Raw genomic sequence first — 72089 nt, forward strand, 5'->3', positions numbered from 1 at the left:
AATTACAGCAGAAGTATGGTATGATTCAATCTTCTTAAATTTGTAATATTTATTATGCTTCTCTTTATGTGTTTTAACCAGGGAGTTTTTCTGTATGTACTTGAAGGAAATGTGTATTCTAATTTTTCTTGGGAGGAATTATATGTATAATTATAATTATAAAACATATATTATATTAAGTATAATGTGTATATATATATATCTGTATCTATATATACAAATATATAGATATATCTTTTAAAACCATGTATTCTCAAGGGTGCTTCAAGCAAAATGTTCTTGTTGAAAAAAAATAAAGGTAACTGGGTACTCACTTAAAATAAAGCTTGTCAGAGGGAAGGTGGTTGGGGGGAATGGCTGAAGTAGGTGAAAGAGTTTAAGAATACACTTGTCATCATGAGCACTGAGTAATGATGTATAGAATTGTTGAATCACTTATAATACACCTGGAATTAATATAACAGTGTTTGTTAACTTTATTGGAGTTAAAATAAAAAAGTTAATAAAAACAAAAACTATTATAAACATGCACACACACACACACACACACACACACAAATAAAATAAAACAGATCAGTAAAAGCAGGAGCTCATTCTTTGAAAAGTTCAACAAAATTGATTAGCCATTAGCCAGACTCATAAAGAGAAAGAGAGACAGAGACAGAGAGGTGGGGGAGAAGGGTTCATATAAACACAATCAGAAATGAAAGAGGATAATAACAACCAGCACCACAGAAATACAGAAGATTATATGAGAATATTATGAAAAATCAAGTCAATACGTTGGACAACTTAGAAAAAGTGGATAAGATCCTGGGAACAAATAACCTCTCAAAGTTGAATCAGAAAGAAATAGAAAATTTGAACAGACACACTATCAGCAATGAAATTGAATCTGTAATAAAAAAATGCCCAAAAAAGTCCAGAACCAGATGACTTCACAGGTAAATTCTACCAAACATTTATTTTTTTTCTACCAAACATCTAAAGAAGAGTTAATGTCTATTCTTCTCAAACTATTAAAAAAAAAAAATAGAACATGAAGGAAAATTTCTCAGTTCATTCTCTGAGGCTAGCATTACCCTCATACCAAAACCAGATGGAGATACCACAAGAAAGGGAACTATAGGCCAATATGACTAATGAACATAGATGGCAAAAATCCTTAACAAAATATTAGTAAACTGAATCCAACAATACATTTAAAAAATCATTCACCAGCATCAAGAGGTATTTACTCCTGGATTACAAAAATGGTTTGATATTTACAAATCAATTAACGTGATACATCACATTCCCAGGGGAAAAGATAAAAAACTACATAATCATTTCCATAGATGCATAAAAACCTTGTACAAAGTACAACATCCATCCATGATAAAAATTCTCAACAAGGTAGGTTTAGAAGGAACATACCTCAACAAAATAGAGGCCTTATTTGGAAAACCTACAGTTACCATAATACTCAAACTGAGAGCATTTCCCTTAAGATCAGGAACAAAATAAGGATGTCCACTCTCACCACTTTTATGTAACATAAAATACTAATCATGGCAATTGGACAAAAAAAGAAATAAAAGTCATCTAATTTGGAAAGGAAGAAGTAAAACCTTCAGTATTTGTAGATGACATGATACTATATACAGAAAACCCTCAAGGCTCCACCAAAAAGCTACTAGAGCTGATAAACTAATCCAATAAGGTCACAGGATACAAAATCATTGCAGAAATATATTGTATTTTCATTAAAAAGATTATTCACCATGACCAGGTGGGATTCAGCCCTGGGTTGAAAGGATGGTTCGACATTCACAAATCAATCAATGTGATAGAACAAATTAATAAGAGAAGAGAGAAGAAACACATGGTCCTCTCAATTGACGCAGAAAAAGCATTTGACAAAATCCAGCATCTGTTCCTGATTAAAATGCTTCAAAGTATAGGGATAGAGGGAACATTCCTGAACTTCATCAAATCTATCTGTGAAAGACCCACAGCAAATATCATCCTCAGTGGGAAAAAGCTCACAGCTTTCCCACTGAGATAAAGAACATGACAAGGATGCCCACTCTCACCACTTGTTCAACATAGTACTAGAAGTCCTAGCAACAGCAATCAGACAACAAAGAGAAATAAAAGGTATCCAAATTGGCAGTGAAGAAATCAAACTCTCTCTCTTTGCAGATGACATGATTCTTTATACAGAAAACCCAAAAGACTCCACCCCCAAACTACTAGAACTCATACAGCAATTCAGCAACGTGGCAGAATACAAAGTCAACATACAGAAATCAGTGGCTTTCTTATACACTAATATTGAAAATACAGAAAGGGAAATTAGAGAATTGATTCCATTTCCTATAGCACCAAGAACCATAAGATACCTGGGAATAAACCTAACCAAAGAGGTAAAGGATCTGTAGTCGAGGAACAACAGAACACTCATGATGGAAATTAAAGAAGACACAAAAAGATGGAAGACCATTCCATGCTCTTGGATTGGAAGAATAAACATTGTTAAAATGTCTATACTGCCTAGAGCAATCTATACTTTTAATGCCATTCCAATCAAAATTCCACCGGTATTCTTCAAAGAACTGGAGCAAATAATCCTAAAATTTGTATGGAATCAGAAGAGACCCCAAATCGCTAAGGAAATGTTGAAAAACAAAAATAAAACTGGGGGCATCACGCTACCTGATTTCAAGTTTTATTACAAAGCTGTGATCACCAAGACAGCACGGTACTGGCATAAAAACAGACACATAGACCAGTGGAACAGAGTAGAGAGCCCAGATATGGACCCTCAACTCTATGGGCAAATAATCTTCGACAAAACAGGAAAAAATATACAGTGGAAAAAACACAGTCTCTTCAATAAATGGTGCTGAGAAAACTGGACAGATATATGTAGAAGAATGAAACTCGACCATTCTCTTACACCATATACAAAGATAAACTCAAAATGGATAAAAGACCTCAATGTGAGACAGGAACCCATCAGAATCCTAGAGAAGAACATAGACAGTAACCTCTTCAATATCAGCCACAGCAACTTCTTTCAAGATATGTCTCCAAAAAGAAACAAAGGAACAAAAGTGAAAATGAATTTTTGGGACTTCACCAAGATCAAAAGCTTCTGCACAGTAAAGGAAACAGTCAAGAAAACAAAGAGGCAACCCATGGAATGGGAGAAGACATTTGCAAATGGCAGTACAGACAAAAGGTTGGTATCCAGGATCTATAAAGAACTTCTCAAACTCAACACACACAAAACTGATAATCATATCAAAAAATGGGCAGAAGATATGAACAGACCCTTCTCCAATGAAGACATACAAATGGCTATCAGACACATGAAAAAATGTTCATCATCACTAGCCATCAGGGAGATTCAAATGAAAACCACATTGAGATACCACCTTACACCAGTTAGAATGGCTAAAATTAGCAAGACAGGAAACAACATGTGTTGGAGAGGATGTGGAGAAAGGGGAACCCTCTTACACTGATGATGGGAATGCAAGTTGGTGCAGCCACTTTGGAGAACAGTGTGGAGATTCCTCAAGAAATTAAAAATAGAGCTTCCCTCTGACTCTGCAATGCACTATTGGGTATTTACCCCAAAGATACAGATGTCGTGAAAAGAAGGGCCATCTGTACCCCAATGTTTATAGCAACAGTGGCCACAGTCGCCAAACTGTGGAAAGAACCAAGATGCCCTTCAACAGATGAATGGATAAGGAAGATGTGGTCCATATACACTATGGAATATTATGCCTCCATCAGAAAGGATGAATACCCAACTTTTGTAGCAATATGGACGGGACTGAAAAAGATTATGCTGAGTGAAATAAGTCAAGCAGAGAGAGAATTAATTATCATATGGCTTCACTTATTTGTGGATCATAAGAAATAACATGGAGGACAGGGGGAGATGGAGAAGAGAAGGGAGTTGAGGGAAATTGGAAGGGGAGGTGAACCATGAGGGACTATGGACACTGAAAAACAACCTGAGGGTTTTAAAGGGATGGGGGGTGGGAGGTTGGGGGAACCAGGTGGTGGGTATTGGAGAGGACACGGATTGCCTAGAGCATTGGGTGTGGTGCAAAAACAATGAATACTGTTATGCTGAAAAGAAATTTTAAAAAAGGAAATATGTTGTATTTTATATACTAATAATTAAGCAGTAGACAGAGAAATTAAGAAAACATTTCTATTTACAATTACACCAAAAATATTAAGGCACCTAGGAAAAAACTTAACGAAAGAGGTGAAAGACCTGTACTCTGAAAACTGTAAAACTTTGATGAAGACATTCAAAATAACACAAAGAAATGGAAAGACGTTCTATGTTCATGGATTGGAAAAACAGATATTGTTAAAATGTCTATACTACCCAAATCAATCTACAAAATTAATGCAATGTCTATCAAAATATCAACATTTTTCACAGTGTTATAATGAAGAATCCTAAAATTTGTGTGGAACCACAGAACACCTTATAGCCAAATGAATGTTGAAAAAGAAAAACGAAACTATCGCAATCCTTGACTTCAAGATATACTACAATGTTGTGGCAATGAAAACAGTATGATATTGACCCCAAAATAGACAAATATTTCAATAAAAAGCAATAGAGAGCCTGGAAATAAACCCACAATTATATGGTCAACTAATTCTTGACAAAGGAGGAAGGAATATGCAATAGAAAAAAGAAAGAATCTTCAAAAAATGTGTTGGGAAAACTAGACAGCTACATTCAAAAGAATGAAACTAGACCACTTTATTACACTGTATGCAAAAATAAACTCAAAATGTATTAAAGACCTAAATGAGAGCATGACACCATGAAAACCCTAGAGAAGAGCAAAGGCAATGATTTCTCTGACATTGTCTATAGCAACATTTTTCAAGATATGTCTCCTGAGGCAAGGGAAGGAAAAACAAAAATAAACTACTGGGACTACATCAAAATAATAAAAAAAAATCTTCTGCACAGTGAAGGAAATAATCAACAAAACTAAATGGCAACCCCTACTGAATGGGAGAAGATATTTGTAAGTGACATATCCAATAAAGACATAGTGTTCAAAACATATAAAGAGCTGATATAACACCCCCAAAACAAATAATCCAAATAACAATGGGCAAGAGATATGAACAAACATTTATTCAAAGAAGAAATAGAGAAGGCTAACGCACGCAAAAAGATGCTCAGCTTCACTCATCATCAGGGAAATGCAAATTAAAACCACAATGACATATCACCTCACACCTGTCAGAACGGCTAAAACCAGCAGTACAAGAAACAACAAATGTTGGATGTAGAGAAAAAGGGACCTCTGTGCACATTTGTTGGGAATAAAAATTGGTGCAGCTGCTGTGGAAAACAGTATGGAGTTACTCAAAAAGTTCAAAGTAGGGCTCCTGGGTGGCTCAGTGGGTTCAAGCCTCTGCCTTTGACTCTGGTCATGATCCCAGGGGCTTGGGATCAAGCCCTGCATGCATCAGGGTCTCTGTTCAGCAGGGGCCTGATTCCTCCTGTCTCTGCCTGCTTCTCTGACTACTTCTGATCTCTGGCTGTCAAATAAATAAATAAAATCTTAAAAAAAAATTAAAAGTAGAACTACTCTTTGATCCAGAAATCACTCTACTGGGTATTTTACCCACCCCACCCCCATTACAAAAACACTAATTCAAAGGGATACATGAACCCTTATGTTTATTGAAGCATTATTTGCAATAGACAAATTATGGAAGCAATAACTGGGTAAAAAAGTTGTGTGGACACACGCACATACACGCACAGGAATATCATTCAGCCTTAGAAAATAATGAGCTCTTGCCATTTGCAGTGACATGGATGGAACTAGAGGGTATAATGCCAAGTGAAAAAAGTCAGTCAGAGAAAGACAAATACCATATGATTTCACTGATATGTGGAATTTAAGAAGAAAACAAGAAGAAAGGAAAAAAAGAGAGAGACAAACAAAACCTCTTCACTGTAGAGACCAAACTGGTGGTAACAAGAAGGGAAGGGGCGGGAGGATGAGTGAAGTAGGTGAAGGGGATTAAGATTACACTTTCTGTGATGAGCTGAGGAATGTATAGAAGAGCCAAATCACTATACTGTGCACTTGAAACCGATAGAATGCTGTGTCAATTTTACTGGAATTTAAAAAAGATGTTAGCATTTTTATGTTGGAATTACACTGATGCTAATGACAACTGAATCCTCCTGTTCTGAATATAACATCATGCTGCACTCATTTAGGTCTTCAGTACTCTTAAAACTTAGAAAAATTTTATAAAATTTTAAAATATCTTTTAATGAGTATTTTTCTGTACATTTTTATTGCTCTTTCCCACATACTTAATGAAAATAGATTTTTAAACATATTTGTAATTTTTATTCAATAAGCCAAATTATACTCACTGTAAGTCAACGATTTATGTTCATTTTGTTAGCAGTGCTGTATTTGACCATTGGCATTTCTTTTATGAAGTGCCTCTTCATGTACTTTAATTGACATGTTCACAGTGTTTTAATGACCTAAAAGAGTTTTTTTTATATAATGCAAAACTTGAATGTTTTTTCTAGATAGTGTTTTTGCAGTGTGAAGTGTTGTACTTTTTCTTTCAAAGTTGCCAATCACATTCATCAGAGTTGCTGCATTTTTACTTCCAGCTTATATAAAAATCCATAAGTATTTTTTTGTTTGTTTATATTTAAAGCTTTGAGTATAAATAAGCATGTTTGTGTGTGCGAGTTTTTAGAGAAAAAGAGAGTGTGTGTGTGTGCATGTATGCTCATGTGTTAAGAATTTAAATATACTTTTAAAAATATATATTTTTATTTATTTATTTGGCAGAGAGATCACAAATAGAGAGGCAGACAGAGAGAGAGGAAGAAGCAAGCTCCCCGCTGAGCAGAAAGCCCCCATGGGTCTCTATCCCAGGACCCTGAGATGATGACCTGAGCTGAAGGCAGAGGCTTAACCCACTGAGCCACCCAGGTGCCTCTAAGTGTACTTTTCTAATGGATTTTTATTGCTTTAAATCCAATAATGTCAACACATTAAAAAAATCAACCTACTTCCCTAATTTGATATTGTATGTTTATTATATATCCAAATACCTGTGTATCTATTTCCTTTGATTGGCTGATTTTTCCTAAGCCAATACCCCATTATTTTAGGTCATGAGAGTTGATTCTGATGTCTGATAAGAAGCCCCCCACCCAATACTCTTATTAAAAACAACATTCTCCATTTCAAATAATTATTACCCACATGAGTATTAGACAAGGTCAGAGGTCTTAGAAACGTATGAAGGTTTTGTCTGACAACATATTTAATGTCTAATTAATTTGGAAAAGAACAGATTTCTTGATCACATTGAATCATCTATCTGGGAACATGAAAATCTCTGTCTTTATTTACGTCTTCAGTAAATCCTCAATGTCTCACCTTTTTTAGTTGATTTCCATGTATTTTGTAATTTAGGTTACATTACTGAAAGGTACCTTTACTACATTGTATTTTCTAAATATGGCTACTATTTAAGAAATCTATTAAAATATTTTTCAGTTAAATCTTAAATTCAGTCACTTTATTGACCTTTCTCATTTAAACTGAAAGATTGCAGTTAATTCTTCTGATTTTGCTAACTAGATGATGCTAATATTTTGATGATTTTTCTAATATTTTCTTTCTAATATTTTGTATTATATTTTCCCTTATTATATTATTGTAATACTTAACGTAGGAAAACATGGGATAATAAATGAATAAAGGACACCTTGACTTATTCTTAGCTTCAGTGGGAATGCCTGTGGTATTTCCTGGTTAAAAATATCTTCATTAAAGAGAGGTGGTGATTCGCTGCCCCCTTCATTTCTCTCTCTCTCTCTGTTTTTAGGAACCAGATTTTGAAGAAGAGGACATTCAAAAAGAACAACATATGCTAGGGAAGTTGGAGACTTCAGCATGCCTGCCCAGGAGGAAGGAACAGGCTTAGAAAAGACCTAAAAGAACCTTGAGTTTACACCTTTGGCTGATCCTTAACACAGAGATAGCCTACAACAATAAAGAAAAAATAAAACAAAACAAACAAACAAGAAAACAACATAATAATAAAACAAAATAAAAAAATACCCTGTCAACAAACCCAAAAGAAAACCCAAATCTGCAAATGTGGGGAAGAGAAGAGTCTAATTTACAGAGTTACCACATTATTAGATTCAAGTGTCTGGTTTTCAGCATAATACCTGGAAACATACAAAAAACCAGGAAAGTGTGGCCCATTCAAAGGAAAAAAAATAAACCAGCAAAAATTGCCCCTAATAACTCTGATGCCTGGACAAGCACTTGAACACACTAACATAATTTTCTGCTCAAAGAGGTAAAGGAAAAAGTGGCAAAGGCCAAGAAAAGGAAGATAAAGGAAAGGTCAAGGTCATGAATAAAATGGAAATATCAGAGGTGCCTGGGTGGCTCAGTGGGTTAAGCTGCTGCCTGCCTCTCTGCCTACTTGTGATCTCTCTCTGTCAAATAAATAAATAAAATCTTTCAAAAAAAAGGAAATATCAATAAAGAGACCGAAAACTTCCATATCAAAAAACCTCAATAAGGAAATACTATGGGGGCACCTGGATGTCTCAGTTGGTTAGGCATCTGCCTTCCACTCAAGTCATAATCCCAGAACCCTGGGATACAGCTCTGAATAAGGCTCCCTCCTCAGCGGGGAGCCTGCTTCTCCCTCTCCCTCTATTGCTCCCCCTGTTTTTGGTCTTTTGCTCTCTCTTTATCAAAACAACAACAACAATGACAACAACAACAACAAATAAAACAAAGCAAAACAAAAAGCCACACACACAAAAAAACCCAAAACCAACTAAAGAAAACAAAAACAAACAAAAACAAAACAAAACCTGAAGAGGGGAACTCAGAGGGAGAGACAAACCATGAAAGACTATGGACTCTGCAAAACATTCTGAGGCTTTCAGAGGGGAAGGGGGTGGGGGATGGGTGAACTCGTGGTGGGTATAAAGGAGGGCACATATTGTAGGGAGCACTGGATGTTATATGTAAACAATGAATCTTGGAACATTACATCAAAAACTAATAATGTATTGTATGGTGACCAATATAACATAATAAAAATGTAAAGAAACAGTATGTTTTCTAGAGCATTTGTAGAGAGATTCAGGTTTAAGGACCTGACATTATTTTATAAAAAAACAACTGAAGAGCAAGTGTCAAATATTTCTGTATTTTTAGTCTTTATTTTTTTTTCTTATATTAATTTACAGTAGTGACTTGCAAATCACACATCCTAATCACCAGTTTTGCATTTCTTTGTAAGAAAAATTCTCTTATTTTGGGCAAAACTTCTGAGCTGGAATTTTGCATGTGGGTGTTACTGCCTCTGAGTTAAATGGAAACTTTCAGTGTATTGATTATCAATAATCTTGTGCCATTCTTATTAAGTATGTCTTTTATACAAAAGACTCAAGCTTTTTACTTCACTCCAGTGGCCTCTTCTGCTTGAGAATTTCATATATGTGCTGAATAATTGAAAATAAAGAATTCCTGTTTATGCAACTTTATATCTTTGCATTAATAAGTGGTGTGCTCCTTGCTGTTAGATTGCTGTTTTTTTTTTTCTTTTTCTTTTTCTTTTTTTCCACTTAATTCTCCTGAAGTGACTGGCCAGGAGAAGCCTCTGAAAATATGGATTATGTGGAAAGTTTCAGTTCTCAAGAGCATGAATCCCCGGTGCATTTAATTTTGAACAAACAGCCTTGGGGACAAACTGTTTTAACAATTCAGCCAAGTAATGTGTTGTTCATTGTTGATTTAGTGCCCAATCATGTCTTTCCTTACCTGGGAGAAGGTTTCTCCTTGGAGATTGATGTTGCTGTCAAGAAGGGAAAAGAAACCATTACTTTAGTGGTCATAGACCCTATTAAAACAGTCATAGGAATGCTTCAGAAATATCCCAAACAATCCACAATATCCATTTCTTTGATTATCTAGATGTCTGCATTATGGACAAAAAAATACTATTAAAGGCTTATTCAATTAACGTGGTCAGTTACACATAACAATGAAGTTTTGAATTTGATTTTTGGTACATAATGTCAATGATGACTTTCAAATTCAATGATTCATCAGTCATCTCAACTGTATATTCTTGAAGTCAACTCTGGATAATTCCATAATCCAAGCTTAAATGTTTTTGAAAGTTGAAGATGGTCATGCTTTATGCAGGCAGAGAGAGAGAAATCCTTACGTGACAAAGCATTTCTGGCTGCAGTGACAAAGTTTGTTCTGATATTTTTTTCTGCAGCACACCAGGGTTGATGTGGTGGCAATCCTGATTTACTTTCTTCTAAAGAAGCCGTTATTTCCTAGGACCAAAGATAGCATTGTAGAAGTGTGGATTTGGAACAAGCGACCAAAGAAGAAAGAGAAAACCCAGGTGACATGCTCAGAAAAACTCTTCACTGCCATGAGAACAGGGCAAAATAGACTTACTTGTAGTAAATTATGTGTCTTTCTTAAGCAACATGTTTACCATTTGATCTAAAATATTTTCAGCCAGATGCTCCAAGAAAAAGATAGTAAGTACATGCATTTTCTCTGTTTTATAAAATATTATTGGAATAAGTACAGTGTTAGTAATTTTCTCCAACATTTTATATTAGAATTAGTTAAATATGTATTAAGAGAAAGAAGTCACATCAAAACAGTACAAGTTGACATATATATGGTCTTCAAAATAACTTTTTAAGATTGCTTTTAAAATTTAAAGACTCCAATGATTATTTATTTTGTGTCTTAATATATTGGATAATAGTAAGGATTATTAGAGTCCTTTATAAATTGTTACCTTGTGTCTAGTATCTTTAAATGTTCTGGCCCATGTAGACACATTATTTCATTGGCATTTTTTTATTGAAGTAAAATACACATAATAAATTGTGTATTCCTCACCACCATCCATCTCCAGGACTTTTATCATCATCCCAAACTGAAACTATGTACCCATTAAACAATAACACCCCATTTACTCCTTCCCCTGGCCCTTGGTATTCATTGCTGTACTGTGAATATGACTATTTATTTATGACTATGTTGATCTTATTGCACCTAGCATAGTGTCTTCAAGCTTTATCCATGTTATAGCATGTATCAGACTTTCTTTCCTTTTCAAGGCTGAATAATATTCCACCATCTATACATACCACACTGCATGCATTCATTAGCTTTTGGACATTTGGATTGTTTCTACCTTTTGGCTATTGTGAATAATGCTGCTATGAACGTTGGTGTACAAATGACAGTTTGAATCTCTGCTTTCTATTCTTGTGTGTATATGTAAGATTATAGTTTGATATTTAAGTTAGCAACCTTTATTACAAAGGGAAATTTAAAACTTACAATGTGGAAAGTTGGGGTCAGAGAAATTTAGTCACTTGTTAGACTCATTGACCTATAATATGTACACCTTATTAGAAAGTGAATTTTAGTGTCTGTGAAAATGGAATTCGTGAATTTTACTAAATATGAAATCTACAGAAAATGCCAGTAACAGTTTTTGCCTATGGGTTAATTATACGGATATTTCCTTATTTTTAGGGTCTTAAAATATTCTGAGTAAAATGGACACATTGTATTATATACTCAGTTGACCTCTTATTTATAAAATGAAGACCCCCTTTGGCTGAATTTAGATTTAACGATTCAGTGCAAAGAGGTGAATGAGATGTGGAGAAAGAGGACATTTGCACACAGTGATGTGAATTGTGAAGAAAGAACATCTTCTGTAATTGTATATGATAATGACCCAGTCAATCCATTCATCCCTCAGGGAGTGCTCCTTTGTGTTATGAAATAAGATAGTGGACTTTGGGGAAACTCTTGTAATGTGGCACTAAAGTTACATGGGGAAACAAGGGTAAATAATATCTTGAATGAATTTAGTGACAATACCTCTCAGATAGTTTCTGGAGAGCTTTATTTGCATTATTATATTTAATCTTTAAAACCATCCTATGTGTTAGACGCCATTATGTTTCCTTATGCAGATGATGTGGGTAACTTACCCAAGGTCACACTGTTGGTAAGTATGGATTCTGCAGCTTAGATTCCAAGCCAGAGTATAGAACCTGAAGTACATAAAGTACACTATGGGCATCCAGAGGCACTCCTGCAAAATTATAAAACAAACTCACAAATACTATATTTGGGCTAGGCAATCTACACTCTCTGATTGTTGTTATCTGTGCTTGTCCCCAGAATCTGTTCAACCCCATTCAGGTGTTAGAGGCGGCATTTTTCCTTCACTATAAAGTAACTCATTTGGAAAATGTGATAGGTTTTTAAGATGTATCTTTTTAAAATTTAAAGAATTTTTAAAATATTTTATTTGTTTATTTGAGAGAGAGTGCATAAGCCCACAAGCACCTGTGGATGAACACAAGAGGGCAAGCATGAGGGTAGGGATAGGGGTGGGTGAGGGGCATAGGGAGAGGGATTGAGGGAGAGGGAGAAGCAGGCTACTCACTGAGCAGAGAGTCCCTCCTGGGATGATCAGCTGAGCTGAAGGCAGATGCTTAACTGATCCACTCAGGCACCCCATACAATATATCTTCATTTTTTATTTGATGATCTGATTAGGTGTTTATTAGGACCTCAAAACTTTTGCTGCTTCATTTTTATGGTCACTACTCAACCATTAAAAAAAAGCACTTATTTATGGGGGGAACAGATTTTACTATACAGACTATTAAGTAGAAACATATTCAGATATGTATTGTGATCATTGTTTCAAAAAGTTCTGGACTAAAATTTACAGTTTCAGAGTCTACAATTTCCAATACCCTGCTGATCGGAAAGTCTTTCCCCGTGTTTTACACCTTGCATATCACACAGCTGGGTTGTTTTTCTGTCTCATGTTGTTGAATTTGGTGTAGTATAGCTCTTAATTTATCTTATTTTAATTCTTATTGTGGGATAGTTATAGATTAAAGTTTTTGGAGCATTCCTTAGTGATTTATTTGTTCTCATTGAATGCATTAAGAAATTTGAAATATCTCACGAATGTTGGAAGCAGATATATTTATTTTTAATAAAATACTATAAAAGTATAGAATTTTGTGTCATTCTGAATCAAATCCCTAGTTTTTAATAGTCTAGCATAATAATTATGTTCATAAGCACATTTTTAATAGTCAACTTTTTATTGACTAAAATGCATTTTATATTATATCATATTATATGGCACACATATAGATTCTGGTGATACCATTTTTAAAAAGATGTGTTTACTCTGCTGGCAGATCTAACAGATGACTGGGGAAAACACAGCTATAAACAAATGAGTGCTACAGGGCAAGGTGTTGGACCCTCATACTGGAAGTTATCTCTTGAATGCTCAGTTGACCCCTATGCATTGTGAGTATTCGTCATTATAAATGCTGACATAGCTTCATAACTGTGAGTGGAGATATTTAATTATGTATGTATGTGAATAACCTGCTGGAAGTCCCAAAGATGGAAGTCCTTGAAGCATCTGGTCTCTTCTGATAAATCTTAAGGTTCAGAATTTGGTTTTCTGGAAATGTAAAAAGTCTGAGCAGTGAGTCCTGGTACTGATGCTAGGTCACCCTCTGGTCTAACTCCGGATTGAAAGCTCAGGAAATCTGAAATTCTTCTACTTCCAATTCAGTTTCCCCAAACCAAACTCAATCAATTCAGAGCCTATTTCATTCAGTTTATGGTCTTTGCTAGTTCTTATCTGCCTTTTCTGTTTTCTTTTATTATCTCTTTGCTACATTTTTATTCTCCCTCTGGCTTGTCTAGAAGCAAAAAGAATAGAATAAGCTTTCCTTCACAAATGATGGTTTACAAATGTAGATATTATAATGGGGCACATCTAAAATAATTCTGCCAAAACAAAGTTGCACATATTGCATGTACAATTGGTCCTGGGTTGTATCTGGTTGGCCTTATGGATAATTTATTTTTCTCAAGTGAGAAGGAATGTCTTGTATTCCACATAGACTCGGAAAATCAAGAGCTAACAATATGAACGGAATATCTGGTGTAATCTATTTATCACTTTAATAATCAAATAACCTTTAACACATGCTAATTCACCCTGATTAGTATAAACATGGTCCAGCAGTTAAGTGCTAACATGTCATTTAAGATAAGGTTTTCCATGACTAGAGTTCAGAAACACATATCTCTGGGAAGGCTATAACCTTTCCAATAAGAACATGAGTTGGGACATGATTTTCCCAGGATGACTGAACAAAATTAATGTTTTGAGATATTGAGTGTGGGATTCATGCTACTATACCATGATTCTGCCTAAAATCTTTATGTTGGCATTCTGAATTGAGTTACAGTTAGCAATAACCAATTCTAAACCATTTTGGAAAGTAGGGAAAATGTCTAGGTAGTACCCATTTACTTAAATTTGTACCATCCATTTTTCTCCTCTATAACCTCTGTTGTAATAAATGCCTATTCCATTTGTGTGTGAATATGTGTGTGTCTGTATTTTCAAACAAAGTGTACTTTCACAAGGGGGAAGAATTTATTTTTATTTTTATTTTTTTAAGATTCTATTTATTTTTTAGAAAGAAAGAGAGAGAGAGAAAAGAAGGGGGAGAACACAAGTAGCGGGAGTGAGAGAGGGAGAAGATTCGCTGCTAAGCTAGGAGCTGGCTGTGGGGCTCAATCCTAGGACTCTGGGATCATGACCTGGGCTGATGGCAGATCCTTAACTAGCTGAACCACCCAAGTGTCCAAGGGAAGAATTTAATGTATTGATCTCTTCTCAGATGGTTTCGTACATGTTTAAAATTTAGCTGGGCTAAATAAAGTTTAATAAATATTTAAGGGGCACTCATAGTATGTCTGGGTCTTTCACCGTAGGAGGTGACATACTTTTTGATATTTGGAGTTCATAGTGAAGTCATTCAGAAAGGCAGTTATCTAAATGTCAGGTAATCACTTTATGCTCCATGCACTAGATATTATTATGTAAACAAGGCTATTAAGGATGATCTTGTTTTCATAGTCAGTGTCAGAAACCCAGAAAGCATTCAAGAAAAAAAGAAATGACATACAAAATAAAAAATGAAGTATTTGTAGGCAGGATTCTGGAGAAAGCCGCTTCCTTGTTTTTTGATAGGTCATGTCACAGATAAGCCCACTGCCATGTACCTCCCAGAGAACTCATCTCCCTGTAGTTGATGCAGGATATTTGTGGAAATGAAAGCAGAAACTGTGGGTGGTGATTCTAAACTTTCATTCTCTGGAAAGTCACCCTGTGTGAGGCCCTGTGGGGCAAACGTGGTTGAGTGTGGCAACGGTTTTTGACACAAAGCACGCGATCCTCTCAAATTCATTATGGCCGTTTCATTTACAGCCTCTGATGCCTGAGTTGGATGCCTTCCAAAGAATATATGGGAAATAGAAACAATGTGACAGAGTTTGTCCTTCTAGGGCTCACACAGGATCCTGAGGGGCAGAAAGTGCTCTTTGTCCCATTCTTATTCATCTACGTTGTGACAATAGTGGGCAATCTGCTTATCATAGTAACCATTATGGCCAGCCGGTCACTGCATTCTCCCATGTACTTTTTTCTTGCTTATTTATCATTTATAGATGCCATCTATTCTACTGTCATTGCTCCCAAGATGATTGTAGATTTGCTCTATGAGAAGAAAACTATTTCCTTCCAGGCTTGTATGACTCAAGTCTTTCTAGATCACTTATTGGCTGGTGCTGAAGTCATTCTTCTGGTGGTGATGGCCTATGACCGATATGTAGCCATCTGTAAACCACTTCATTATCTAATTATCATGAATCAGAGGACATGTGTTCTTATGCTGCTGGTGGCCTGGACTGGAGGCTTTCTGCACTCAATGGTTCAGTTTCTCTTTATTTATCAGCTCCCTTTCTGTGGCCCCAATGTCATTGACAACTTCATATGTGATATGTATCCCTTACTGAAACTTGCTTGTACCAATACCTACCTCATTGGAGTTTCTATGATAGCTAATGGAGGAGCCATTTGCACTGGCATCTTCTTCATTCTCCTAGTTTCCTATGGGGTCATATTACACTCCCTTAAGACTCATGGTTTGGATGGGAAACACAAAGCCTTCCACACCTGTGCATCCCATATAACTGTGGTCATTTTATTCTTTGTTCCCTGTATCTTCCTGTACGCAAGGCCTAATTCTACCTTTCCCATTGATAAATTCATGACTGTGATTTTGACCTTCATAACTCCCATGCTGAACCCCTTAATCTATACCCTGAGAAATGCAGAAATAAAAAATGCCATGAGGAAACTTTGGAGTAAAAATGTGACCTCAACTGACAGAGGGCTGTACTGCTCATGCAGAACAGGATATTCATTCTTTCACAGAATCGAGGACTGCTTCCATTATCAGTGATTACATCTTAAAAATGATCTCCTTTGGGTTAGTTAGCCTCTTTATTCTGAAATAGCTATATAAATTAATCTTTATCTAAATGGCGTATGTTACAACCCTTAGAGAGCAAGAGAATTGTATAAGTTTAATCTCTGATCTATATAATCATATTGTGCTAAGCTTCTTCAGTGAGCAACGAATTTTGGTTTTACTTCAAGTTTTTGTTGGTAGAGTATGGCACCTCCATGGTATATAAAAATATGACCTCATAGAAATTATTCTTAGTCCAAGAGAGTGAGATTTTAAAATTAAAAATTCACATCGTTAAAAAAAAACTTTAATATAACAGTAGAAATAAATTTAACAGGGGTCAAATTAAATAATTAGAAATTTCACAGCACATGTTCATAGCTGAGGATAGATCTATGAGAAGTGAACTTTATAACTTTATACTGGGATGGTAGCATATGGCTGAGTTTCTATATCCTAATGAAGTTTTGGGCAGAAAACTTAAATTGTTCAATGAATTCTGTACATCTAGATCAAATGACTCTTCCGGTAGATGAATACACATTTAGTCTCTCAGATAGTAGACTGTCAGAGTCTACCTACATTTAATTAAATTCTCTGGGTATACATTTTTAAAATTATAATAAATGTTAAGAATTTGGGGAATATGTTTTGTTTTATATATGAATGCCTTTCTCCTGTGTAAACTTTATGTTCTAGACTTACATAATAAGTCAAAAGTGACTTCTCTCTTTATAATTTCTCTATAGAAATTTTGGAGGTTGATTATTGTATTACAAAGGTCATTTTTGAAGGCCCTGGCATTACACATTACCTTGCTGAGAGGTCAACATACAACAAAGATTGGGTATGAAATTGGTATTTTTTGCCCTCATCTTTCTTTCAATTTGTAATTGGATCCAGTGATTGTATTTAGCAATATTAATGCTTCCATTTTTTAAAATGTATTGAATAAATGCCAGCCATGAAGTTTTATTTATTCTTCAATGAAGGAAATAAAAACTAACCTAGATGTTTTAATCATAAGGAAATCCAGTACAGTGGATTAAGTACTTCAAAATGACCAGAATTGGAGGACCTACTACCTGGATACTGTTGTGAATACAGTTGGGATCAAGGATTTACCACCAAAGTTATTATGCAGAAATGAGGAAGCTGGACTCAGATTGAAAGTTGTGTTCATATACTTCTCAAAGTCCTTCCCTGTCCTGATTTTAAAAATAAAATTTAAAAAAAAGTTTTCAAGTTTTGCTTCTTACATTTACATCTTTAACCCATATAGAACATCAATGTTCAGGTATGGTGTGAGGTAGAAAAATACATTCCTTTTTATCATAAGAATAAATTTCCCAGCACACTTATTGAAAACCACTGAATTTCCCACTACCCTGAAACACCTCTACTTTTATATCTAAAATATCTGTATATCTGTTCTTCCCTTTCTTAGCTTTCTATGTGTTCAATTAGTTGATCCATGAGTAATAATATGGTATCTAAAGTGCTGCAATGTTTCAGATACCATTGTGATATAAAAAAATCCCCCAATGTTTAGTAGCTGAAAATGCCAGCAATCACTTCACCATTTCAGATGGTTTCAGTGGGTCATGAATTTGGGAGCATTTCTGAGGGGGTAATTCTTGTTCAGGGTCTGTTGGGAGGTTACAGACAGAAACTGGGTGAGCCAGAAGTCTTCTGAAAGTTTCGTTACTCATGTGACTTGTACTTAGACTTTCAAGTCTTGAACAGTGGGAAATAGAACAAGTGGTACTCCTTGAGATCATAAGGGTGGAGTCCTATAGAACTGGTGTCCTTGTAGGGAGAGGAAGGGACGAGAGAGTTCTCTTTCTGAAATGTGTGCACAGAGGAGAGGCCATGTGAGGACAGTGTGAGAAGATGGACAGTCTACAAGCTGGGAAAAGAGGCCTCATCAAAAACCAGCCCTGTTGCTACCTTGATCTTGGACTTCCAGCCTCCAAGACTGTGGGAAAAATCAATGACTGTTTAATCCTCCCTCTCTGTAGTATTTTGTTATGACAGCCCAAGCAGACTTTGATGATGATGATGATCAATAATCTAGATTTGGTGAATAAAGGCCTGAGTTGAATCACCATAATTCAGTTCATAAAGGTCATGGCTCCTCATCAAATCACCATATGTGAATAATACCTAAAGCTTGAATTTTTTGAATGAAGGAATCAATAGGTATCCTCGAATAGTCTGTGATAGCACCACAAATAGGGATGTATATCTTCCTCTTTACCATTTTCTACAGCATCTGAGATCATTTTGCCAGGGTAACTGTGCTCTGGAAAGAGAAATAGTCAAACATTTCTGGCAATGACTGGAAATATGTTGCAAACTAGTGCTCATTCCTGTGGTCCAGTAGTCTGAAAGCAGACCAAAGGTGAAAGAAGGAGCAAAAGTTATCATAATGGGGCAGTTCCACATACATTGTTAGACTTCCATGTGTTCTATAGGAATACATTTCTGTTTTGGGTCCCTGGTTGCCAGAGTATAGTTTCATGGAATGAAAGAAGGACTCAATAGAAGTATTTAAAACTAATCTTTCATTCCAAAATATTAAGCAAAAAGTAGTACCATATTTTTAGTTACCAAAGAGATTTGATAGATGCAGAGAGTGAGTCTTACTACTTTCCCACTTAATTTACTTGCGTGGTTTGGAAACAAAATGGAGAGACAGGCTCAATCTGTATGGAAAATGCAAACTTAAAATAAAATCTGATATCATTAATATTTACATTTTGTGATTTGCCTTTGTATGAGAAAATCCTGTAGAGTCAAAAGGATGTATTTGGTTATGATCTCTCAAAATCCTCATTTCCTTAGACAGGTCTCCCTTGGAAAACAAGGAGGCTCATTGAAGTAATTATATAGACCAATTAGGCAAGCAAAACAATGTTTTTTGTTTGGATTACTCTGCAAAAAGTGAGAATATCAGCTATTCCATGCAGGAAGAAGATAAATAAGTTAGGATTTAAGAAACCTAAATTTGTATTCTTAATTTGTCTCAGATTCTTCATATGAAAAATTTTTTAAAAAGTGAATTAGGTATTCTTCAATAACTCATTCAATTTCCACTGCCTAAGATTACTGATTGTTTCATCAAGTTCTGGCTTCCATGTAGTTGAATTTTCAGAAAACTCTCATAATATGATATGAAATCCAAGATTAGTATTCTTCTTCTTCTTCCTTTTTTTTTTTTTTTTTTTTTTTAGCCGAAGGCAGAGGCTTTAACCCACTGAGCCGCCCAGGCGCCCCTAGTATTCTTCTTATAGTCAAACATGATACAACACTTTTCAGGGATTTTTTATTTTGGAGATTTCTTAAATTAGGTAGGTAACATTGTGGAACTGAAACAATAGAAATTGGCTTTGGGTTCTACCGCTTACTAGTTACACTATCCCAGAAAAGTGGAAATAAATCATTCTAAGCCTCAGTTTTTCTATCTTTGAGTTGGAAATAATGTATTCATCTTCTAGGGTTATACTGAATTAACTATGAAAGGACTGCAAATAGTAAGTGCTTGATATAGGATACTACCTTTTGATGGTGAATTTAGGGCAAATTAGAAGTGGACAGGGACAGTAATATGTTATTAACTGACTTGACAAAGTAAATAATTAATAGTAATTCTAAATTCTTCAGAGGGAAAAAAGTAAATTCTCCAGAGAGAAAATATGGGAAGTTCTGAGAGGAAGAAGTTGATGCATTTCAAATTCCCAAGTGTTTCTTGAGTTTATTTGTTAATACCTCCACAACTTAGAATGAGAATCAGTCTTCTTAAAGCCTTTGTTGAAAAATGGATGTTAACTAAGGATCCTGCTATATGCCTCGGTGAGTGTTCCTGTAGGAAGTAATATGGGGCCAAGGTCAAGATCAAGACTTGAGGCCAGACAGACTTGAATTATACCGTTAGGTCTGTTTCTCACTAACTATATGTCCTGGGATACAAGGCTTTCCTTCTTCATGTTTCAGTTTTCCTATCTGTATAATAGAAGAAGAAACTTTTCAACCACATATAACTCTCTTTAAACAATATTAAAGGAGATAATTTACATTTTGCATGATGTCTAGCATATATGGACAGTCAATACTAATTTTTGATTATTACTTCTAATAATAATGGCTAATCTCACACAGAACTTTATAATTACCAAATAATTCCTATCTCTTAAGAGGAGAGTAAACTTACTTTCTTAGTCCTTAATCATCTCAGAACTTTAATATTTCTGACACCAAAAGAAATAAGAAGAGAGATAAGAAAGAGCTATTGGGACATTTGAAATGGTAATAAAATTTCTTTAAAAGGTATATTCTCTAAAATTAGAATAATATGTAGTCATGATAGAAAAATATAAATTACAGATAAGTTCAAAAAGTAAAAATGTTATAGTTTCAGCATTACAATAAACCTATAAAAATAATACTGGTTTTGCTCTATTTACTTTCTGCATTTTTTCACGCATAATTTTAAATACTTGTACCTATACTTTTCCAAGAGATTCTAACATTTAACAATAAGGTAACAGCATATTTCTTTGAGTTGGAAGATTTGGATTTGTATTTCTTCTATTCCTGAAGGCAAAAGGAGTGCTTTATTTAGATGCACTGAAATGATTTTTAGCTTTTATTCCTTGATGGTGTAGTACACCTTTCCTTCCTCAACTCCTATGCCCTTTGGTTCTTAATGAGGGAGAGCACTGCTGGGAGAGGTACTCTTGGTTGTTCCATATGTGTTACTCTATGAGAGAGGCTGGTGAAAACATCATGGCTATTGGTTGAAGATGTGGCTTCTGATAATTGAAAGCAATCGAAGCAAAGGATTTCTTTCTCTCTAAGAGTAAGATGCTCTTTGATAAAATATACGAAATGACTGGAACCTCATTGCTTCCAAATTTTTAATCTTTATACAGATTGCTTCCTGAAATGATAGGAAACTGAAGCAGTTCTTTCAAGATTAGGTGTTTCGAATTCTATTTCCTACTTTAGGCATTCACTTAATCTTCAGTACAAAATGTTGAAATGTCTAACTCAGTGTTCTAGTCTCAAAGACCTGATCCATGCTTCATCTTCCAGTAATTCACATGTGGTTATTTGGCCTCTGACACATTTAATATTTTCTCTCTTTTTCATTAGAATTTTGGTTGTACCTATGGTAGAGGAGGAACTCTTTCAAATCAGGCTCCTGTCTTTGCATTCCCCCTGGGAGACTGCTTTCCTGCCACTTACACATATTAAAGGTGTAATAAATGGTTACTGAATTAACATGTGAATCAGTGAAACTCTGGGCACTAGGCAATGAATGAAAGGATGAATTAATGAGTAATGGGTTTAGAGAAATAAGGGAATGATTTTCATAAAGGCAACAAGTGGATTTTATCTTGTTGTGACATTACCACAACTATACCTTATTTAATAGCTTCTCTATTAATTCACCATAATGTTTAGATGATATAATTGCAAGGGTAAGCCAGAGACCCAAACAACCCTGTTTGCAAGAGATAAAGCATTGGATTTTTTAAGGACTGGATTCTCTCTGGCTTACACAACTTACACAGAAAAAAAAAAAAAATCCTTCCTTAACTTATCTCATCTATACTGATAACACCTATTAATAGATCTCCATTTTTCACCCTAGAGGCTGAAAAAGGGGGCTGGTTAGAGTCTCCCAGAATAGCCTTCCTAGTTTCCACATTATCACCTGCAGTGTTGATAGACACAGATAAATTGTCTTCCCATTCCCCAGTCTTCTTGGTAGCTATTCTTCTACTAGATTACTCTCACTAGTCCTTTTTCAGAAGGGACTGAAGAGGTACCCTCTTGGACTCTAAGGGGAGTAATATTATTTATTACCTAAATATTCATCATTATAGGTTAAAAGATGACTCTAGGGAAACAAAATCTGAAGACATGAGAGTAGCATGGAGAGGAGTGAACAAGCAGGGATCATTTTTGTGGGGAAGGGAGGGTGCTGAGCAAAAAAAGAGAAAAAAGGAGTTTAAAGGGGAGAGTATCAGAGAATGACAACACTTGCAGGAAATTTATTTCTTTTTGTTGGAATATTATATTTGGCACTCATTTTGAAACTGTAATCTTGTAATAAAAACTGTCTTTGTCTATTTGATGCCAAGACTAACTAATAAATCTAATGTGTATGGAGTCGGTGTGTCTATGTGTAAAATAGTTTACAAGCAGCCACTTTGGTAAAGAAGAGGAGAAGATTCATGCTACATAGTTAAGAACCATGAAGATAAACGATAGATAAATATTCTCTCTCTCTCTCTCTTTTTTTTTTTTTTTTTTTTTTTTTTAGGAATTCACTGCACAATGAATTTCGTAGAAAGAATACTATATAATAGTCATGGTCAAATGTCAACCTTTGTACCTACTTCGTGCCAGTTACAGAAATAGCCAATGTTCTGCTCTGACAGATATCCTTTGAGCCAAGTATATTCATTTTACAGTAAATAGTGAAGAGTTCCAGAGGTTAAATGTATTTTATAGAATTATCTTTGCTGTTTATTCCAGTGTAAGGCCAGGGTCACAACCTACTGAATTACACTGAACAGCTTCCTTTCCTTTTGTAAGTCTTCATTATTTCATCTTTTACATAAGGATGATAGCAGGGTCTGACTTCAGTGTTGATGTAAAGAGTAAATGTGTCTGGCACTTGTAAACACTCAGGCAAATGTTGGCTGTGTTAGTGGTCACATCTAGACATGAAATGGTCTCCGTACATGACAACACTGTCTTTAGGTGAAATTGTCCAAAAAACTTTAGAGTAATTTTTACTCTTTTCTCTCTTTATGTCTCTGTCAAGTCTCTCAGCAAATTCTATTGTATCTACCTTCATAATACATCCACCTCTACTCCTACCATCACAGTCCAAACCACCATCACATTTTGGCTAGATGGCTGCAATAACTTCCTAACTAGTCTGCTTCTACTCTTGCTCCTTTATGAACCATTCTCTAGACAAAAGCCAGAATAATCCTCTTACAGTGTCTGCACGATCTGTCATCAACCACTCTTTATTCATCCCACTCCTGTTAAGCTAGCCTCCTTTGATCTGTGGTGCCAACCATGCTCCCACCTCAGGGACTTTTCATTTGCTGGTTTCTCGATCTGGAAGCTTCTATGCTCAGATACCTTTGTCCTTCCACAGCCATTCAAGTTTGGCTTATGCCATCCCTTCTCAAAGAAGCCCTCTCTGATTAGCTTACAGAAAAAATCCTACTCAGGGATCATGTATCATTTACCCTGCTTTATATTTCTCCTAGCAGGTATTGTATTTTTGACATAATATATAATTCCTTTTCTATTTGCTATTTTCTGTCTCTACGTACTAGAATATAAGCTTCAGGAAAGTAGAGACATTATCTGCTTTTTTCCCTAGAGTATTAGGCATATAGTAGACCTTGAGTATTTTGAGGTGAACTTATAAGCGAATGACTAAATAAACCATAAAATTATATTGCATTATATAATCTTCCCCTACATCACACACGTGCGCGCGCGCGCACACACACACACACACACACACACACCAGGGCCAGAATGATGGGACTTTTTTCAGCAGGTTCCTTTCAATGTGGTTGCTACGGATACTCATATTAGCTAAGTTTGGCTGGGCCTGGAATTGGGAAGCTAACAAAAAATAAATTCAATAACGTATTTTGTTTCTAATTTACTTCAAAGCAAGTTTTAAAGAAGATTTTTACAAATTGATTAAGCAGAAACAAATCTCCAACAGAATAAAACAGAAAAACCCATGGTGAAAGAACACAGAGGTCAAGAATATCTGGATCTCTAGAAGTCTTTTAGTTTATCTCTCCTAAATATAGTGGTTGCTCTTCTCTTATTCAGAGGCAAGATAATTTTTAAAAACGTGAAACCATGACTCTCAAAGAAATATAAAATGAACACATACCAAAGGTTTTATTTAGTTCTTTCATTAATGAGGAAACTGGTATGATTATACTCAGCCTAAAGGAAATTCCAAAATAGCACCCTTACATTATTCAGTCAGGGATGTGTGAATAATTTACAAATAAATGCAAAACTGGCTTGATCTGTAATGACCAGCGAAATCAATCAATGTTCCACCCAGTAGCCTTTGTATTTCTATGGACCAGAGTTGTTAGCGTTATTATCAGTTTTATAAATTTAAGGAGTTGTTGAATAGCTCGAGATATCAAAAGGCATAAATCCAATAGAATCATATAATCCCAAAGAGAGTGTCATAGATAACACGTAGACTTCAACTGAAGATGTCCAGTAATCTTTAGGTTACATTTCTTTCTTACACAATATATTTTTCTAACAAAAGTTAACCTTACTTTGTCTCTGTACATCAAAAGAAGTACAGATGTTTTATAAATAAAATAAACTTATATAAAAGGAAAACTCTTTCTTTCTTTCTTTTTTTTATACAAAGGAAAAAAACACATATTTTCTGCATCCATTGGAGCCCTGAAACAACATACTTAAAATGAAAGATTTAGAAGAGCTTAATTATGTTTACTTACCAGGGTGTAGGTGGGACTATGGGAAACCAGCAAGGGATGATAAAGCCATTATCAAAGTTAGACCTGAGAGAGCAAGGGGAGAGAGTGATTACAGGAAACCAGAAGTTCTGTCCCAAAGAGTTCTGTCTCATTAGTCACCCACTGGTTGACAGTCACCCACTGGTTGACAGTCACCCACTGGTTGACACCCACTGGTTGACAGTAAATACCCTGAAATCCTTTTCTTCCCACCTGCCTTACATTCAGTTGGTACCACCTGTTGGTAAGAATTAAGAGAGTTCTGGCTGAAGGGGACCAGGGAAAGCAGCTGCCCAGGGTGTACACACTGAGAATAGATCTGAAGGGGTGGAAAGAATACAAGAATATATCTAGTTCCTGTTCTGTGAATTCCACTTTTTCTCCCATGTAAGAGAGTAAACACTTTGATCTGGGGAGTTAGGAGGAAAAAAGAAAACACAGGAAAAATAAGTAAGGAGTCTTCCAACTAACTTATTTATATAATACTTGTTGAATAGCACTATGGGTCAGACACTGACTGATCCAAGTGCTGGGGATAAAGAGGTGAACAATACAGGTACAGATCTACTCTGCCACTTACTTGAAGGGTTTTTAAATGAAAAGAAAAAGGTGAATTGCACTTAACCTGTATATTAAATCAACAATTGTACAAATAGTCTTTAAAAAAATATTTAATGAACAGTTCTTAACATTTCTTATTAGCTGAGAAACAATCAGGCTAATTATATGGTGAGTTAGTTCCCTGTATCTGGATGTCCTCTAGCATATCCTCAGTGATGGTTCATCAGGTGATGAACCTTGAAAGAAGCTGAGTTAGTTCAAAAATTCACTCTTTTTATAAAATAGAAAAAGGATGTTTCTTTTCTTGGTACACCATGAAAAAATACCTTATACTACTAAAATGTTTTGGTCTTGTCTAAAAATCCAAAATATAAAGTTCTCATCATTTGAATTTGGAGATCTTATCTTTGCAGGTTAATTCTGCACTCCAGAATCTATCATCAGGATTGAAATGAAAGAAGACAAGATGAATGTGACCGAATTCATTCTAATGGGACTTACCCAGGATCGTCCAATGCAGAGAATTCTATTTCTGGTGTTACTTATCACCTACATAGTCACTGTCACAGGAAACCTACTCATTGTGGTTACTATCATTGGTAGCCAGGCTTTGGACTCCCCAATGTATTTCTTCCTGGCCTTCTTGTCTTTGATAGATGCATGCTATTCCTCTGCCATCATCCCTAAAATGCTAGCCGATCTGCTCTTTGATTCAAAATCTGTTTCTTTCAGTGGCTGCATGACACAGCTCTTTATAGAACATTTCTTAGGAGCTTCAGAGATTGTCCTCCTTGTGGTCATGGCATATGACCGCTATGTGGCCATCTGTAGACCTCTGTACTATGTGTCCATCATGAACCACCACACATGCTGCCTCCTGGTGGGTGTGTGTTGGGCAGTAGGTTTTCTCCACTCCATTGGACAGATTCTGGTTACTTTCTGGCTCCCATTCTGTGGTCCCAATATCATTGATCACTTCATGTGTGACATTTTCCCCCTGATACAACTTGCCTGCACTGACACTTTCCTTGTTGGTCTCTTGGTTGCTGCCAATGGTGGGGTAATCTCTGTGATCACTTTTATCATGTTATTGGTATCCTATGTGGTCATCCTGTGCTCCTTGAAGACTCACAGCTCTGCAGGGAGGAAAAAGGCCCTCTCCACCTGTGGCTCGCACATCACAGTAGTTGTCTTGTTCTTCGTGCCCTGTATTTTTATGTATCTGCGACCAGTAGCTACTTTTCCCATGGATAAAGCCATAGCCGTATTCTATACTCTTGTTACTCCCATGTTAAACCCTGTCATCTACACAGTCAGGAATACAGAGGTAAAAAATGCCATTAGACTGTTATTAAACAAGAATGCAATTACAGATGGTAAGTGACCCAATACAAAGATTTTATTTCTATCATGATTTTTACATTTTTATATTACTTTAAAGCACTTTCCATACCTCCCATGTGAGACAACGCCTACGAAAGAGAGGTATTATTATGATTATTGTTGTTTTACAGATGAAGGAAAAGGAAATTCAAAAACATTGAATAAGTAGCCCAATGTCAGACGGAGCTAGTGTGTGGATCTGCTTTTTTTTCTACATCCAAATCTGATGATCTTTCAACCATTCGAAGACTATTAGGGGGAAGAAAGGCAGTAATTCATCAGAACCGTTCTTGTTTTGTAACAAATTTAAAACATGCCTTTCTAGATACAGAGTTGTATAATGGCTTGTGTGTATAAGCAGTTGGTACTCAGAAAGCTGTACTGCCTACTGGCATATAGGACAGTGTGGAGTATAATTTAGAAAGAGGATACTTGCCAAGACCCTTTTGGCCCACAGTCGATATACCTAAAGTTTAAAGTTATTTTGGGGTTTCTTGTTCTGTTGAGTAAAAGTTGTCAGGAATTATAAAAATTAATGGTATTTAAACCGATGTGAAAATGTTTAAGTGTTTTCACATGGTCACCCCTTATAAAATTGAATTTCTATTGTTTTTATTTTACAGAAAAAAGTGGAAAATCAAAAGGTTTAAATAAGTAGATCCTAGAACATATAAGTCAGGCTTGAGCCCAAATATTCTTACTCTCCATCCTGTGATCTTTTCATTATATAGGGGGCTTGGACTGGTATTTGATAATGATTTGTTCTATAAAAATATTTGTTATTATATGCTATAGGCTATGACACTTTATCAGAGTAATAATTATTAGTACAATCAAATGCAAGTGTTTCTTAAAACATACAATAAAATATATTTTAAAAACAACTTTTACTATTAAAAAGCTGGCTTTACTTTTAGTTCCTTGAGACTGGAATCATCTCTGGAAACTGCTTTAGGAGGTCATTTATAAGGGATACGAAAAAACAGGAATCATTACACTTGAACGAAAAAAATATTTTTTAGCAAAACAACTTAAATGACTTTGTTGTGAATCAATTTTGGCTCTTTTTTTTTTTTAAGATTTGTTATTTATTTAACACAGAGAGAGAGATCATAAGCAGGCAGAGAGACAGGCAGAGAGAGAGGGGGGAAGCTGACCTCTCGATGAGCAGTGAGCCTGATGCGGGGCTTGATCCCAGGACCCTGAGATCATGACCTAAGTAGAAGGCAGAGGCTTTAACCCACTGAGCCACCCAGGCACCTTGATTTTGGCTCTTTTTAAAAATAAAGTCTGTTAAAAGAAGTCTATACCTAAATACAAATGTATATGCATGTCATAAATGTTCTAATAGCTTCTTCTTAAAAAAAAAAAACAAAACATTTTATTTATTTATTTTAGAATTGAGATAGTGTGAGCAGGGGGAGGGCCAGAGGCAGAAAGAGAATCTCAAGGAGACTCCACACTGAGCACGGAGCCCAATGCCAGACTCAGTCTAATGATGCTAAGATCATGACCTGAGCCCAAATCAAGATTTGGAACTTCAAACGACTGAGCCACTCTGGTGCCCCTGTAATTTTTTCTTTTGACAGAAAGTTCCAGGCTCCTACCTCACATGGATACCACATGTTTTATTAAAATCATCAGTTGATTGAATGATGTGAAAATATTTAACAAGCGTATTATGGTTAAGAAAATGTAGAGCAAAAACCTTATCTTCAGGATGAGGAGACATGATCTTATTTCTCACTATGCCATCATCCCTTTCCATGACACAAAACAGCTCTCCCTATTTCTACCAGTAGTTTACTTAGGTAATTCAGAAGCTATTTCCAAGTTCTGTGATTCTGCTTATGCCAATATTTTTATTATTATAAATACTGTTAATTTGCTTCTACTTCAGTTAGAAGAAGTAAAATTGGAAAGGTTATGAGAACACATCTCATCTCATGTAATTTTTCCATTACTCATAAACAACTTAGAAGATGTCCTTCTGGGCTAAAGGGTCTGTGGATTGGTCTAAGACAATATGAGTCCTGCTCTTTGAGAACATGTCCTTCTCCCTACTGAAATGTATGAAGCTGCCCACAAGAAAAATACTTTGGCAGGTATCTGATTTTTATGAAACTAGTCCCTGAGCCCATCAAACATCACATCCTACCTCAACTAGTTTCTCACCAGCTATGATGTGATCTAAATTTAATTCTTTTTCATTCTGGTTTACCATTCTAGATTGAAACTCTGTGTTGCTATCTCTCAAGGGTTACCAACCAGTCTGTCTTCGGATTTATATTCTGGAAATAGACTTTCTTGGGATAGCTCCAATAACTTATCTTTTGAACAATTATCTTCATGGCTAAGTCTCATTGATTTATATTTACCTTCATTGCATGCTACTTTTGTCCTTGAGGTGGGTAGACTAGACAGGTGTAGAGGTTCTAACGCAACTGCCGACCACTGTAGCTAGGTAGAGGCTGGATGACCACTTAATGGTCAATATGAATGGATTGCAATCTTTCCTGATGTTGAGTATGATGTCTGTTTAAATACATGCTAATTCTCTGATCTGGCTCTGGCTTTCAGTCAAGAGTTGAAAGACAAGTTTAAGACATCTTCTCAGATGATACTTCAGTAAAATGTGTATTCCTTATAGCTTTTAAGTTTCCATCCTCATTCAAACTTTCTTTGGCATCTGCCATCACAAATATTATCATAGCATTGTAATACTCAAGTGTCTAATAAACCTGGGTTTAGTTGGTCTCAATTATTGTAAACTGTTCCTCATGATACGTGTTGCTCACAGTGACGCACATTTTCTTGAGCCAATTCAGATTTATGTACAATTTCTTTTTCTTTTAATAAAGGAAACATATTTGAACAAGGGTGAATGTGGTTCTATATAGGAATATTTCTGAATTGAATTGAATTAAATTTGTTTAAAAATTATTCCAAAAATTAATATTTATTTCTCTTAGTATATAATTGTATTATAAATCACAGTTGATGACAGCATAAACGTGTCATGACACTTTAGTTGTAAAACAATAATTTAGGAATTAGGATCCTGAGCCAAGATTTACAGGCCTGGCTTCTTTCTTTGCCTCAGTGAATAGCATTCTCAGCTCCTGCCTTATAATTTCTTGTCATGAACTGTGAATTCAGATGCATATTTCTTTTTCCTTTCATAGGTATATCAGAGATTAAGTTTAAGTGGCTGATAAATGCATTTTATCATCTGTGACTTGATTCATAGAATGGGATTATTTTCATTATTATGTTAATCTAATAAGTAACAACTTGTTACTTGTAACAACTGCTTTGAACAACTTTGTAACAACTGCCCAAGTAACAACTGCTTTGAAGAAGTAAGCTTTAGCTGGTTTGTAGGGTCAGTATTATAATGAGGTTCATAAATATCACTTAATGTACATCTTTAAATAATATTTAAAAATTATTGCCAGGGATGATAGATCAGTCAAAAAACACAAAATATTATAATGAAAATTTAAAAGGTAAGATTCTTATCCTCGTAAGTGTTTAATTTATACAATACCAAATATAAAGTCCTGTATTAAGCTCATTTATATCAAGCATATAAATTCGTAAGTGGTCGACTTTGTTTTTTGCTCTTGTTATGGAGTTTTTGCTCTTGTTATGGTTTCATACCGACTAGTCCCCGAGCCCATCAAACATCACATCCTACCTCAACTTTAATTTTTAATTAAAAATTAAAGATGAATACTATAAAACTTTTTCTCTCATGTTCAGTTAAGTTACATGAAATAATTGGGCTGTTGGTAAGATTGAGTAGTAACGGTGACATATCCCTGAAGTCCAATTAGCCACAGCTAATAAACTTCACAGAATGCACCTACAAACAGGGTATGTGGTTGTGCCTGTGAGGCTCAAGAGAAACATGCCGTTCATAAATCAACGAAGACACTTAATGGAGCTGAGTGAGTTGGTATTTTCAATCTTACAACCGAACTTATTTCTTGGTGAACTAACAGCTGCCAGGGATCCTGGCCATGAAGCTGTGCTAGACAAGTCTGTAGGTGAGATAATTTTTTTCCCCAGAAATTCATATAATTATAGAATCTCAGGTTTAAATACATCTAACATATCATATAATCACGTCTCACACTCCATGGAACTGAGTATTAAATCTCTTCTGGAGGTTAGACATCACAACAGAAAAAACTACATCCCACCAGTTTAGAAGTGAAAACATATATTCTTACTGATATATACATATTTATATTTCAATTAATTAGAATCATTTTATATATTCAAATTTGTTCCAAACTTTCACCCACCTATTTTTACACTTAATACTTTTCCTTAGGCATTGTACAATTTTTAAAAAACATCTTTCTTATAAACAACACATAATTCTAAGAGGCACACTATATTTTACTTACCTGCTTCTCTAATGTTGGACATCATATGCAGTTTCTAGTTTTCACAGCTCATAATAATTTTGTTGAACAGATTTCTACATAATGATTTTTCTCTTTTAAAAGCATTTTTCTTTGGGTTTCATTCCTAGAAAGAATATTTGGAGCCCAACAAAAGGACCAAATAATTTCTATTTCTTCACAGCTATTTCTAAATCTCTCATTAACTGTATTTATTCTGAGTTTATGTCCACTATACTATTTTATGATCTGTTGAGGGAGTACACCTCAGAATAAGGGAATGCAATGAAGCTTCTGCACTTGGTTTTCACACATGAGTAAAATTTTCATTTTGGATAATTAAAAAATAATTTTATTTGTCCACTTATCTTTGCAAGGAAAGGAAATATTTTCTTAAAAAATACATTTCGGGTGGGACAAGATGGCAGGGAAGTAGGAGGAGGCGCCTTTTCAACCTGTACCCCAAAGTGAGCTGATTACCTACCAAAGAACTCCGATCACCCATGAAATCAGCCTGAGATCAGAATTACACACGTCTGGATCTCTACAGGGGCGGAAGATGCCAGTGGGCAGGTAAAGCAGAGTGGGAACATCGGACTGATATCAGAAGATAAACAAAAGGGGGAGGGAGCCACCAGAGGTGACCGGTTGGAAAGTAATAACCCAGTATGAGTGAGAGTGCCCTGTGTCTGGGGACCAGCATTAACTGGAGTCTGGTTGAAAGCACTCAAAAAGAGCAAAGGATCGCGGGGGGGGGGGGGGATTGTGGGAATTGGGGCGGCTAGGGACAGGGGCTTAAGTCCCTGTTCCAGGACAGCCTCCCCTGGAGCTGAGCCAGAGAGATTGCGGCGGAGAAACCAGGTCTTGGTCCCTAAGACACCAGCAAGCCCGAGAATGCGTGGGTTCTGGCTCCTGTGAGGGGATGGGAGCCACGCGGGATGGCAGAATGCGCGATCCCTGCTACAGAGCCTGAGATACGCGTGCCCCTCACCCTCCCCTGAGACAGGTATAAAGGCCAAGCCGGGGCTCTTTGACCCGCGCCATTGTTTCAGAGCCTAAGATGCGTGCCCCAAACTCTCCCCTGAGAGAGGTGCGTGAAGGTCCAGTCTGGCACTTTCAGACCTGCGCCCCATTCTCAGAGCCTGAAATGCGTGCGTGACCCATAGCCTCCCCTGAAAGAGGTCCGTGCAAGCCGAGCAATCTTAGACCAAGAAAGACCAGGCACTCCCAGCCCGGGCCAGCGGAAAAATCTCAGTGTGCGATTGCTGCTTGGAACCTCTCTGGTGGTCTGGAGCTCCCAGACAGGTGCCGCTGCCGTGGTTTTGGGTACAAGCAAAAGATCCTGCATCCCCAGGGACTGCGACTTGGAACCTGCTCTGCCAGCGGCCAAGGGGGAACTTATTTGGGCTATGCAGCCAGATTGAGGCTTCTCTCTGAGAGGGAGGTCAGGGTGCAGTTTGTTTTCCTCTAAAACTACAAAAAGCATCAAAAGCAATCAAGGTGAGAGAAAAAAAAAAAAGTGAACAAACATAAAAACAGCCAGAGAACAAAAGCCTGAAAAATATCAGTTTCCTCAGAGCCCACCCTCTTGAGGGGGGCAGGAGGACTTAAGTCAGGGAACATCATTGACTGAAAACCCTCATGGCAGTTTCCTCCCCCAGAAAACAAACCAAGAAAGAATAAAAAAAAGAGAAAAAAAAAAAAGGACTACAAGAGAACAACCATTACTTCATAGGAAAACTTGTATTGTTCACTCGTTCCCACTATTCCGGTTCATTTTTTATTTATTTATTTTTTTTTACACATAGGTAATTTTTTAAAACTATTTACCCTCACAGCGTGTTGTACAGTACACCAAATTCCATATACCTTTCTAACCTGAACTTTTTGATACATACACCTGTGTTTTTCTCTTGCATTTCTATTTTTTGAATTTCTTTTTTTAAATTTTAGTTTAGTTTAGTCTAGTTCATTCATTTTTATTTTTTCCTCTAATATTCATATAGAATTAAACTTCAAAGTAATCCCCTTCCCCCAGTCAATACTAACCCTATAGGTAGTACTGGTAGTAAACCAATTTTTAATCCCCCTTTATCTTAGGAAAGTTGAGTCCTTTAACAAAGATATCAAGATACATCCAGGAAGAATCAAAACAACCTTCCTAGCCCACACTGAGAATTTAAAACCACTCTCCCATCTTTTTCTTCCACTACTGTTTCTGTGTTTTTGTGTTTGTCCTGATAGTATATAAATCTTACACTTGGGGTCCTTTTTGATGAGGTTCTTCTTTTATTTGCATACACACACACACACACACACACACACACACACACACATATATATATGTACACATATATATTTTTTCTCTTGTCATATATTTTTATCAGTCGTTTTGTTTGTCTGTTTTTGTTTGCATACTTCATAAATCATACCTTGGGACCCATTTGGGCTGAACCTTCTCTTTCATCTTCCCTTTTATTCCTGTCTCTCTCTTTTTTTCTTTTTCTTTTTCTTTTCTTTTGTCTCTCATTTGGGTAGGGAATCCTGATTGCTCAGAAGTGTTCCAGGGTGCACCTTGATTGCACCATGGTCGATACATCCAGCTACATCTGTTCAGTCACCTCTCACCAAAATGACTAGGAGGAGGAATGCCCAACAGAAGAAAAATACAGAGGATGGACCTTCTGCAACAGAGCTAATGGCTATCAACATAGACAATATGTCGGAAAGAGAATTCAGACTAACAATTATCCAGGCAATAGCTAGGTTGGAGAAAGCCATGGATGACCAAACAGAATTGATTAGGGCTGAGCTGAAAGCGACGAGAGATGATGTTCACAATGTTAGGGCAGAGCTTAAAGCTACCAGGGAGGAGGTTCACAATGCTCTCAATGAGTTACAATCTAATCTAAACTCTCTCAAAGCTAGGGTAACTGAGACAGAAGATAGAATTAGTGATCTGGAGGACAAACAGATAGAGAGAAAGGATAAGGAGGAAGCCTGGAACAAACAGCTTAGAAACCACAAAAACAGAGTCAGGGAAATTAATGATGCCATGAAACATTCCAAGGTCAAAATTATTGAAATCCCTGAAGGGGAAGAGAAAGAAAGAAGTCTAGAAGATATAATGCAACAAGTTCTTCATGAAAATTTTCCCAATCTCGCAGATGGAACCAGCGTTCATGTACTAGAGGCCGAATGGTCTCCACCCAAGATTATAGATTCCAAAAAAAATCAAGGCACCTGATAGTCAAACTGAGGAATCATAATTGTAGGTATAATCTCTTGAAAGCCGCTAGGACAAAGAGGCTCCGTACTTATGGAGGAAAGCCCATCAGAATAACGTGAGACCTGTCCTCAGAGACCTGGCAAGCCAGAAAGGGCTGTCAAGATATATTCAGGGCATTAAAGGATAAAAACATGCAGTCAAGAATACTTTATTCAGCAAGACTGACATTCAAAATGGATGGAGAGATAAAGAGTTTCCAAGACCAGCAAGGCTTAAAAGACTATGCAACCACCAAGCCAATACTGCAGGAAATATTAAGGGGGGTTCTATAAAAGAGGAAAAATCCTAAGGATAGCATTGAACACAAATATAGAGACAATCTACAGAAAGAGAGATTGCAAAGGTAACACGATGTCAATAGAAACGTATCTATCAATAATCACTCTCAATGTGAATGGCCAAAATGTGCCCATAAAACAGCACAGGGTTGTAGATTGGATAAAACGACAGGACCCATCCATATGTTGTCTACAAGAGACGCATTTTGAACCTAAAGATACACCCAGACTGAAAGTGAAGGGATGGAGAAGCATCTTTCATGCCAATGGGCCTCAAAAGATGGTTGGGGTAGCAATTCTCATATCAGACAGATTAGATTTTAAACTAAACACTATAGTCAGAGATACAGAAGGACACTACATCATTCTATCATTCTAAAAGGGAATATCCACCAAGATGATCTAACAATTGTAAATATCTATGCCCCCAATATGGGAGCAGCCAATTATATAAGAAAACTGATAATCAAGATAAAGAGTCATATTGATATGAATACATTAATAGTAGGAGATCTTAACATGCCTCTCTCAGAAATAGACAGATCATTAAAGCAGAAAATCAATAAAGAGACAAGAGCATTGAATGACATACTGGACCAGATGGACCTTATAGATATATACAGAACATTCCACCCTAAAAAAACAGAATACTCATTCTTCTCAGTGCACATGGAACCTTCCCAAGAATAGACAACATACTGGGTCACAAATCAGGACTCAACCAATACCAAAGACTGAGATTATTCCCTGCATATTCTCAGATCACAATGCTTTAAACTGGAGCTCAATCACAAGGAAAAGTTCAGAAGTAACTCAAACACCCAGAAGTTAAAGACCACCTTGCTTAAGAAGGCTTGGATCAACCAGGAGATCAAAGAAGAACTGAAACAATTCATGGAAACAAACAAGAATGAAGACACTTTGGTCCAAAACCTATGGGATACAGCAAAGGCGGTCCTAAGGGGGAAATACATAGCCATCCAAGCCTCCCTCAAAAAAATTGAAAAATCCAGAACACACAAGCTGTCTCTACACCTTAAAAAACTGGATAATCAACAACAAATCAAACCAAGTCCACACATAAGAAGGGAAATCATCAAGATTAGAGCTGAGATTGATGAGGAAGAAACCAGAGATACAGTAGAACGTATCAATGAAACTAGAAGCTGGTTTTTTGAAAGAATCAATAAGATTGATAAACCATTGGCCACACTAATCCAATAGAAAAGAGGGAAAGCCCAAATTCTTAAAATTATGAATGAAAAGGGAGAGATCACAACTAACACCAAGGAAGTAGAAATAATCATCAGAAGTAATTATCAACAGTTATATGCCAATAAGCTAAGCAACCTAGATGAAATGGATGCATTCCTAGAAAACTATTAACTCCCAAAATTGAACCAGGAAGAATCGAAAACCTGAATAGATGAATATCTAGTAACGGGATTGAAGCAGTGATCAAAAACCTCCCAAAAAACAAGAGCCCAGGACATGACAGATTCCCTGGGGAATTCTACCAAACTTTCAAAGAAGAAATAACACCTATTCTCCTGAATCTGTTTCAAAAAATTGAAGCAGAAGGAAAACTTCCAGACTCTTTCTATGAAGCCAGCATTATCCTGATCCCCAAACCAGGCAAAGACCCTACCAAAAAGGAAAATTTCAGACCAATATCACTGATGAATATGGTTGCTAAGATTCTCCACGAGATCCTAGCAAACAGGATCCAACAGCACATTAAAAAGATTATCCACCATGACCAGGTGGGATTCATCCCTGGGCTACAAGGATGGTTTGACATTTGCAAATCAATCAATGTGATAGAACAAATTAATATGAGAAGAGAGAAGAACCACATGGTCTTCTCAATCGATGCAGAAAAAACATTTGACAAAAATCCAGCATCCATTCCTGATTAGAACACCTCAAAGTATAGGGATAGAGAGAAGATTCCCGAACTTCATCAAATCTATCTATGAAAAACCCACAACAAATATCATCCTCAATCGGAAAAAGCTCACAGCCTTCCTATTGAGATCAGGAACACGACAAGGATACCCACTCTCACCACTCTTGTTCAACATAGTCTTAGAAGTCCTAGCAACAGAAATCAGACAACAAAGAGATATAAAAGGTATCCAAATTGGCAATGAAGAAGGGAAACTCTCTCTATTCACAGATGACATAATTCTTTATGTGGAAAACCCAAAAGACTCCACCCCCAAACTACTAGAACTTATACAGCAATTCAGTAATGTGGCAGGATACAAAGTCAATGTACAGAAATCAGTGGCTTTCTTATACACTAACAATGAAAATACAGAAAGGGAAATTAGAAAATCGATTCCATTTATTATAGAACCAAGAACCATAAGATACCTGGGAATAAACCTAACAAAAGGGGTAAAGGATCTGTACTCGAGGATCTACAGAACACTCATGAAAGAAATTGAAGAAGACACAAAAAAGATGGAAGACCATTCCATGCTCTTGGATCGGAAGAATAAAAATTGTTAAAATGTCTATATTGCCTAGAGCAATCTATACTTTTAATGTCATTCCGATCAAAATTCCACTGGTATTCTTCAAAGAGCTGGAGCAAAAAATCCTAAAATGTGTCTGGAATGAGAAAAGACCCTGAATCCCTAAGGAAATGTTGAAAAACAAAAATAAAATTGGGGCATCAAGCTACCTGATTTCAAGCTTTATTACAAAGCTGTGGTCACCAAGACAGCATGGTACTGGCATAAAAACAGACACATAGACCAGTGGAACAGAGTAGAGAGCCCAGATATGGACCCTCAACTCTATTGCAAATAATCTTCGACAAAACAGGAAAAAATATACAGTGGAAAAAACACAGTTTCTTCAATAAATGGTGCTGGGAAAACTGGACAGCTATATGTAAAAGAATGAAACTCGACCATTCTCTTATACTATGCACAAAGATAAACTCGAAATGGATAAAAGACCTCAATGTGAGACAGGTATCGATCAGAATCATAGAGGAAAACATACGCAGTAACCTCTTCGATATCAGCCACAGCAAATTCTTTCAAGATATGTCTCCAAAGGCAAAGGAAACAAAAGCGAAAATAAACTTTTGGGACTTCATTAAGATCAAAAGCTTCTGCACAGCAAAGAAAAGAGTCAAGAAAACAAAGAGGCAACCCACAGAATGGGAGAAGATATTTGCAAATGACAGTACAGACAAAAGGTTGATATCCAGGATCCATAAAGAACTCCTCAAACTCAACTCACACAAAACAGACAATCATATCAAAAAAATGGGCAGAAGATAGGGACAGACACTTCTCAATGAAGACATACAAATGGCTATCGGACACATGAAAAAATGTTCATCAGGGAGATTCAAATTAAAACCACATTGTGATATCACCTTATACCATTTAGAATGGCCAAAATTATCAAGACAGGGAACAACATGTGTTGGAGGGGATGTGGAGAAAGGGGAACACTATTCCACTGTTGGTGGGAATGCAAGTTTGTGCAGCCTCTTTGGAGAACAGTGTGGAGATTCCTCAAGAAATTAAAAATAGAACCTCCCTATAACCCTGCCATTGCACTACTGGGTATTTACCCCAAAGATACAGCTATAATGAAAAGAAGAGCCATCTGTACCCCAATGTTTATAGCAGCAATGGCCATGGTTGCCAAACTGTGGAAAGAACCAAGATGCCCTTCAATGGATGAATGGATAAGGAAGATATGGTCCATATACACTATGGAGTATTATGCCTCCATCAGAAAGGATGGATACCCAACTTTTGTATCAACATAAACGGGACTGGAAGAGATTATGCTGAGTGAAATAAGTCAAGCAGAGAGAGTCAATTAGCATCTGGTTTTACTTATTTGTGGAGCATATCAAATAGCAAGGAGGACATGGTGAGTTAGAGAGGAGAAGGGAGTTGGGGGAAATTGGAAGGGGAGGTAAACCATGAGAGACTATGGACTCTGAGAAACAATCTGATGGGTTTGAAGTGGTGGTGGGGTGGGGAGTTTGGGGTACTAGGTGTGGGTATTAGAGAGGGCATGGATTGCGTGGAGCACTGGGTGTGGTGCAAAAATAATGAATACTGTTATGCTGAAAATAAATTAAAAAATACATTTTGTTATATTTACATTTTCTCCTCTGTTTCCTTTGGGAACTATATGTCCCCAAATTTCCTCATTGTATTAGTTTTGCAATGCCCTGCAACCAGGAATGATGGATGATGGACATTATAGGAGGATGGGAAAAGAAGCCATGAGAAGGCACATAGGAGATATGTAAAGGAGTGGAGGGATCTCATGAATGATAGCCCTGCTGCCATTTGGTGATAAAATGTTGGGGAGGAATTATCAAAGGCATTTAACCTGGGACACTTTTTATGACATTATGTGGACAAACATACATTTATATACATAGGAAGTGCAAATAAATGTTTGTTGAATGAGTGAACATTTAATGGGCACTTACAGTAAATAGTAGATATTACATATTTGTGTGTGTGTTTGTATATATGTATGTGTATAGATAGTATGTGATCTATCTTACCTAACAGAACATTTCTTTCTGTTCTCTGATTAAATTTCTATTTTCAAAACTTTTAAATAAGGGTTTCCTTTGCTTGATAGAGCATCAGGTAATGAACACCCATCTAGGAGTTTTTATCCTGTTCTACTGAAGCTGCCCATTTACTGAATGTGGTTATGTTAAATTGTATGTGGAACAGCATGTTGAAGAATAAAAAATATTAACTAACAAACACTGTAATAATCTTGAAAGTAAAATGACCCGGGAACATATTCTTTCTTAGAAGCAAGTTGTATTTTCATACTCACTTTATAAATTTTGTCAGAAACTATTAAGCTAGAATACAACTTTATTCTTCAGAAGTCTATTTATGTGTCATAAAGTAAAGAGTAAAAACAGAGTGGGAGGACAAGAGAGCTTGGATATCTACGTTTATGGGATGGGAAAGTTAGTGCATTCTTACCTGTGGAGATACAGGAATGTGGTAATTCACCAAGCATTTATTCATTACCTAACAGGGACCAGACACTGTAGACATTGGGCCTGACACTGTGGTAGACACAGTGAAGAAACACAGGAACACTATATATGTTATGGTAGTTCCAGGGAAAACATGTCACCAATGGATTGTACATCTTCCATTTTAAATCACCTGCTTATGATTGATACTTATGACCATGTCTTTCTTTCCACATGTGAGGGAATGTAAATTCCCTCAGAAGAGGGAATAATTCATACTTTACAAAATACAGAGTTAACAATTTGTAAGCTCACAGACACAGAGGAGGGCTCAGAAGCATGGGACACTGACATGACTTAGCAAAGTCATGGAGAGTGGGAACCAGGAAAATCCCAATGTCATGTTTATAGCCCAGTGTTTATTCAGTAAATTTACTCATCCCAGGTTGTACTATGGGTGTTTACAGGTCGCAAGTATGAGGTATCTGAGGAGACAGAATGCATTGTAGAGAAAGTAAGAAAGAATTGAAACAAATGTTGATGCAAAGAGTGCCCAGAGCATGCTCTACAGTTAGTCACTCTTTTTGTACTATGAAATCTGACTACAATCCTTTCAGGGATAATAGGTGTCTCTCTTTATCCCTTTGTAGGGAATTCAGGCCCCAGGAAGGTGTTTCTTCCTGAATGGATCACCTCACACCTCCCAACAATGTGACTGGATTTATTCTCTTGGGACTCACGCAGAATCCACACTTGCAGAAAATACTCTTTGTGCTCTTTTTGTTCATTTTTCTATTTACTGTGCTGGCCAATCTGCTCATTGTTATTACCATCTCCCTCAGCCCCACACTTTCGGCTCCCATGTATTTCTTTCTCATATACTTGTCCTTTATAGATGCATCCTACACCTCTGTGACCACCCCCAAAATGATCATCGACCTGCTGTACCAGAGGAGAACCATCTCCTTGGGCGGCTGCCTGACTCAACTCTTCGTGGAACACTTTCTGGGAGGATCAGAGATCATCCTCCTCATTGTCATGGCCTATGATCGCTATGTAGCTATCTGCAAGCCCCTGCACTACACGACCATCATGCGACCGGGGCTCTGCCACCTCCTGGTGGTGTGGATAGGGAGTATCCTGCATGCCACTGTGCAGATCCTTTTCATGGTCAAATTGCCCTTCTGTGGTCCCAATGTGACTGACCACTTCATGTGTGATCTCTTCCCTTTGCTGAAACTTGCCTGCAGTGACACCTACATGCTGGGAATGGTGGTGGCAGCCAATAGTGGGGCCATGTGCTTGCTCATTTTTTCCATGCTACTCCTCTCCTACATAGTCATCCTGAGCTCCCTGAAATCCCATGGCTCTGAAGGTCGGCACAAAGCCCTCTCAGCGTGTGGCTCCCACTTTACTGTAGTTGTGCTCTTTTTTGTGCCTTGCATATTCACCTGCATGCGTCCTGTAGTCACCTACCCTGTGGACAAGTTGGTGACTGTGTTCTTTGCAATCCTCACTCCCATGTTGAATCCTATCATTTACACAGTGAGAAACACAGAAGTGAAAAATGCCATGAGGAGTCTGTTGAAGAGGAGGATAACTTAGTCTGTTCCTAATGCCAAGGAAGGGATGGTTTATTTAATAGGGAGGATTCTATCTGTTGTACAGTGTGAAAGAGAATGGAAGATTTTGCAGATCAATAGTGTAAAAAAAAAATTCCCATATTCTAACACTGATGAAGCACTTAACAGTGGCTAGGCCTTTTGATAGGTGCTTTTGATAGCTTTTAATGTACTTTATCAAAGCCACAGTGTTCACAGATTCAAAAAAAGAATAAAAAGAACAACTATAAATCCCTAGTTTGTTTATTCTAGAGTATTTTTTTTCTCCAAGGTCTTATGTTACTTTACTAAATTTTTCCCATTTGTTACTTGACTGAAATTTTTTATTCCATGCGACTTCTTTTTTTCTTGACCTATGGTTAAGTCAACAAGAGAATAAAAATTCTTAAGTAGATATATCAGAGGGAGCAGTTGGGGAATAAAAGAATGTCTCCTGATTTTTTTTTTAGCCCGATGAATGTACCAAAGCAAAGAGGACACCAACGAAAGGAATAGACTAATTCACAACCTCTTTCTGTTTGTTTTGTTTTATTTTTTGGCACAAAAAATAAACTAGAAATCTTGAAATTATTCTCAATTTGGTCTTTTTATTTTTAAATGTTCTTATAAGTGACAGTTTTTATCGTTTTTGTTTTGTTTGTTTTTTTACTATAAAGGAAACCTTTTCTTTTTCCTTACCAAGACTTGAACCATTTGAAGCAACAACAGTAAACATTGTTTTATTTAACCTCAACAAAAGGGCATATGGTTAAGTTTTAAAAGTTTTGCTCTGGAGGTTTGACACCTACATTTATGTTACATGAACATGTTATTATTTGTCAGGCATATACACCTCAGGTGATTTATCCATGTGGAAAGCTGATAATTCCAATATTACTGTCCTCATTTTACAGAGAAACAAATAGGTAACAAGAGAGGCTTACTAAGTCACTTGCCTCAGGTCAAACGTATGCGATTTACAGGTATAAAATTCAAGTCCAGCATTGGGGAGGGTATGTGCTTCGGTGAGTGCTGTGAAGTGTGTAAACCTGGTGATTCACAGACCTGTACCCCTGGGGATAAAAATATATTATATGTTTATAAAAAATAAAAAAATAAAAAAAATAAATAAAATATCTTACTTGGGAAAAAAAATTCAAGTCCAGGTCTTCCAGATCTCAGTCCTACTTTCTTTCAAATAAAACACAGTTGCCTGGAATATTTACATATATATATATGTGTGTGTATATATATATATATATATATATATATATATATATATATATATTTATGTCTATATTATATATTTATGTCTATAGATAATTAATTCTTCTTCAGTCTTTTATTTTTTTAAGATTTTATTTATTTATTTGAGAGAGAGAGAGATAGAGAGAGAGAACATAAGAGGGGAGAAGGTCAGAGGGAGAAGCAGACTCCCCATGGAGCTGGGAGCCCGATGTGGGACTTGATCCCGTGACTCCAGGAACATGACCTGAGCTGAAGGCAATCACTTAACCAGCTGAGCCACCCAGGTGCCCCTTCTTCTTCAGTCTTAATGATTCCCTCTGTTTTTTAAGAAATATGGTGTCAAATTTGCTAAAACCTTGTCTCACATGTAGAGACATATTTAAGCAACAATGCTCCTCTCTGCACATGGGAAAGATCAGGTCATTCTCCATGACTATACAACACTTTATGAGACTCTGACTGTAACACTCCAGCCCGTGTTACTTCTCACAAATACCCCTTTCTCAAACTCACTTGTCATCTGGAGCTATTTCTTAACTGACCATACAGTAATGCCAGAGCATGGTATACCTGTTCTTGGGGGTGATTCTGTGTCCTAGCTTATGCATGGCTATCTCAAATCCTAAGACAGAGAAACTTGTCCCACAATGTCCAGGCCTGGAAGATGATTTAACAACACTTAATTTACCAAAGATGATCAAGTTGGCATGTGCTGGTGAGAGTTAGACATTTCAACAGAATCCAGATGAAATAATGGTGGTTTATTTTGACAGTTGGATAGGAGCTAAGGCTAAGCCAGGGATAAGGATAGGAAAAGTATTGAGTAAATATTATTTCTAGTTTAAGACCAAAGGGGGGATTTGAAGAGGGAAGCTAGGGCCAACAATTTTGCCTTAGGGATAACTGATGTGAGAAGATGAAAAGGACACAGATTATAAATTGTCAACAGCAAACGTGGAAGGCATGAGAAAAAGGAGAAATGTAAGGCAGTTTGATGTTCTCAGTAGATGGAGTCTTGCTGATTTGTGAATAATTTTAAGAAATGTTAAGATATTCCTTTGTAAAAGATCTCATCATCTAGATTCTCTCATGAAGGTTAAATGCCATCTGATTATTTCTCAGATTTAAAACGAAATGGAAGTATATTTACCCTGAGAAATTAATGAGATAAATAATATTTGGATCTGTTGTACAAAGATACTTTGCCTTATAAGGACTTTAATTTTTTTTTAATTTTTTCAATTTATTTATTTTCAGAAAAACAGTATTCATTATTTTTTCACCACACCCAGTGCTCCATGCAATCCGTGCCCTCTATAATACCCACCAACTGGTAACCCAATCTCCCACACCCCTGCCACTTCAAACCCCTCAGATTGTTTTTCAGAGTCCATAGTCTCTCGTGATTCACCTCCCCTTCCAATTTACCCCAACTCCCTTCTCCTCTCTAACACCCCTTGTCCTCCATGATATTTGTTATGCTCCACAATAAGTGAAACCATATGATAATTGATTGTCTCTGCTTGACTTATTTCACTCAGCATAATCTCTTCCAGTCCCGTCCATGTTGCTACAAAAGTTGGGTCTTCATCCTTTCTGATGGAGGCATAATACTCCATAGTGTATATGGACCTCATCTTCCTTATCCATTCGTCCGTTGAAGTTTTAATTTTTTTATTAATTTTTTTTAGAGAGAGAGAGAGTGCACATGTGTGTGTATACATGATTTGGGGAAGGGGCAACGGAGAGGGAGAGAATCTTAAGCAGGCTGCACAGCAAGCATGGAATAGCTTATATGGGCACCAGTTCTGTGAAAATTTCAGGAATTAAGTGAAAGAATGGTCTAACCCTTATTGAAGGCTATGATGCATACATTTTGATAGGGCTTCATATCTTTAAGTCTCTTAATGTAATAAGTTTTAATAGATAGATCTCTATGCCTTTGATAAAAAAAAAAAAAGAATGAATAAGGGTTAAGCCACAATAGCAAGTCTTTTAGACTCTGCCTTCTCTCCTCATCCCACTTCACAATAATCTTTGCTAGCATTATGTAGAAACACCCAAACATAGAACTATTCATTGGCTGCCATGTGAAGATTGTCCTTGAGGTATTCTGTCCTTATTTTAAGTTCACTTTCTTCTGTTCAGCTCTCCCCTGAGTTCTGCTTCCCAGGCTCTTGTACTTTCCCGATTCTTCTTAGGTCAGAGGAAAGCCACTTGATGATCTGATTTCTACAGATGTAATTCCCTACATGGATGTTATGTAAAGTGGGATGTAATGGGCTCAGGAAATGCAATTCAAAAGGTCACATTTGAAAGATAGTGACATATGGGTGAGAGACATTTGCAGGAAAAATAAATAACCCAATTGTTGAGGATACTGATAGTCTGGGTATGAGGGTCGCACTATGAAGAGCTAAATGTCATTTCTATAGGGCTTTTTCTATTGCTAGTCCATAGTCTTAATATTTATTACTTGAAAATGGTGTCTCCAAGATCAATTAAGTGTAGGAAATTCTTACTTCATTCATTCAAATAATTCTGTTGAGTGCCTGCAGTTTGCCAGAGAGCTTCTGGGGGCTTGGTATAAGGTGTTCAATAATACAAACAGAGGCTGTGTTTATATGGAACTTAAATTCCCATGAGGAACAGATGGTTAATAAGCAAGTTAACTCATGAGTGAAAAATGTAATTGTGTTAGTAGTAAGTATGATGAACAACATTTTATTCAGGGGGCGTTGCAGAAGAGAAAAATTGGAAATGGATGTGTGTGGTTGTTTGAAGCCCAGCTAGAATTTTGCTTAAGCTCAAGTTTAATCACATTATTTCCCCCAACCCTGTTCTTCTTATAAATAGGTTATCTAACACATGAATTTGCAGTGGGCTCTGGGAACCACGCTGTAAATGTTGTTGCATATCAATATTTTTCACTATTGAAGGTGAAAAAAGAATAAAGTCTATAACCCCAAATATTTCTAAATGGAAAACATGTTATTTTAGAATACTAATTGTTATGGAGCAAGAAAGAACTGAGTCCTTATTTTTCTAGCTGAGGTACATTATTTAATCCTTAATAATGGCATGTCTCCTGCAGTAAGATAAGACACATTTTTAACTGTAGTCTTAAAAGATGAAGGCGACACCAGGCTAAGTGGGAACAATTACAATATACCAGGACTTGCCTGGTATATTGACCTTTCTTTATCTGTGTCATTAGGCAGATGGATTGCTGTATGGCCATTCTGTTACTGAAGAAGAGAGTTTATTTGTGGAGAAGATAATTGAATGGTTAATGGTAATGCCAGGATCTGGTTGTGTGTTTGTGGGGCATCAGCCTGGCCTGGATCCAGTGAAGCTCTGCCCTGGGAAAAACAGATCACTGCAGGGATGGGATAGGAATTCACTGGTATGGTGATTAGCTCCTGTCAGTAGAGACACAGCCTCCAGGGCATGCACTTGGAATGATGCAAGTCTGCACATTTTGAAATCCGGTGCCATTTGAAAATGTCACCCTGCCCTCTTTTTAGCTCAAATTTATTACGTGAAGGAAAACATCTTATTAAATGGTGTTTCTTCTAAGATGTGAGTTGGAAACGGCTTACAAAATAAGCTCAAAATACAGCCAAATGGTGGGCACAGTTCCATAAATTGTTTGTAAATAGATTATCTGCCCCCACCCACCCCACAACCTTTCCCATTTCGGTGAAATTTGAATTCTTCTGCCATCTACAAGGTTTGTTACCTATTTAAGCTCTTGGACACTTAAAGCAACTGTTTTAAATCTTTCTTTAAAAATTATTAGAAACTCTGAACCTATCAAAACAAATTCCCATTACGTGCTTATGTGATTTGTTTCCAGAGCAGGTCCTGATTTACTTGGATCTGCTAAGTTGAAACTCTAATAAGTAAAAACGTATAGCTCTTTTGTTGATGAAAGTTCATGTAAGCAGATCCTGGATGGGGCCAGAACTTTGGTTACCTTGACATTATCTTGGAATATTTATTGTATTCTGTCTGCCTTCTACTTCCTGGGACCGTCAGTTAACTGCCTTTTGGAGGTCGCAAGGATGACATCAGGTTGACTTCTGGAGGTAACCTGAACAAGTTACTTGAGTATTAAACATCTTCTTATTAATTTGAATTATTATTTTTGAAATTATTGAAACAATAAAATCACTTTACATATATACATAATTACATATGTACATTTATTAAGTATGATTATACTTAAAATGTATCAGTAGTTCATCTGTTTTGTCTGTACTCACAAACTCTGCCTTTGGATAGAAAGCCTTAAGCTATCAACACTTTTGGGCTGGATTTACTTTAATCACTCTTTGCAAATTATCAAAATTTAAATGTCTTCCTAATGCAGGTCATGAGCTTAACAACTATAAGTGTTTGTTTGAAGGCAGTGATTCAACATTGAACTAGGAGTCCAAGGTATGGCTCTTCCATATGGCTCTTGGGTTTGGTTAAAGCCTGTCTATGAGTAGAAAAGAGAGAGCTGAAAGACAATAAATATGAGGATATGTGAGCCTGGATGTTGGAGGAATAGCAGCCAGGCTCTGGCAATGGCAATCTCTCATTTCTGGATGCAGGATTGGTACCACCGTTGCCTGGGCCCAAGGTTCAATACTGCTTTCCTTGGATGAATTCAGTTTCATGGTTTAATTAAATTTAATTAAATGACCTGTGTGTGCACAGTGCAGCATTAGGAATTTGTGAAAATAGATAAATTAGCTATTCTTAAGCATCCACATAAGGAGATAGAACCAACCTGAAATTTAAAAAATGGCTAGGAAGCCAATTGAATTATTGCTGATATGCACCCTATGTTTATCGTTACAAATATCTAGAATGGTGATGGTGAAAGGGACACTGGAGAGGAAGTAAGGCCGGAGGGAGGAGAATGGATTTCTTGACAACAGATGGCATACACAGAGGCAGGAGGAAGTCAGGAGTTTAGAAGAATAGAAAATAATCATGAAAATTTTGTTAGTCTTTCCCAAATATTCTCATGCTGGTACTTCTTTTGATGCTCATGAAACTATTGTAAGGCAGGGTATACTCTTAGAGAGGCTGTAGAAGATGATGGTTAGTAGCTTGTGCTATGGATTTGCTCACAGACTCACCCAAAGTTCACAAGCTCTCCTAGCATTATCCACCGCATCAGAGAATCAAGATAATACAATTCCATGTCTCATAAGTCTTTAGTGGGACATAAAAGAGGAAATCATGAAGCTCTTAGCACAGTATCCTGAAAATAACTTTACAACACATACTAACTTTAACCACTATTACACTGTTTAATTTTTGCAGGATTGAAGATTATATTAAATCAGTAAGTATCATAAGTGGGACAGAGAGTGAAGTCTACTTGCTCTGAACCCATGGCTTCTCACTGTACTAGAGAGAACAGGGTGTGTGCTCTGGTAGTAAGAAATGGACTTGATGGCTGTGAAGGAACATATAAAAAAAAGTGAGGTGATTTCTTTTGTTTTTAATTGTTTAAAATTTCTTTTTAGAGTAACAGTATTCATTGTTTTTGCACACCCAGTGCTCCATGCAATCCCTGCCCTCTCTAGTACCCACCACCGGTTCCTCCAACCTCCCACCCTCCCGCACCTTCAAAACCCTATGATTGTTCTCGAGAGTCCATATTCTCTCATGGTTCACCTCCCCTTTCAATTTCCCTCAACTCCCTTCTCCTCTCCATCTCCCCCTGTCCTCCATGCTATTTGTTATGCTCCACAAATAAGTGAAACCAGATGATAATTGACTCTCTCTGCTTGACTTATTTCACTTAGCATAATCTCTTCCAGTCCCGTTTATGTTGATACAAAAGTTGGGTATCCATCCTTTCTGATGGAGGCATAATACACCATAGTGTATATGCACCACATCTTCCTTATCCATTTGTCTGTTGAAGGGCATCTTGGTTCTTTCCACAGTTTGGCGACCATGGTCATTGCTGCTATGAACACTGGGGTATAGATGGCCCTTCTTTTCACTACATCTGTATCTTTAGGGTAAATACCCAGCAGTGCAATTGCAGGGTCATAGGGAAGCTCTATTTTTAATTTCTTGAGGAAACTCCACACTGTTTTCCAAAGTGGCTCACCAGCTTGCATTCCCATCAACATTTTAAGAGGGTTCCCCTTCTCCACATCCTCTCCAACACATGGTGTTTTCTGTCTTGCTAATTTTGGCCATTCTAACTGGTGTATCTCAATGTGCTTTTAATTTGAATCTCCCTGATGGCTAGTGATGATGAACATTTTTTCATGTGTCTGATAGCCATTTGTATGTCTTCATTGGAGAAGTGTCTGTTCAAATCTTCTGCCCATTTTTTTTTATATGATTGTCAGTTTTGTGTGTGTTGAGTTTGAGGAGTTCTTTATAGATCCTGGATATAATAAACCTTTTGTCTGTACTGTCATTTGCAAATATCTTCCCCTATTCCGTGGGTTGCCTCTTTGTTTTCTTGACTGTTTCTTTTGATGTGCAGAACCTTTTGATCTTGATGAAGTCCCAAAAGTTTATTTTCACTTTTGTTTCCTTTGCCTTTGGAGACATATCTTGAAAGAAGTTGCTGTGGCTGATATCGAAGAGGTTACTGCCTATGTTCTCCTCTAGGATTCTGATGGATTCCTGTCTCACGTTCAGGTCTTTTATCCATTTTGAGTTTATCTTTGTGTATGGTATAAGAGAATGGTCGAGTTTCATTCTTTTACATATAGCTTTCCAGTTTTCCCAGCACCATTTATTAAAGAGACTGTCTTTTATCCACTGTATATTTTTTCCTGTTTTGTCGAAGATTATTTGCCCATAAAGTTGAGGGTCCATATCTGGACTCTCTACTCTGTTCCACTGGTCTATGTGTCTGTTTTAATGCCAGTACCATGCTGTCTTGGTGATCACAACTTTGTAGTAAAGCTTGAAATCAGGTAACGTGATGCCCCCAGTTTTATTTTTGTTTTTCAACATTTCCTTAGTGATTCAGGGTCTCTTCTGATTCCATACAAATTTTAGGATTATTTGCTCCAGCTTTTGAAAAATACAGGTGGAATTTTGATCGGAATGGCATTAAAAGTATAGATTGCTCTAGGCAGTATAGACATTTTGACAATGTTTATTCCTGCGATCCAAGAGCATGGAATGGTCTTCCATCTTTTTGTGTCTTCTTCAATTTATTTCATGAGTGTTCTGTAGCTCTTTGAGTACAGTTCCCTTACCTCTTTGGTTAGGTTTATTCCCAGGTATCTTATGGTTCTTGGTGCTATAGGAAATGGAATCGATTCTCTAATTTCCCTTTTTGTATTTTCATTGTTATTGTGTAAGAAAGCCACTGATTTCTGTATATTGACTTTGTATCCTGCCACATTGCTGAATTGCTGTATGAGTTCTAGTAGTTTGGAGGTGGAGTTTTTGGATTTTCAATATAAAGAATCATGTTGTCTGCGAATAGAGAGAGTTTGACTTTGACTTGTTCATTGCCAATTTGGATACCTTTTATTTATCTTCGTTGTCTGATTGCTGTTGCTAGGACTTCTAATACTATGTTGAACAAGAGTTGTGAGAGTGGGCATCCTTGTCATGTTTCTGATCTCAACAGGAAGGATTCAAGCTTTTTCCCATTGAGTATGATATTTTCTGTGGGTCTTTCATGATAGATTTGATAAAGTTCAGGAATGTTCCCTCTATCCCTATACTTTGAAGCATTTTCATCAGGAACAGATGCTGGATTTTGATTTTTTTCTGCATCAATTGAGCTTTTTCCGCATCAATTGAGAGGACCATGTGGTTTTTCTATCTTCTCTTATTAATTTGTTCTATCACATTGATTGATTTGTGAATATTGAACCATCCTTGTAGCCCAGGGATGAATCCCACCTGGTCATGGTGAATAATCTTTTTTTTTTTTTTTTTTTTTAGTTTTCTAGGTCATTTTCATTTATTTATTTATTTTCAGCATAACAGTATCATTATTTTTTCACCACACCCAGTGCTCCATGCAATCCATGCCCTTTATAATGCCCACCACCTGGTACCCCGACCTCCCACCCCCCACTACTTCAAACCCCTCAGATTGTTTTTCAGAGTCCATAGTCTCTCATGATTCACCTCCTCTTCCAGTTTACCCCAACTCCCTTCTCTCTAACTCTCCATGTCCTCCATGCTTTTTGTTATGCTCCACAAATAAGTGAAACCATATGATAATTGACTGTCTCTGCTTGACTGATTTCACTCAGCATAATCTCTTCCAGTCCCGTCCATGTTGCTACAAAAGTTGGGTATTCGTCCTTTCTGATGGAGGCATAATACTCCATAGTGTATATGGACCACATCTTCCTTATCCATTCATCTGTTGAAGGGCATCTTGGCTCTTTCCACAGTTTGGCGACTGTGGCCATTGCTGCTATAAACATTGGGGTACAGATGGGCCTTCTTTTCACTACATCTGTATCTTTGGAGTAAATACCCAGGAGTGCAATGACAGCGTCATAGGGAAGTTCTATTTTTAATTTCTTGAGGTATCCCCACATTGTTATCCAAAGAGGCTGCACCAACTTGCATTCCCACCAACAGTATAAGAGGGTTCCCCTTTCTCCACATCCTCTCCAACACATGTTGTTTCCTGTCTTGCTAATTTTGGCCATTCTAACTGGTGTAAGATGATATCTCAATGTAGTTTTAATGTGCTGTTGGATCCTGTTTGCTAGGATCTTGTTGAGAATTTTAGTATCCATATTCATCAGTGATACTGGTCTGAAAGTCTCCTTTTTGGTAGGATCTTTGCCTGGTTTGGGGTTCAGGGTAATGCTGGCTTCATAAAGAGAGTCTGGAAGTTTTCATTCGGCTTCAATAAAAAGTGAGGTGATTTCTATGGGTAAAGTCTTGAATGTCTGATTGAGGTATGTATTAGTGGCCGATAAGAACTGTGATGAATTTATAGACTTTAGACAGAACAAGCATTATTATCTATAATAATGTATTGTGCTTTTTAATACCTTAAGTCCTAAGATGGCTCACTGGACGTCTGTTTGGAAGTGTGAAAATTTCATGCAGGTATTTCTGAACTGTTGTCTTTGAGAGGGACAGAGTCCCTTAGTTGGCTTCTTTGAACCACCAAATTACCAGTCATCTACCATAAATGTCTCTTCTCTAGATGAGGAAATGGAGGCCTGGAATGCTGAACAGTGTCACAACACACTCTAGGACTTAGAGGAATAATCTGAAATAAAACCCAGCTCTCCTGATTCTGAGACGATGTTCCTTCTACTTTATTAGAGCTACTAAAATTGTATCAAAGTTCTTGGGCTATAGATTGGGGTTAGCCTATATTGTAGACTGCAAACAGTGTCCTGGAAGCTGTGTACCTAGTTTAGTAAAAGGGATAATATGAAGAGTGTGTCTTTGGGTTTTAGAGGAGCCTAAGAGAACCTTATTTTATATTCCCATTTAAAGTAGTAGTGGTCTCTAATGTGTTTCCACCCAAGGGCAGACAGCCTCTGCTAAGTATCCAGAGCCAGGAGAACTTTACTACTGGAGGGGTACTTTCCCTGTATCATTTGGGATCAAATAAAATGGAGCTGTTATGAGATTATACTGTTAGAAACTGGTGGCCATATTAGTGGCTGGAGAAAAAAGCAGGTCAAGAGGGTCTGAGACACAGTGTAAAACTTGTCCAACACACTTAGTGATTACTAATTAAAAACAATATTCTTTTGTAGATTTTCTATCTCAGAGTGGTGTGCTTATATCAGCCCATAGTAAATGAAGAATCCAAACAATGTGACTGAATTCATTCTTTTGGGCATTACAGAGAACCCGGAGCTGCGGAAAATACTCTCTGCTGTGTTTCTAACCATGTATGTGTCCACAGTGTTGGGAAACCTACTCATTGTGGTAACTGTGATCACAAATCAGAGTCTGAGATCACCTATGTATTTCTTTCTTACTTGCTTGTCCCTCATGGATGCCACCTACTCTTCTGTCATTGCCCCGAAGATGATTGTGGACTCTCTCTCCAAGACCACTACCATCTCATTAGAAGGCTGCCTGACTCAGCTCTTTGCGGAACATTTCTTTGGTGGTGTGGGGATCATCCTTCTCATCGTCATGGCCTATGACCGCTATGTGGCCATCTGTAAGCCCCTGCAGTACATGACCATCATGACCTCTCGCATGTGCTATCTGCTGCTGGGAGGGGCCGGGCTGGGGGTAGTTTTCCACGCAGCAATACAGCTTCTCTTCATGTATCAGATACCCTTCTGTGGCCCCAATGTTATTGATCACTTTATGTGTGATTTGTTTCCCTTGTTGAAACTGGCCTGCATGGACACGCACACCCTGGGTCTCTTAGTCATCCTCAACAGTGGGGTGATGTGTGTGACCATCTTCCTTATCCTCATCACCTCCTATGTGGTCATCCTCTGCTCCCTGAGATCTTGCAGCTCTGAAGGGCGGCACAAAGCCCTCTCAACCTGTGGCTCCCACCTCACTGTGGTCATCTTGTTCTTTGTGCCATGCATTTTCCTATATGTGCGGCCTGTGGCCTCTTACCCCATAGACAAGGCAATGGCTGTGTCCTTTACCATTGTTGTGCCCATGTTAAATCCATTGATCTACACCCTGAGGAATGCTGAGGTAAAAAATGCCATGAGGAAATTGATGAAACGAGTGACCCTTGATGTCATTGGCTTATGTGCTAAGGAAAGATTTTTCCTACAAGGATAATGAGTTCCTACAAGTCCCATTCATTCCAAATCATTGGGTGCCCTAGAGTCAATGGCATCTTTTATGTGTGCCATTCAGATTAAGATACTATAATTAAGTTTTTTCCTAATTCTCTAGTACATTTGCTCCAACCTTGTTTTTAGAAGACTCTGGGAACCCTTTTTCCTCTTCCTTTTTTTTTTTTTTTAATTAATTCAAGTGTGATTTTCAATAATTCCAGTCCTGGTTCAATGTTTTTGTTTGTTCTTACTCTGCTTGCTGCTGAACTTCCTTTCCCAGAACTATTGCTTGGCTGGCTCCATCTCATTTTTTTTTTTTCCCTATTTTTACCTCCTTAAGGTGAAGTTTCCACATCTCTTTAAACAAGTCTCTCCTGATGTTTTTCCCTGGGCATTCCCCTTAGTTATTCTCTGCCTCTTCATTCCTGGATTCATTTTACTTGTTTTCATTTTGCCTAATGTCAAAAGAGAAGAAAAAGCCCACGGCAGCATAAATAACTGGTTATAAGTAAAAAATTTAGGATTATGATGTTTCTGTTTTAATTTTAGAATTACAGAACTGGAAGGATCTTAATGATATTCCTAGCCTCAAATGTTTGTACTCTGTTTGGGAATTTTTCTACTGTCAAAAGTAGGTCCAAAAGCTCCATCTTCTATTAAATAGGTAAGAGCTGTTTTTACCATTTATGTTGAAATTAGTACCTGTCAGTTTGAATGCAAATTTCTTCTCTTAACTCTTATAAGTTCATTCATATTAAATAGCTTTCTTGTTAATCATATTACTTCGGAGTTCAGGGCCTGTATTCTTTTTTTTTTTTAACAATTTTTTAAAAGATTTTTATTTATTTATTTGACAGAGAGATAGATAGATAGATATCACAATTAGGCAGAGAGGCAAGCAGAGAGAGAGAGAGAGAGAGAGAGGAGGAATCAGGTTCCCTGGGAAGCAGAGAACCCAATGTAGGCTCAATCTCAGGACCCTGGAATCATGACCTGAGTCGAAGGCAGAGGCTTTAACTCACTGAGCCACCCAGGAACCCCCAGTGCCTGACTTCTTCTTCTTCTTTTTTTTTTTTTTTAATTTATCTATTTATTTATTTATTTTCAGCATAACAGTATTCATTGTTTTTGCACCACACCCAGTACTCCATGCAATCCCGGCCCTCTCTAATACCCACCACCTGGTTCCCCCAACCTCCCACCCCTTGCCCCTTAAAACCCCTCAGATTGACTTCTTAACAGTAACATCTGAAACAAGTTTTGATCTACTCCCTTTTTATAGGAACTTGCTGTTACTAATGTTAGCTTATAAATCATATGATTCTCTCTCTATAAGAACTGAACATTTCAGTACTATTCATGATACAATTGCTTAGCAAAATAGAGTAAAATGGTGTCATAGTTTGGAGAAGATATCTTCTTAAAAAACTATTGCAAGCATGAAGTTAATGGAAAAACATTAGATGAACTTGCTTCCTATTTCACTGAGAAATATTAAATCATCAGAAGAACATTTCCACAGAGTCATGACTATCAATCTACCAGCATCTGTTCAATTATATACCACCTTCTTACCATCTCCAATAAACACATAACCTTGCTCCTATCCAAAGGCAACCAGTCTCTTTACAATCTGTGTTCTGAGCCTCCCCTCCATTTCACTTACAAAAAGGCATCTCTTATTTCACCTATATTTCCCTTACTGATGGATCATTTGCTTCAGCAAAGAAGCAGTCTGTCATTTCTTTTATTTTAAAAATGAAATCTTCCCTTGGTCTTATTTCCTTTATCACACACTACTCCATTTCATTTCCTCCTCTTTGTAGCAAAACCTAAGAGGCTCTTTGATGCCTGTTATCCAATTCTTTCTATTCTCTTTAAACATTTTCCCGGGATACTTCAGTACCTAACACTGAAAATGCTCATTTCAAGGTCACCAGTGACATCTGTGTCCTAAGTTTGAGTAGTCTTTCCTCATTTCTTATCTTATGGACTCCATCATTAATCCCAGTCAGAAGACTGAAGAATCTTTCTGTGTTCTAATCAGACAATAAGCAAATACAAAAGTACCTCCTCTTTCCCTGCAATTCTAGAACTCCAGCAGTAACTCACTCTATCTCACCCTGGATATTCACCGAGGCAGTGGTCCTTTGGGAAATTTGACTGGCTCTGCCCAGTAAGGCCCTGATTTTGAGATACCATTTTGAACACAGATGCGAAAATACTCAACAAAATACTAGCCAATAGGATTCAACAGTACATTAAAAAGATTATTCACCACGACCAAGTGGGATTTATTCCAGGGCTGCAAGGTTGGTTCAACATCCGCAAATCAGTCAATGTGATACAACACATCAATAAAAGAAAGAACAAGAACCATATGATACTCTCAATAGATGCTGAAAAAGCATTTGACAAAGTACAGCATCCCTTCCTGATCAAAACTCTTCAAAGTGTAGGGATAGAGGGCACATACCTCAATATCATCAAAGCCATCTATGAAAAACCCACCGCAAATATCATTCTCAATGGAGAAAAACTGAAAGCTTTTCCGCTAAGGTCAGGAACACGGCAGGGATGTCCATTATCACCACTGCTATTCAACATAGTACTAGAGGTCCTAGCCTCAGCAATCAGACAACAAAAGGAAATTAAAGGCATCCAAATCGGCAAAGAAGAAGTCAAATTATCACTCTTCGCAGATGATATGATACTATATGTGGAAAACCCAAAAGACTCCACTCCAAAACTGCTAGAACTTATACAGGAATTCAGTAAAGTGTCAGGATATAAAATCCATGCACAGAAATCAGTTGCATTTCTCTACACCAACAGCAAGACAGAAGAAAGAGAAATTAAGGAGTCAATCCCATTTACAATTGCACCCAAAACCATAAGATACCTAGGAATAAACCTAACCAAAGAGACACAGAATCTATAATGAATTAATAACACCCCTTCACCAGAATGACAAAGTATATTTTCATTAAAATTGATAAACTTTATTCTTAAATTTGTATGTATGTGTAGCTATGTTTGAACATCCTTGGCAATAAAACCAGTGTGAGGGACATAGAGATAGGGGACAGGATCTTCTACAAACCAGAACATACCATAAAGCTCTGCTTTGTAAACATTTTGCTGTAGGCCTGTTAATAAAGAACTTTAACAAATGGAAGAAATGGCCCAGAGATTAAGCCATCTATCTTTGGAAACTTGGTATAGATTTTGTATATTAATAAATGATGAAGGCAGGATTTTAAATCTGAGGGTAGAATGGTTTATTGGATCAATTCTAGAAAGGCAATTGCTATTTATCTCCCTCTATCCAATTCCCCTCATTTCATACATTTCTTTGTGCCTGTCTCTATCTCTATCCTCTCTCATTTTTGATTTGTAAGTCTGTTTTTTGAAATTTCACCTAATATTTGCACAAATAACATGTTTGTTATATTATGTCTCCCCCTCACCTTCACACTATTATTTCAGTGTTACAGCTCTCATTTCCTCTAACAGAATCAAGTAATTAGTGATGGAGAAAACAGGGCATGGAATAAAGTGAAAGATGCCAAGTGTGGTTTGAAGTAGGGTCCAGAGTTCCAGAAATAATTGCTGGAGTCCTGCTGTTGAGTCATGTGTTTAGAGGATCATCTTCTCTAGGAATGTGGTCCTGGTCAGATGGTTCTTCTGGTCAGGGAATCTCTCTAAAATATCAGTGAAAAGATAATAACACTTGTTCCTTAACACCACAGGTGAATAACACCTGTCCCTCAATACCACAGGTAAAAGTGCTTCTGCAGGTTCATTTTTCTGATGAACCAATTCAATGCTTCTTCTTTTTGTCAGATGTGAATAGACATAAAAATAGGTAGGATACAGGAGTGTGTAGAACAACAGACTCCTGGGTATGTCCCCTCTCTGAAGGGACATCATGAACTAAGTATAAGTTTCCCTCAAGCTTCAACCCCAGGGCTACCTAGATTCAGAGTATACAGACCTGCCTTTCCTTCTCTTTTAACAAAAAAATGGAAAGGAGAAAAAGTTCTTTAATCTTTAAAAATTGTGTCCTTTAGTTTTAAAATGATGACATATATAGCTTAAGTACTGAGGAATAAAAAGTAGATTTCAGATTAGGCTATACATCTTTGCACATTATTCATAAAATGTGTTAATCTTTAACAAGCACCTGTTGCTACTCTACTTCCAAAACATTACAGGTCCTTGTGGATTATGTTGTACTTCATCCCAGGACTCAGCTCTCGTATTTAGTAAGCACATGGGCACATTGTCTTAATGCTGCACAGAGATCTTGTATTTTATCCCAGTGCACAGTTTTGTATTCCTGAATATGAAGGGAATGGAAAGCGTCTTCAAATGGAAACCCAGAAGAATTTGGAAAAGGAGAAAAGAAAAAACTTCAATTTGTTGGAGACATTAAAGTTTTGCAAATACTTGATCAAATCAAACCACAGGAAACTGCATCTTGAAAAATCATACTGATGTGAAATTGCCAAACCCTGGTGAGAACAGAGAAGCAATTCCATAGGGTCATGACCTTTCAGGGAAACTTCCTTAAATTGCAGTTGGAAACCAAGGAGGAAACTTTTCTTTCTTTCTTTCTTTCTTTTTTTTTAAAGATTTTTATTTATTTATTTGACGGAGATCACAAGTAGGCAAGAGGCATTCAAAGAGATAGAGGAGGAGGAAGCAGGCTCCCTGCGGAGCATAGAGCCAAATGTGGGGCTGGATCCTAGGACCCTTGGATCATGACCCAAGCAGAAGGCAGAGGCTTTAACCCACTGAGCTACCCAGGTGCCCCAAGAAGGAAACTTTTGCTGCTTTACTTTTTTCCTGGAGACCATGTTGAAGATTGATAAGTAGTGGGGAACATTCTCTACCTTGTCAGCCAGAGTTACTCTTCCTCTCCCTCTTATATGTACAAGTAAGACTTGGGACACACTTCACATGTTGGGTAGCCATTGAAGGGGCTTTTCTCTGTGTGGTATAAGAGATTACCATCACCAGAATTTTCAAGAAACTGAAAAATGGTGAGATTTATAATGCATATTTTTACATTTTCAGAGAGGATTTTAAAGTGTGAGATAGTAGTTAAAAGAACACTACCAAGTTTAATGCAAGCATTAGTCTATCACTTAGCTGTGGACCGCTGGGCCAGCTGTATAACTTTTTTTCACCCTAAATCTTCATTTTTAATGTAGATCATATATAAAACGTCTCAAAGGATTTGGAAACGAAATAATTCACGTGGTGTTCACAGGACAGCACTTGACACAATAATATGTTATCAATAAATAGCAGCTGTTAGAATGCAAACATTTTTCAGAGGTTTAGGAGTACCTAATACATCAAGGCTAATGAAATTAGAACTTATTTAATTTTTCATCTTCAGGTTAAATCCAATTGCTGATGTAATGCAACATATACCTATTTACGTCCTAGTCATGTAATCCTATTTTTCATTCTTTCCGGGCTCCTGGGTGGCTCAGTGGATTAGGCCTCTGCCTTCGGCTCGGGTCATGATCCCAGGGTCCTGGGATCGAGCCCCTCATCGTGCTCTCTGCTCTGCAGGGAGCCTGATTCCTCCCTTCTCTCTATCTGCCTGCTTTTTTGCCTGCTTGTGATCTCTGTATGTCAAATAAATAAATAAAATCTTAAAAAAAAAGACATCCATATGTGGCTAGCATATACTAATAAGTGCATAAAATCTTAAATTTAGCCTAAAATAGGATTATAGAATATTACTTACAATGGTGACCATACTATTAATTCCTCATATAGTTTTGCTTGTTTGTTTCTTTTTTCCTTAATGTCCTCTGACCCAGAACTAATGGATATGGGTATAAGCAAGATGTCAGAGAAATAATTCAGGAGAGCAATCATAAAGTCAAGAGCTAGGCTTGAATAAAGTATTAGTCACAATAGAATCTCTAAGGACAGAAATGAGATCCAATCAGGTCAGATTAAAAAATGCTATGAATGAGTTGCAGTCTAGGGGCATGGGGGTGGCTCAATGGGATAAGCCTCTGCCTTTGGCTCAGGTCATGATCTCAGGATCCTGGGAGAAATTCTGCTCAGCAGGGTGCCTGCTTCCCCCTCTCTCTCTGCCTGCCTCTCCTTCTACTTGTGATCTCCCTCTGTCAAATAAATAAACAAAATCTTTAACCAAAAGAAAAAAATGAGTTGCATTCTAAACTGGATATTCTAACAGTCTGGCTAAATGAAACAGAAAGAGAATCAGTGATCTAGAAGATAAGCTGAGGGAAAAGAAGGAAGTTGAGTAAAACAGAGAGAGGCATCTAGAAGCACATGAGGAAAGGGTTGGAGAGATTAATGAAGACATTAAACGTTCCAATGTCAGAATTCTTGGGATTCTCATATAGTTTTATAAATATACTTGAAAATTGAAACAAGAATTTCTATTATTTTCAGAATGATTGATGCTAGAATTAGCTTTGTGCCAAAATGAGTGGGAAGGAAATAGTGGGCAAAGGGGAGAGTGGGGAGGCAAAATTCCCCAGGTCACAGCCCTGGAGATGGTCCACAGTTCCATTTACAGCCACGAGGGTCCTTGAGCAATCTCTGGTGCACCTCCAGTGTATTGAAGAGGATGGCTATTGAGAAAGGATAGAACTTTGAATCTTTGGGAAAGTTTTGGCCATCATACATCTATTTGTGAAAAGCTTATAACAGTTTAACACTTTTAGTTTAAGAAACTATGTTATGTTATGTGAGTTCCACCTGCACAAATTAATTATACTGGACACTTGATAAAATGTTTCTCAAGCCCCCTCTCCTTTTTTTTTCCAAACTGCTAAATTGATGGAAAATGATGGTGTTGTGGATTTGAAGATTTTTAGGGGTGTCTGGGTGATCCATTGGCTTAAGCATCTGATTATTGCTTTTAACTCAGGTGACTGATCTAGTGTCTTGAGATTGTGCTCTGCCTCCAACTCTGCATTCAGCCTGGAGTCTGTTTCAGATTCTCTCTCCCTCTCCCTCTGCCCCTACTGCTCATAATCTGTCTCGAGAATAAATAAGTCATCTTAAATAAATTTGATTTTTGATTTTAAATTTCATAAATTTCTCTCTAGATACTTACTGAAAATAAAATTTTATTATTTTTGTATGTTCACATCTTGATTTTGATTATATTAACACATCTGTATAAATGGGCAGAGTTATTATGCATTTGTTGTTTTTCTCTCTTTTTTTTTTTTTTTTTTTATTTCCAGCATAACAGTATTCATTATTTTTGCACCACACCCCGTGCTCCATGCAATCCGTGCCCTCTATAATACCCACCACCTGGTACCCCAACCTCCCACCCCCCGTCCCTTCAAAACCCTCAGATTGTTTTTCAGAGTCCATAGTCTCTCATGGTTCACCTCCCCTTCCAATTTCCCCCAACTCCCTTCTCCACTCTAAGTCCCCATGTCCTCCATGCTATTTGTTATGCTCCACAAATAAGTGAAACCATATGATAATTGACTCTCTCTGCTTGACTTATTTCACTCAGCATAATCTCTTCCAGTCCCGTCCATGTTGCTACAAAAGTTGGGTATTCATCCTTTCTGATGGAGGCATAATACTCTATCCCCAGGGGTACAGGTCTGTGAATCACCAGGTTTACACACTTCACAGCACTCACCAAAGCACATACCCTCCCCAATGTCCATAATCCCACCCCCTTCTCCCAAACCCCCTCCCCCCAGCAACCCTCAGTTTGTTTTGTGAGATTAAAAGTCACTTATGGTTTGTCTCCCTCCCAATCCCATCTTGTTTCATTTATTCTTCTCCTACCCACTTAAGCCCCCATGTTGCATCACCACTTCCTCATATCAGGGAGATCATATGATAGTTGTCTTTCTCTGCTTGACTTATTTCACTAAGCATGATACGCAACATGGATGGAACTAGAGCGTTTTTCTCTTTTCACATTATAAAAATGCTTCACCATTCATGTCCTCACACTATTAATTAGTGTTTCACTGTCAGCATCAGGTGCTATCAATCTGTCATAGCCTGAATTGCAGAAGCATCCTCCTATTGTTGACCACGTTAGGTATTTCTAAATTTTCACTATTATAAATTACATGACATCATCTTCTGTTATAAAAGTTAACACCCTATTTCACTTTTAGAATAACCTTTAGTGTGGGAGTTACTACTATAAGGAACACAAACATGTTTGTCATTCTGGAAATAATGAAAGGAATTTTGCAAATGATTGTATGAATAAAACATTTTCACTGCAACTTTAGAATTAGTATATTTTTAAAACCCATGATTTAAAATAAAACCACATATTTTACCTTATGATGATCTAATATTTGAAGCTTACTGTGTGTGTAGACAGTGCTTAAAAATAATGCCAAATTGTTGATAGATCGTATCTTTAAGTAATTGGGCACTATCTTCTGATTCTAAATTCATTTATTCTGTGTTCTTCATCAAAAGGCCTCATCCAAACATGAACAAGGGAATCAGAAGGCTTAAACCTCTACAGCTGGATGGAGAATTGAAAGGCCAACCTGCTCTTCATTCTTGCAAGGAGAAGAAAGGTCTTGTTCCTTTCTGTTGACACAGTGGGAAAGACTTGGGTATTAGAACTAAATTTTCTCTATTAACATCCCAGATCTAACATCTATTCTCAAATTTATCTTTGTATGCATGAGTTTTGTACCAGTACAATAAGGATAAGACCTAACATGGACTGTATCCAAGGCACTAAGCGTAGAACCTTTTTTTGTTTGTTTGTTTTGTTTTGGTATTATTTAACTTAGTAAACATGGCAACACTCTGGTATAGGTTTTTTTTCCCCCCTTCTAAATTCCAGTTCTTATTTTAAAATGATGAAGAAAACAAAAACAAAAACAAAAACAACAACCAAGCAACTCAACACATGGATGCTTGCTCTGTGTTTGTATGGAACTTTCCCATGTATCTTTCTCTTTTATAAGGAATGAATGAACTCACCTTAAAGGCCATGTTCATTTCAGATGTTTAAAGAAATATTTGAGAGTAGCCATGATTTGCAAGTGCTTCTTAACCTGAATGTTATTCTTCTGTTTGCAGATCAGGCAAACTTCTAGCAGGGATAGCATAGAAATGTACTCTGCTCTTATTCTGTGCTCAGGGGTGGACATGATAACTCCAGTGTCATGCTCCTTTCCTTAGAATCCTTCTCAGCAGTTCACTCCAGGAAGCCACTGCTAAGTAACTAGAGTTGGTAATTGAGATAAACTATTTCTCCACACGTGGGGGTACCTCCTTTCCCCCCTACTAGAGCTCTGGCTATTTTAAAGTATTTAATAATCCTTTTTCTCCTCCTCAGTTCTTCCTGAGCTTCCACTACCACCTTCAACAAATTTGAATTTTGTGTTCACAGTGATGCTAGAAACACAGAAGATAATTTTTCATGTAGATGCATCAACTTCTTAATGACGACTATATCACTTTACACTGGTCTGAAACACATTTTTCTTTCTCATAATTGTAGCCTCTACATGGTCCTTCTGGCAGCTTTGAGCTTTCCCTTGGAAATCATGCAAAACCAAAACTTTGTAACTTGAGTTTGTCCTCCTGGGGCTTTCACAAAATCCTAGTTCAGAAAACAGTATTTGTTGTATTTTTGTTTGGATATATTGCAACTGTCGGGGGCAACTTGCTAATTGTGGTGACCATCAGCAACAGCCCAGCGCTCCTCGGCTCCCCCACGTACTTCTTCTTGGCTTTCCTGTCCTTCCTGGATGCCTGCTTCTCCACTGTCATTGCCCCCCAAGATGATTGTGGACTCCCTCTCTGAGAGGAAAACCATCTCCTTTGGAGGTTGCTTGACCCAGCTCTTTGCTGAACACTTCTTTGCTGGGGTGGAGGTGATTGTCCTCAGAGCCATTGCTTATGATCACTATGTGGCCATCTGTAAGCCCCTACACTACACAACCATCATGAGCTATAGGCTCTGTGGCATTCTGATGGGTATAGACTGGATGGCGAGTTTTCTGCATTCCCTGACAAAATTTTTCTTCACTCTCCACCTGCCCTTCTGTGGCCCCAATACCATCGATTACTTCATGTGTGATTTGTACCCGTTACTGGAGCTTGCCTGCACTGACACTCACATCTTTGGCCTTTTGGTGGTTGCCAGCAGTGGGTCTATCTGCATCATAATACTCTCTTTGTTGCTTGTCTCCTATGTTGTCATCTTGCTCTCTCTGAGAACCCATGAAGGGTAGTGGAAAGCTCTCTCCCTCTGTGGATCTCATGTCGCTATTGTGGTTTTCTTCTTTGTCCTCTGCATATTTGTATATGCATGATCTGCACCTGTTTTCTCCTTTGACCAAATGGTGGCTGTCTTTTACACCATCCTAACTTCTTTGCTCAATCCTTTGATTTACACTTTCAGGAATAGGGAAATGAAAAATGCCATAAAGAAAATATGAAACAGACTGATGGTGGTTTGTAGAGACAAATGAAACATTGAAGTTCAAAAAATTGTGAAGAATAAAAGTCAGATATTCCAAACAAAATCTTTGTGTGTTTTGTCCTCTTTAATAGGAGCTTATATATTGGGAAAAAAAAAAAAAGAAAAAGAAAAATAAAAAGACAAAAAGCCAGTAATATGTTGCCAGGAAAAATATTTTCACACTTAGATCACTTACCAATTCTGATTTGGTAATTGAGTATTCATAGTAAATTAAAAAGTGTTGGAGATTATGTTTACTTAATATGTAAGATTCAGTGAAAGATTAGGAAGAGAAATTACCCGTCAAAACTCTTGCCACTCATCCCATGTTTTGGTAAATCTTTGTGGAGGAATGATAAAAAACATCTGAGAGATTAGAAACAGAAACTTAAACTATTTCAAGTTAAAAGAAACTTATGTGTAGGATATTGATCTCTGTGATCAATGAAGACAATAGTCAGGACTCAAGGGTGGAAGAGATCAAGAATTCTCATAAACTGAGCAGTATAGGAGTTCGTACATCATATGACTATGTTCTGAAAGAGGAACTCATACCTTGGATTTTATGACCTCACTTCCCCATCTACTCTTATTTATTTTATTTTATTTTTTTATGTTTCAAGAAAAGTTATTGCTTTCTGATATGCTGATATAATTTAATTTTCTTATTTTATTTTTTTTGTCAGTTTCCTCTCATGGACTGTATGCTCTAGTTGAGGCAGGGAATTTTTTTTTGTTCATTATGTATCATAATAATCTAGAACATCCTTATGTAGGAGTTCAGTGAATAACTATTGAATAAGTGCATAAATGAGGTATCTTCCCATATGCCCCTTTAAGTATATCTGTAACATTAAGACATCAAAGTAAAGTTTGGCAAAGGAATGTAGTTATTGCTGATATTAGATCTTGGTAATGGTATCTCTCTCTATATATATAAAATTTTATATAATATGTATAAAATTAAATTTTATATAATTTTATATAAAATACAATTATATGTATATATGTACATACATGTATATATATATATATTTTAAAGATTTTATTTATTATTTATTTGACAGAGAGAGTTCACAAGTAGGCAGAGAGGCAGGCAGAGAGAGAGGAGGAAGCAGGCTCCCTGCTGAGCAGAGAGCCCGATGCGGGACTTGATCCCAGGACCCTGAGATCATGACCTGAGCTGAAGGCAGTGGCTTAACCCACTTAGCCACCCAGGTGCCCTACATGTATATATTTTTATATATATTTATACTATATATTTATATAGATAAATTTTTAATAATATATATAATTATATTTTATAATATTTTATATAAAATATAATTAAATGTATATACAAAATTCAAGTAGAAAATAAAGCCACTGCTGTCTATGCACTTTCTCATTTTTCACACTCTGTTCCCTCTTCCACTCTCTGAAAACAATAAGTCTTGCTCCCAGTGATCTGAATTTTAATTGTGAACTATCTTTTTATTAAAAAAAAAAGATTTTATTTATTTGACAGAGATCACAAGTAGGTAGAGAAGCAGGCAGAAAGAGAGGAGGAAGAAGGCTCCCTGCTGAGTAGAGAGCCTGATGTGGGGCTCGATCCAAGGACTCTGGGATCATGACCTGAGCCGAAGGCAGAGGCTTTAACCCACTGAGCCACCCAGGCACCCCTGAACTATTAGTGATCCAATTAAAATAATTTCTCTCCTCAAATTTTCATTGTATCAGTTGGGTTTATATAGCCAGAATTTCTGAATTATTCATTGGAAACCTTCCTTTGTAAGATACAACTTTAAATAAGCAGAGTTTAAATCAGTGCCCTGGTTGATGTTAAGATGAGGACAGAGGGGGCTTAAACTAAGACAAACCTCAGTTGGGAACCCTGCAATTGCACTACTGGGTATTTACCTCAAAGATATAGATGTAGTTAAAAGAAGGGCCATCTGTACCCCAATGTTTATAGCAACAATGGCCACAGTCGCCAAACTGTGGAAGAAACCAAGATGCCCTTCAACAGACAAATAGATAAGGAAGATGTGGTCCATATACACTATGGAGTATTATGCCTCCATCAGAAAGGATGAATACCCAACTTTTGTAGCAACATGGACAGGACTGGAAGAGATTATGCTGAGTGAAATAAGTCAAGCAGAGAGAGTCAATTATCATATGGTTTCACTTATTTGTGGAGCATAACAAATAGCATGGAGGACAAGGGGAGTTAGAGAGGAGAAGGGAGTTGGGGGAAATTGGAAGGGGAGGTGAACCATGAGAGACTATGGACTCTGAAAAACAATCTGAGGGTTTTGAAGGGGCCGGGGGTGGGAAGTTGGGGTACCAAGTGGTAGGTATTAGAGACGGCACAGATTGCATAGAGCACTGGGAGTGGTGCAAAAATAATGAATACTGTTATGCTGAAAAAAAAAAAAAAGACAAACCTCAGTTGGCATTTGTTCTATTTCCACACAGTTTCTTGATGGGATGAGCATAGTCAAGTGATTTCAGGAAATCCTGGCATTTTTTGACAGAATTTGGAACCTCACTGTCATCCAGTCTTATGGTGTACAAGAAATTTAATGATCCCTAAAGGTCTTTTTACTCAGAGATTGAAGAATTTTCATGAGATTGTTGACTCAGCTTCTTGCCTTTGGCCACTTCAGGATCTCCTTGCAAACTCTCCTCCAGAGTGCTGCATAGTAACATGATTTTCCATGGGAAAAGTAATTTTTAATGTAATCTATATCATCTTTGATAGCTTATAACTTTTCTCAGACAAATTTCTGTGTGGATATGAAGAATAGCACATATCTTTCTGTGTGGCTATGTGGAACAGCACACATCTTTTTTTAAAGACTTGTGTATACATTATGTATGGATGTATGTATATATGTATGAATGTATGTATGTATTTGAGAGGGAGAAGAGAGAAAAAAGTAGGGGGAGGAGCAGAGTGAGGGGGACAGTAGGAGGACAAGCAGACTCTGTGCTGAATGCAGAGTCTGACACAGGGCTCGACCTCATGACCCCAAGACCATGACCTGAGCCCAAATTAAGAGTTAGATACTTAACTGATTGAACCACCCAGTACCCCATGGATGGCAAACATATTTAAAAAGAAAAAGAAAACAAAGAAGACATGTATTCAAAAATTCCTTCCCTTTCCTTCTTTCCTTTCTTCCTCTCTACATTGACTTAGAAATGTAGTTAAGATTTGGAAAGGGAGTACTGAATATTAATGTTAAAAATTATATATATATATATATATATACACACACACACACACACACACACACACACACACACACATATATGGGACACCTAGATGGCTCAGTCAGTTGAGTTTCTGACTCCTGATTTCAGGTCAGGTCATGATCTCATAGTTAAGAGATTGAGCCCTGTGTGGAGTTCTTCACTGGGTGTAGAGCCTGCTTAAAATTCTTTCTCTCCCTTTGCCTTCCCCCCAACAACTCCTGTGCTCTCTCTCTCTCTAAAAAAAGTATTCAAAAGAAGAAAGTTGAAAGAAAGAAAAAGAAAAAGAGAAATTTTTATTACTGGTTGACTTTTCCTAAGAGAAAATTGGAAATTAAATATGGTGAGAAAATTGCTTAACATCACATAGCAAATAATGGTGAGGCTAGGGCTCATGTCTGTCTATCCTACATAGTTCATGTATCTAAGCCTTTAGGTGGCTTCAACAACTTTCATGATTCTAGAAGAGATGGGCTGAAGCAAAGCTTATGGAGAAGTAAACAGACTTTTCTCTCCTGCAGTTCACAGTGAGTTGAAGCTAACTAATTGGCCCCAAAGCATGTGTTTGCCCATGGACTGTCTGAACAAGTTGACACACTGGACATCCTTTGGGACGGTTGGGAGTAATGGTTTTCCTGGAGTTCCTGAGGCTGGATGCCTGCCTTAGGCATTTGTAAACTTGTGTGAGAGTTGCCATAAATATGCAGTGCTGTGGAAGAAATCAGTTACTCATATGTTTTCCAAAGGAGCAACTCTGGGAAGAGAGGGAGCCTCAAAGGAATTTCTCTCTCAGAGTGCAGGGATAAGGTTCCTTCACAAAGTTTTGAGGAACTGAATTAAGAAATTTCTCTTTTTTATGAACATCTCCCCTACTCCAATCTAGAGCTTGTTGTTTTGTCTAAATTCGTGTTTTGGGGGTGGAACTGTGTAATGTAGGGCCACATGCAGAGTCCCTTTTCTGCATAAACTCTATATTCCATCACCTCTTGTGATAAAAACATTGACAAATCTCAATGAAGTATAGTTTGCATGTTTTATTCAAGGTTCATATGATTCACCCTCTAAGTAAATTGAAGGTGAAGATATGAAAAAATTTGCTCTACTGGAAGTCATCCATTTCCTCATAAGCAAAGAGGTAAGCTTTTTAGTCTGTCTGAGATGATTTCCTTACATTCCCTTGTCAAGCCTGATCTGATGGAATCTATATTCAGAGGGTCTTCTAACAAATGGTGAAGTTCCTGGACACTATTTCTACCCATGGGGTGCTGAGGTAGTTAAGGCTTCCCAAATCTTTGCTGGCCTCAGTGCAAGGATTTCCTACTTTCAAATCATCTCTGTTTAATGTAGGGGTGGGTAGAGCAAGAAACTTCAGCATGGCACTGAGGCCAACTTGGGAGAAATTTCTCTCTTGGGGAGGTCCCTGATTTGAAAAGTTTTGGGTCAGTCGCGATGCTTCTAGGCTGGGTATAACTAGGAGTGCACTTTCTACACACTTGGGTTTTTAAGACCCTGCTTATGACTCACCCCTGCAACTTCTGTCTGGTTTTGGGGTGAGGGACCATGTGGTGGGTCAGAAAGAAAGAATTGAAGTCTCCAATGAAAACTCAGGTCAAACGACCCTCTCCAATATGTTTGCTCACCTCCCCTCTTTTGTATGTCTTTTCTATCTTCTCCCCTAACCCTTCTCTTCCTGGTGTCTCCTCACTCTCATTCTCCTCTCTCCTGCTCTGACTCTATGCTCTCCTTGCCCTATCTTCCTCTTCACCATTATTCATTTGGGTATCTAGTTTTCCCTATTCCTCACCATGCAGTTTATAGAACCCGATTTTTACAGAACTGGAAGTTAAGGTATCAGATGGCATCCTTCTCTGATCTTTCAGGATTTACCTTCTCTTGCATGCAATATAATAGGGATTTGATGTTTTATATGCTGTGGAGGGTGAATACTAGGGAGAGAAAATGCTATCTAGTAGCATCCCATTCCTGCTTTAGCCTGACTGTGCTGTACCACAGAAACTTTCTGGATCACAGGTGAAACTCTGCATACAGATTTTTCTGTACATAAAGCAAGGGGCCACACCAAAATTGCAAGAAAATGTGAATGTCAAAAATACTAATAAAAGAGGAATATTGTTTCAGTGATGTTTGAACATTACAGAACAAGAAACATATATAATCTGGGATTGCATAATTCAATTGTGTGTATAATCTAAATATTAAGTATATATATTAAACATATGTATGTATTTAATAAGAAGAAGTATTTATTAATAGAAGAGATAGAGGTAGAAGTCTATTGACCTGAGAAAACCAAGGGATGTCTTTTGGTAGCAATATAATTTGAAATGTAAAATTTAAACAGGTTAAAAAGTTAAAATTAGGATTAAGGAGAATAAGAAGCATGCTCTATTACTGTGAAGTCACCCAAAATCTGAGAGAGAAGATAGTCTGGGAGTGTGAAGGGATAGTGATTGAATTCAGTGATAGAACTATGAGTGGTGGTGTTGATCTCATATAATGTGCATATCTTATAAATGCTACTTTCTTGTCTTAATGCCCCAAATCTTCTTTTTGCTTATTTAAACGAGAACAAATAGAGCTACATCACTTGGATTTACTGATTGTCCATTATTTGCCCCTGATCCTCTCTATTACAACCTTTTAAAGTCACCCAGATCCCCAGGAATCTAATGTTTTAAAACAAAACAATCATTATTTTCATTCTTTTCTAATGCTGTCAGAGACCATTGGAACTATTGATCACAGCATATAGTTAAAACATCTCTAGTTTATCATACAACTCTAGTATTATTTTAGCTAGATGGCAAATTAATTTTAAGTTTTATTTAGATATGGAATTTTATTAGGGTAAATGGGAAGTTTATATTCTACTTAGAGAAATTGAGAATAAACTTATGGCATACTTGAATTTCAGAGAAATGTGCTGGAAAATCCAGTTTACATATTTAAGGCCAATTCTACACTTCTTTATCATTTTTGAAACTTCACTGACCAGCCAATTGATAATGAAGTGACCATTGTTCTTTTGAAACCAAAATTCAATTGGTATTATCACATATGGTTTTATGTAATTCTTATATCAGTAATGGTCTTATCTAAAGGTGTGTTATCCTTCTGACTTGGTTGAAAAGAGGTTGAAGAAATATTTATATGCCCCTTAAATAGATTGAAGATATTAGTATGTACTTAGTATATATTGGTAACTACTTTGTTTTGTTATTGATTCATTGAAGGATTGTTGATTTATCAGAAAGAGCTTCTCAAAATTTATACTGAAATAAATACTACATTATTTGACACCAATATTAAAATGTACAGAAATATTGTAGACAGAATAAAAATAAATTGTACTAATTTCCTAAATGGAAGCAATAGAAGAAGGTATAATTATGGCTGCCATGAAGCTGAATTAGGAAGTAATTTCTTCTTAAAGCATAATCCAAGCAAGGTACTCAAGAGGTCAGGAATAATAAAGGCAAACTGGTGACCAAATCAAGAAATGTTTATTTTAAGAGAGAGTCTCCAGTTGTATATATTTTAAAATCAAAAGGGATAATCTTTTTCAGTAATTCAGCTGCATTTACATTGTAAGCACATCATACACATAGTTATATACTTAATAAAGTATCTATTAGGGTGTCTAATTTTCAAATGAAGATAAAGCTTCAAGACCTTGAAGTGACCTGATCAAAATCATACAGCAAAGTCATTAGTTCTCAGAACTTGGCAGAACTAACCATTACGTGAGAGCTTTGTTACCCCTGAAAATCTTGGTCCACATAAGAAGACCTTCAGTTAATGCTCATGGTTAAAGCATGGACATAGCATTAAAAAACAAAAACCAAGTTTCCCAAGTGATTTCAATATATGAAAAACTGAGAGCCACTGATTTATGTGTTGATGGAATTAGAACTATATAAGTGCAATTTTGAGTCCAATTTCATCACCATAGCCAGGTCACTATTTCCCCAATTTTCTCTGCAGATGAACAGTTTCTACATTCGCTGTAACCATGAAATTGAATAGCAATGTGAGTGAATTCATTCTGCTTGGGCTAACCCAGAATGTTCTGAAAGAGAAAGTTGTGTTTGTGGTCTTCTTCTTTCTATACCTTGCAACTCTGATGGCAAATTTACTGATTATGATGACCATAAGATACAGCCGGACACTTGGGAGCCCCATGTACTTCTTCCTTTTCTACTTATCCTTTGCTGATACCTGCTTCTCAACAACCACTGCTCCTAGGTTGATAGTAGACTCTGTATCTGAGAAGAAAGTCATCTCCTACAATGAGTGCATGACCCAGATTTTTGCATTTCACTTCTTTGGGTGCATGGAGATCTTGGTGCTCGTCCTCATGTCCTTAGATCGCTATGTGGCTATTTGTAAGCCCCTGCGGTACACAACTATCATGAGCCACCGTGTCTGTGGTACAATGGTGAATCTGGCCTGGGTGGTATCTTTTATCCATTCTTCTTCACAGATTTTCTTGGCTTTGGAACTACCATTCTGTGGACCCAATGTTATTGATAATTATTTCTGTGATATGCCAACTTTGTTGAAACTTGCATGCGTGGATACTCATTTAATTAATTTACACATAGTTTTTAATAGTGGGGCTATCTGCATGGTAAGTTTCATTGTCCTGCTTACCTCTTACATTTTTATCTTACATTCTCTGAATAACCAGAGTGCAGAAGGAAGAAAGAAAGCCCTCTCTACCTGCACCTCCCACATTATCGTTGTCATCTTATTCTTTGT

The 72089-nt window shown here is 37.1% G+C and overlaps 5 protein-coding genes and 1 pseudogene across 5 annotated transcripts in view; all 6 read left to right on the forward strand.

Annotated features, from left to right (window-relative positions):
- The first annotated feature begins 15481 nt into the window (after positions 1-15481).
- LOC116599877 (olfactory receptor 4A15-like) lies at positions 15482-16489 on the forward strand. Its single transcript, XM_032359829.1, has one exon. The coding sequence runs from the start codon at positions 15491-15493 to the stop codon at positions 16487-16489; it is 999 nt and encodes a 332-aa protein (XP_032215720.1). The 5' UTR covers positions 15482-15490.
- A 9588-nt stretch (positions 16490-26077) lies between these two features.
- LOC116599457 (olfactory receptor 4C46-like) lies at positions 26078-27010 on the forward strand. Its single transcript, XM_032359309.1, has one exon. The coding sequence runs from the start codon at positions 26078-26080 to the stop codon at positions 27008-27010; it is 933 nt and encodes a 310-aa protein (XP_032215200.1).
- Positions 27011-40674: 13664 nt separating this feature from the next.
- On the forward strand, positions 40675-41595 carry LOC116599660 (olfactory receptor 140-like). Its single transcript, XM_032359631.1, has one exon. The coding sequence runs from the start codon at positions 40675-40677 to the stop codon at positions 41593-41595; it is 921 nt and encodes a 306-aa protein (XP_032215522.1).
- Positions 41596-52619: 11024 nt separating this feature from the next.
- LOC116599072 (olfactory receptor 4C6-like) lies at positions 52620-53582 on the forward strand. The gene has a single exon (XM_032358741.1). It carries the CDS (start codon positions 52620-52622, stop codon positions 53580-53582), a length of 963 nt encoding a protein of 320 aa, XP_032214632.1.
- Positions 53583-63147: 9565 nt separating this feature from the next.
- Positions 63148-64060, forward strand: LOC116599074 (annotated as a pseudogene).
- A 7280-nt stretch (positions 64061-71340) lies between these two features.
- LOC116599073 (olfactory receptor 4C11-like) overlaps positions 71341-72089 on the forward strand; it is a 915-nt gene continuing 166 nt past the window's right edge. The window contains exon 1 of the mRNA XM_032358742.1: positions 71341-72089. This exon is cut by the window's right edge and continues 166 nt beyond it. Coding sequence (XP_032214633.1) covers positions 71341-72089 — 749 coding nt within the window.

This window comes from Mustela erminea, chromosome 9 (assembly GCF_009829155.1).
Source record: "Mustela erminea isolate mMusErm1 chromosome 9, mMusErm1.Pri, whole genome shotgun sequence".
Classification (NCBI taxonomy): Eukaryota; Metazoa; Chordata; class Mammalia; order Carnivora; family Mustelidae; genus Mustela; species Mustela erminea.

Coding starts and splice junctions, on each gene's coding strand:
- LOC116599877 (XM_032359829.1), top strand. CDS start 15,491: ATGGGAAATAGAAACAATGTGACAGAGTTTGTCCTTCTAGGGCTCACA.
- LOC116599457 (XM_032359309.1), top strand. CDS start 26,078: ATGAAAGAAGACAAGATGAATGTGACCGAATTCATTCTAATGGGACTT.
- LOC116599072 (XM_032358741.1), top strand. CDS start 52,620: ATGAAGAATCCAAACAATGTGACTGAATTCATTCTTTTGGGCATTACA.
- LOC116599660 (XM_032359631.1), top strand. CDS start 40,675: ATGGATCACCTCACACCTCCCAACAATGTGACTGGATTTATTCTCTTG.